The sequence below is a fragment of the Nicotiana attenuata genome, unplaced genomic scaffold, assembly GCF_001879085.1.
Source record: "Nicotiana attenuata strain UT unplaced genomic scaffold, NIATTr2, whole genome shotgun sequence".
NCBI classification, from domain to species: Eukaryota; Viridiplantae; Streptophyta; class Magnoliopsida; order Solanales; family Solanaceae; genus Nicotiana; species Nicotiana attenuata.
Genome location: NW_017673949.1, coordinates 31,666 through 103,754, shown reverse-complemented (window position 1 = coordinate 103,754; position 72,089 = coordinate 31,666). Strand labels below are relative to the sequence as shown.

Genomic DNA, 72,089 nt, shown 5'->3' with positions numbered 1-72,089 from the left:
CTTTCTCCTAGGATAAACGTCTTGATGTAACGACCCGACCGGTCATTTTGAGCTTTTGCACTTTGCTCGCCAGTTCCCGGGCATGACTTGCCTCGTGTAGTGTATTATGACTTATGTAAATCGTTGGCTTTGGGTTGCAGGATGATCAGAATGAATTTGGAAGAACGATTCTCAGTTTGAAGCTTGAAATTTGAAAGGGTTTGACCAATATTTAACTTGTTTGTATATGATCTCGGATCGAAATTTTTATGATTTGGTTAGCTCCGTTAGGTAATTTGGGACTTAGGAGCGTGATCAGAATGCATTTTGGAAGTCCGTGGAAGGTTTAGGCTTGATTTGGCGAAATTGAGATTTTCGCGATTTCCGGTTGGTAGGCGAGATTTTGATAAGAGAGTCGGAATGGAATTGCGAGAGTGGCAGTAGCTTCGTTGTGTCATTTGGGATGTGTGTGCAAAATTTCCGGTTATTCGGACGTGTTTTGGTTGGGTTTTTGATCAAAAGCGGAATTTGGAAGATTTTAGAAACTAAGGGTTGAATACGAGGTGTTTTGGTTGATTTAGTGTTGTTTGAAGTGTTTTGATGATTGGAACAAGTTTGAATAAGGAATTGGGATATGTTTGTGCTTTTGGTTGAGGTCCCGGAGGCCTCGGAGTGATTTCGGGTGGTCAACGGAGAGGTTGGAATTTTGTTGCAGCAGCTGATATTGCTGCTTCTGGTATTTTCGCATTTGCGGATTGGGGACCGCAGATGCGGGTGATTTATCGCAGAAGCGAAAAGGGGTCAAATGGGCAGAGACCGCAGAAGCGGTGTGGTGACCGCATCTGCAATGTCGGAGATGCGGGAGTTTAGCCGCAGAAGCGGTTTTTGTCCCTTAAGTGATTTCCGAAGAAGTGGAGGGTTAGACCGCAAATGCGGTACCGCAGAAGTGGAGTTTTGACCGCAGATGCGGAAAGGCCTGGGCAGAGCACATATATTATTTCATTTCGCGAGTTTGGGTTATTTCACCATTTTTGACTTCGACCTTGGAGCTTTTTGGGCGATTCTGAAGAGAGAAATCAAGAGACTTCGTTAAGGTATGGATTTTTGGACCAAAAATACATTTCTATGGTAGTATTTCATGAATTAAGGCTGTAATTAAAAGGATTAAAGGGCTATAAAAATGGAGGATTAGGGCTTGAGTTTAAGAGGCCTTGAATGAGGATTTGAGGGGTGATTTTGACTCCGATTTTAGTATTCTTGATATGTACGAACACGTGGGGAGACGAGGAATCTATTGATGTGAAAATTTCTGAGTTTTGAGAAGTGGGCCCGGGGCTCGGGTTTTGGTAATTTTGGGATTTGTGCCCTTTATTGATTGTTTTTGCTTGGGTTTTGTTCCCTTGGCATATTTTGACGTCCTCGTTCTGATTTTGGATAGATTCGACGCGTGTGGAGGCCAATTCGAGGGGCAAAGGTGTCGCGAGCTAGAGATTTAGCCGGTTCGAAGTGAGTAATGATTGTAAATGATGTTCTGAGGGTTTGAAACCCCGAATTGCACATTGTAGTGCTATATTGAGGTGAGGCACACGCTTGATGACGAGCGTGTGGTCGTGCACTATTGGGGACCGTGACTTGGTCCGTCCCGGTTGATGATTTTACCGCGTACTTGACTGAAATCATTACCGCGTACTTGATTGTGCCAACTATTTGAACCCCTCGGGGATCTTTCACTACAACAAAAAAGGCTTTTAATGGCAATTAAAATGCTTTATAGCGGCAGTAAAAATAGCCGCCAAAATATTTACCGGCAATTAGTTATTAGCCGTTGTAGCCGGCGTCGGCAAAGCCTTTAGCGGCCATTTATCTGAATGCTGGTAAAGGCCCTTGTTATGGCCGGTAAAAGTCCGCTAGTTTTGGCGACAATTATTACTGGCAATTATAATGGACACTAAAACTCAATAAAAATTCCATAGGCCCTACCTTTTTGCATATTTTATTATTGCCACTAAAAGTCAATTTAATAATCGGTAAAAAAACCCCTTTTGACAACAAATATAATATCCACTAAAGTTATCCTTGAATTCACCTTTATTCATTTATTTAATAGCTTTTATTACTGTCGATAAAAGTTCATGTAATTGCTATAACAATAACCTTTTAACAATTTTTCTAATTGCCGCTAAGTATTAAGAAAGAATTTTCCCACTTAATTATTTACTGGTATGCTTATTTATCTTAAAATGATACTCTTTTCAAAAATTCACTTAATTAATCCACACGTCAGAACTACTAATCCATAAATTGGAAGTGTCAACAACATAACAAAAACACTAACCTATTTGAATCTAATAACTAGTGTCATTTAGAATCTAATAAATTATTTATCAAGTAGCTATATACAATAAGCGACATAAGAAAGATTCTCCAACTCTTGATCATAATGAAATCTGCCATGAGCGATGATTTTGAATATCATACTGTATGACTTGAAATGATAAAATAAAATAAATGTAAACAAACAACCACATATGATGTTCAACAATAGTTAGTAAACTATCTACGTGACATTTACACGCTCATACTAGCATTTTAAGGAAGTGCTACTTCAAAATACCATTAAAACAAGTGAACAAGAAGTTTCTCAAAAGATAGATTTGTCTCAATGGTTTTCATTAATATTGCAGATTTCTTAAGTCTATCTGTATTTAACAATAGCAATCCAACAAAGAGATAGCACAAACATGTGGAGCACTTGCTGTTTTTGCCTACAAGAGCAGAATTGACGTATTCACATTTCTTTTTAGATAAAGAAAGAAGACTAGAGAAATGTGCAAAACCCAAAGTTCCGACAAGGATGCAAAGGTGATATTTTTACTCCATTTTCGAGATTTTACTCCTCTGCTTAATATTAAACATGCACACGAAGATAGGTACCAAAGCTTGTGTCACACCGATACTTACAAATAAATGCTAATATACGTAATCTCTCCTTACACTAGTGTGTTAACAAGAATTAAGGTCTTCTTATTAATAGAAATAGGAACACACACTTCCTGAAATTCACCGAAAAAATCGATTGTTTGTACCTTTATATCTTCTCTTGTAAAAACTTATTTTCCACTAAATATCAAGTTCACATGACCTGCAAAAAAATTAGGTGGTCCTCGCTTGATTAAGAGACTTAAGGTTATACAAAAGATGCTGAAAAGAATTTCTATAAAGGAACTAAAAAAATAATATTATTGATGGTATTTTTGTGTGGTAAAGGTGCTGGGGGACTGTCTAGATTTTAGAATTTATACGTGTGAGAGAAGCCTCAATATCTTCTCGTTCAGACGAATCAACATACTTAAGGTTTGATCAATATCTTTAGAATCAGGACTACCTATCTTGTAAGATGCCATTTCGAAAGTCCCTAATGCATCCAACCAGTTGGTAAACAAACAAAAATATTTAGGAATTCAAGTATTGTCATTTCAACCAAATTAAAATAAAAAAATCTTCCAACATAGACTAGCTAAAGAAAAAGGAATAGTGTTGAAGATTGAAAGTCATGACCAAGATATTATATCACACATACAGGACAATAGTAATGGTTCAACCAAAGAACTAGTCCAACAAGCAAAAAGATAGAACAACTTGTAATCTTTAAGACTAGCATCACGAGATATAAAGACCACTAGCAACACATTGACTTTTACCTTTTTTAAATATAAGATAGAAATTACTAGCAACAAAGAACCTATTTTGCATAGTTCATATTAATTGTGTCCTATAAGCTCTCAACAATTTCAGGAACAAAGATTAGCAATATATACATTCAAATATAAAAAGGAAAAGGAATTGTTACTTTGAAGTTTGAAATGGCATTCGTGGTGCTTGTACTGCTTGTTTCGCTAACTGACTTCTCCTCTCATATGTTGCTTGAGCTCTCTTATTCTCAAGATCTTGTGGTTATCACAAACAAAGGAGAAGTCACCATCAAAAGTTAGATATTTTAATAGAAAACTGAGACTTCAGTTATAATTATAGACTACAAGTATGAAAACTCATCTTACAATTTTCTTTTTACAAATATGAGTCGGAGCTCATTGTTACATGAATAAGGTTTAAGTAGAAAGAAAAAGAACTCCACGTGCTGCTTGGAGCAGAAAATTACATTTTCATATTGGTAAAAAAATACATGAAAATGAAGTCAAGAACACTATTTAACAAGAAATAGCTAACAAGTGCTATATGTTGCTCTATTGATTCTAATTGTGAAGTAATACAACTAACTAACTAGAGAGAATGAATGTAGGATAGATAAAAAACAAGATACAAGAAACTTACCCTGATAGTGTCATAATAATTCCATCCAACCTCTGATGAAAGCTTGCTCAAAGCAGTATGTATGTCCTGCCTCAAGCCTCAATACCCTAGCTACACGAGAGGATGGTAGTAACTTTAGTATAAAAAGAAACAATAATACTATGCGTAAACTAATACTTGAGTGCATCAGGAATAACTATCCTCTTCATCTTGTCATATGGGGATGGAACACCCTCATAAATAAATTATGTGTGCTGCACGGCAACTTACTTGAGCATATTTTGCTATGTGTAGACTAATATTTGTACCATTATGCCTAATTACTAGACATCTAGAAAATGAACTGAAAAGTATGTGTTAAGATTTAAGTCGAAGTTAAAATAAAAAAGCAAAGTTATTTAAGAAGTAGAGAAAGAAGCAAATAAATGAAGAGATAAAATTACTCTATAGAGATAAATCAATGTGAGTTGTGTTGTACCCTATCCTCTTTTCTTCAATCTTTATGTGCTTTAAATGTGATATTGTTCCAAGCAACTGTATTTGTGATATTTTTCTTCCTGTTTCCTCCATCTATTATGCTACATCAATATCACAACTTTATATATATCTATCAAACTTTTACTAAAGTGAGAGTTCCAATGTTTTCAAATAATTGGAGGAAATAATCTTGGTCAGTCAAGATTTTGAATGAATTTGTTATTCCATTCATCGTGCAGCCTCCCCTCATTTTCTAATTATTATTCCAAGTTATAGTAGAATTAATATTCAAATTTGTATCTACTTGAAAAAAATAATATCAACTTGTACCTAATTCCTTTTCACAGCCTTCAATCCAATTATGATAAACCCCATTAAAGCCACAATACCAATCATAAATCAAAGAAAAGTGAGACCCGATTCTCTTAAATGGAAAGAATAGACATACCATGATTATTAAATAATCCTATACCTTTCATAATATACTTCTTTTCCAAAGGATTCACTATAAATATAGCACCTTTCTTTGACACAAACTCTCTTTCTTTCCATTCTCTCGCCTCTCTCCAAATTTATATTCCTAATTCCCTAATCTGTAATTAATATCAATAATTTACAGATAAAATATTAGGATTAACTACAAAAAAAAAAAAAAGTGTTGGATATGTGGGACAATAATTGTCATTTTCTCCATTCATACTTATTAGACATTCCTACTCATCTCAATAAAGCCAAAAAGAAGATCAATTGTCTTACCATGAAATAGCAGCCAGTGAGGGTGAGACAGAGAAAAGTTAGTCAGCAGCGGGCAAGCATCGATGATGAGAGTCTTCACGTGGGGATGGATGGTGGCCATCAACAGTGCGACAGAGAAGGCGCAGTGGCGACGAAAGAAGCCTTTATTGTGGGATGGTGGCCAGCGATAACAAGAAGAGGGAAACTGCAATGATAAACTTCGTTTGTATTTTTGGAATATTTTCCAAATTTTTTGAACTTAGTTGTTGATTAAAATTGGAGGGAATGGGTGATTTTAGTGAAAATAACTGGAGGGTAAGCTAAAATATTAACTAGCAGCTTTCAAGAAATGTCTTTTAGTGGTCATTCATTTTTATCACCAGTAAAAAGGTACGCAATACCGGCTGATTCACAATTGCCGTTAGCATTTGGATTTTTGGAATTATTTACCGGCCATTAGCTTATTGCCGCTATTTAATTGCCGCTAAAAGACCTTTTTGTTGTAGTGTTTGTTGATATTTCCTCACTGTTTTGACTTTATACTTGAACTCAGTCATGTTATTTTCCACTGTTTTCAAAACTCAGCCATGCTCACTCAGTTTTAATACTCAAATGATATTTAAATGATGTTTTGGGCTGAGAAACACTGTTTCACTGTTGCCCGAGAGGCATATGTGATTTTTGACTGAGTAAGGCCGAGGGCCTGTGTTGTGAGGATATCTTTTGGGTCGGGCTGCACGCCGCAGTGGTGATACACTGATATTGATTTGAGGCCGAGGGCCTGAGATATGTACGCCACGAGGTGGCTTGATTGATATGAGGCCGAGGGCCTAGATTTGATGCCACGAGATGGCTTGTTATTGTGCTTGGGCCGTAAGGGGCCCCTCCAGGAGTCTGCACACCCCCAGTGAGCGCGGGTACCCATTGTGATGTGAGATATAGCCCGAGGGGCTGGTATTGTTCCATGTGATTGCCCGAGGGGCTGATATTTTTCTATGTGATTGCCCGAGGGGCTGGTACCGTTCTGAGATATTGCCCGAGGGGCGGATTTGTTGACATTGTGCCCGAGGGGCGAACCTTATGTGCTTATCTTTCTTATTTGCTTGTTATTTACCTGCTTAATTGTGTATTTGTGCCCGAGGGGTAGATTTCTGTGCTTATCTGCACTAGTTGTTCTGCATTCATTTGCGTAACTGTTGAAAAGGTCATTTTCAAAGAAGTTTAAACTGAGCTAAGATGTTTAAGGGATTTTACAGCTTCATTGCTTTCTTACTGGTTTTTGAACCGCTTCTATACAACATGTTGATGCTCTTTTTGTGATTTCTTACCATTCATACTTTAGTTATGATTATTACTCACTGAGTTGGCAGTACTCATTTTACTCCCTGCACCTTGTGTGCAGATTCAGGTATTTTCTAAGCTTGGTGGCAGTTGTCATTGGAGTTAGCAAGGTAGCTGCCTAGCGATCGCGGCTCTGCTTTCTCCCTCTTTATTCCTCCTTATGTATTATTGCAATTTTTCCGACCATTTCGGTCTTGATGTGACTAGACAATTGTAGTTGATGCTCATGACTAGTGACACCCCGGTATCGGGCTGTGTTGGGTTGTATTCCGCGAATTGTTTTGTATTATCATCGTTATTTCTAAGATTATATCATGTTTTAGACGTAATGCTTATTGTTTAATTGCTTAAAAACTGGATTGGAAATGTGTCGGCTAGCCTAGTCTTCACGAGAGGCGCCATCACGACCGGGTCTGTGTTTAGGGTCGTGACACTTAGTCTGATGAATTTTCCTCCTAGGATAGAAGACCTAGTCTGATGAATTTGTCTCCTAGGATCAAAATCTTAGTTTGATGAATCTTTCTCCTAAGATAGAAAATCTTAGTCTGATGAATCTTTCTCCTAAGATAGAAAACCTAGTCTGATGAATTTTCTCCTAGGATAGAAATCTTAGTCTGATGAATCTTTCTCCTAAGATAACAAAAAGGGACCTAGTCTGATGAATTTTCTCCTAGGATCAAAATCTTAGTCTGATGAATTTTTCTCCTAAGATAGAAGACCTAGTCTGATGAATCATTCTCCTAGGATAGAAATCTTAGTCTGATGAACTTTCTCCTAGGATAGAAATCTTAGTCCGACGAGTCTTTCTCCTAAGATAACAAAAACAAAAAAAACAAAAAAAAATAAAGAAAGTAAAGGACCTAGTCTGATGAACTTTCTCCTAGGATCAAAATTTTAGTCTGATGAATCTTTCTCCTAAGATTAAAACCTAGTCTGATGAATTTTCTCCTAGGATGATAATTTTAAATTGAAAAGGGAGGTCTGAATTTGAAAAAAAAAAGGGTCAATTTTTAGTTTTCTTGAAATCAGGGGTCCCGCCTGGAGAATAGGGCCAGTTTTTACTTTCGTCAAGCTTAATTTATAGTTTCCCGCAAGCTCAATCTTAAATCCAGGAGACGCACTTCCTGGTCTGGGTCATTCAGGTTTTTTAGCAGACGCATTTGCTAGTTGAAATTGTCTTGGTTTTACTCATAGGAGACGCACATCCTAGTCGAGTCTTCAATTGCATCCTTCATCAATAGCATAAGTGATTCATAGGTCTGCTAACAACTCACAAAACTTCCTAGTGCAAACTGGGGCAGAAAAGTTTCTTTTTTTTTTGTTTGTTTTGCTGTAGTATCAAGCGCTCACCTGGAGAACAAGGGAATTTATTTCAGAGTCACTTCAAATTTCAAGTCAGTAGTAGGCGCCCACCTGGAGAACAAGGGAAGTCATTTCAGAATTCAATTCAAGTTAGAAGTAGCAGAAGCTCGCGGCAAGAATGCGGGTCAACAGTCCGAGATGACCAACAAAAGTAGTCTCAATCCAGAAAAAAAAAGAAGTGAATCCAAAATGCAGAAGCAGAAATAAATGTGAATTGCTCAAGACGTGGTTGAGGTCACGAGCGCTACATGTCCGGTCTTGATCAGAAGAAGTTGAAAAAGGAAAGAACCAGCACCTGCAGCTAACAAACATCAAGATTCAGATCAGAGTCCGCATGAAGAACCAACCAAGACTCAAGATCAAGCTTCAGAAGACTCATAGATAGGAATCTTGTAACTCGTAGCTGATAGGATTAGTTAGTTTTTTTTTTAATTTTGATTTTGATGTAATAACGGGACCGCAAACCGGAACCTCGACGGAACGACACCTCAATCGGCTCTCCACCTCGGTATACTCCATCACTGTTCCTACCTCTGAACTACACGTGGACTGATTCCTTTATAGCCAAGGATATGTAGGCAGCTCAGTTACCAGGGTTCGGTCACATTCCCCTTTCTCTTAGTTTTTGGTCTCTCTAAATAAGGGTCGGGTCAAAAACCTGTCTCGTCGTTCTTTGTCTGAAAACTCTTCGCATTTCCAGTCAAAGAGGGGCAGCTGTAGACATGTAATTTTTGACCCTCCCCATGATTTTACACATTTTAGCGTAAAATATTTAGTTTAGGTTTAGTATCGCTATTCTAAATAGTGTTGACTCTTTTACTTTATCTTATCACAAAAACTGAAAATTACAAAAAATATTTTCTTTATTTAGCTAATTAATATTTTATCTAGTTACTTTTAATTTATCCACCTCACATAAAATTTAAAAATACAAAAATATAGTTCCACTTTATTTTCAGGAATATTATTTTAATTTTTATAATGTTTTTTCCATTTTTATCTTTTAGTATGATATTTGAAAAATATCAAAAATAGGTTTGTTTTAACGGTTAGTTTTATTTTATAATTATTTTACTTAAGTAGGATTAATTAGTAAATGGTGTAGTATTTTTGGTCTTGTTTTAAAAGAAAGAGTACGAAATTTGAGGCTAATTGTGTTTGGTCTTAATTGAAAAAGGCCCAATTTCGGATAGCCCAAAATATTGAGCCCATACCCATTCCCCATTTGACCTAACCTAATTTCTACCCCTATAAAATAATGCCTAATTCCTAAATCCTGGAGGACCTAGCTAAGAAAAAATTCCTACACCTAAAACAAAGGAGAACGGCTGGAAGTAACAGACACAAAAGAAGCTAGAAGACTCCCCGAAAGAAATGGAAAACCATCTCTTTCTCTCAAAAAATAAAATGAGCAGCACCTCCCTTCAAAGAAAAATCGACATCAACATTACCTGTAGACTAAAGTCATTATACGAGATTCCAAATCTTTGCTACAAAATAATCTCTCTCATTCAAAATTTTCAGCATGGCACTGTCACGACCCAAAATCCACTAAGGGTCGTGATGGCGCCGGACACCGCTGTCAGGCAAGCCAACCAATTATATTAAACTCCAATTTTAATAATTTTTTAAAAACCAAGATTCTCCTTTAAATTTCATAAGCAAAAAGATAACTGCTTCAATTCAAATTAAATACTAGCAATCAATACAAAATATTTAAAAACCATCCCAGAACCTGGTGTCACAAGTGCATGAGCATCTATTGATAAGGAAATAAAATACAGTACAACATCCGTCCGGAATAAAGTGGACAGAAAGAAAATACAATTTGTTGGAAGGGACTTTACTAGCTGCGGGCCGCCTCGAAATATGCAACTCACCCAGTATCCGAATCATCCGTGCTGCTATGCCCAATGGGCTGCTAGAGATAAATATACCGGTGCAACAAAAATGCACAGAAGTGTAGTATGAGTACGTAAACAACGTGTACTCAATGAGTATTCCGCCTAATCTCGAAGAAGTAGAGACGAGATGGTCAACTTCGACACATACTAAGGGTCCAATAATGTGATATCAATAAAACATGATTTTTAAGCCAACAGAAGGAAACAAGTAAACAATTAATTCTTTTATAGGCAATTTCAAAAATTCCTTTTCGTAATTATCCAAATGTTTTCAAGCCATGAAGAGGCAATAATAACTTAATCAAGTTCAGGGCAGCAACACAAGCATGCGCATATAATGCCGAGGCGACGGCCCGACCCAACAAAATTAAACTGTGCACTTGCCGAGGGTCAACGACGCGCCTATAGATGCATCTATTTAATCTGCCGAGGCGTTCGGCCCGTTCCAAAATAAACACGTAGAGACATTCAACCAAGAAGCTAACATGGGGCAATTATTCAAAGAAAAGCTAATTCTCTTTCAACAATTTACGAAAATGAGGTTTAGATCTTGTTAGAAATTCATTTACTATTTTGATGTGGTTTAAGCGATTCAACTATCCATAAGATTACAAATATTCAAAGTATAGCATGCTTTTGGGTCCTAGACTACCCGGACAATAGCATAATAGTAGCTACGCATGGACTCTCGTCACCTCGTGCGTACGTAGCCCCCGCGATTAGGAGCACATAATCAATTATTTCACCTATGGGGACAATTTCCTCTTACAAGGTTAGAAAGGAGACTCACCTCGCTCCGAAGATCCGTAACCGGCATTCCACGCCCTTTCGAAGACTCTAATTGATGCACCACGCTCCAAAACTAGCCAACGGTTACGCAAATCCATTAATATATGCTCAAATATTCGTTACAATCTAATTTATAGCAATTCCTAACTCCAATCGAAAAGTTGACCAAAACGCCCTCGGGCCCACGTGCCCGGAATTCGAATTTTTTTGAAGATAAGAATTACCCATGACCTTAGGAACTCAAATATATAATTTTCACTAAATTTTATACTCAATATCGTGGTCAAATTCGAAGAAATGCCAATTTCTAGGTTTTCCACCAAAACCTAAATTTTTCCATAATTTCCTTGCCTAAATCCATGTATAAACTTTATATTTAACTCAAAGCTAGCATAAATTACTTACCTCATGATGAGTGACGAAAATGGCACCTCAAAGCTACTCCCCATCGACTCCAATGGAAGAAAATGGGGTTGAAATGAACCTAACCCCTAATTTTAAAAGACCTTACTGCCTCAGCTGTTTCCGCACCTGCGGTCCCTTGACCGTTCTGCGGTTCCGCAGGTGCGGTTAAAATGCCGCATTTGTGGTCCTCCCTAGGCCGCCTTCTTTCGCTTCTGCGATATGCCTTCCGCAGATGCGGTCCCGCTTCTGCGGAGCTGTGACCGCATCTGCGGTCCACTCCAAGCCGCTCACTTCCGCTTCTGCGACCACCTTTCCGCAGATGCGGTCCCGCTTCTGCGGAACCTTGACCGCATCTGCGGTCCTCGAGCCCTTGACTAAAATCGCTTCTGTGGCTCTCTTTCCGCTTCTGCGGGGCCGCTTCTGCGGTTAACCCACCGCAGAAGCAAAAATACCAGCAACCAGATCCTTCAGCTGTCCAAAAATCCTAATTTCGATCCGTTAACTACCCGGAATCCACCCGAGGCCCCCGGGACCCCAACCAAACATACCAACCAATCCCAAAACACATTACGGACTCGCTCGAGGCCTCAAATCACATCAAACAAAGCTAAAATCATGAATCGTCCTCCAATCCAAACTTAATGAACTTCAAAAATTCAAACTTCTATTTTCGATGTTTAAACCTATCAAATCACGTTCGATTGACCTCAAATTTTGTGTACCAGTCATATTCGACATTGCGGACCTATTCCAACTTCCAGAATCGGATTCTGACCCCGATATCAAAAAGTCAACTTCCGGTCAAACTTCTCAAAATCTTCAAATTTCTATCTTTAGCCAAATGACTCCAAAATGACCTACGGACCTCCGAATTCACTTCCGATCGCGCTCCCAACTCCAGAATCACCATATGGAGCTATTCACAGACTCGAAATCCCAAATGGACATCGATAAAACTGAAATGCACTTCAAGCCAAACTTATGAAATTTCTTCTAAAATGCTAACTTACACAATAGGCACCAAAACGCTCCCGGGTTATCCAAAATCCGATCCGAGCATACGCCCAAATCCGAAATCATCATACGAACCCGCTGGAACCTTCAGATCCTGATTCCGAGGTCGTTTACTCAAAATTCCAATCCTAGTCCATTCTTTCAACTTTAAGCTTCAGAAATGAGAATTCTCTTTCCAAATCAACTCTGTACTTTCCGAAATTCAATTCCGACCACGCGCACAAATCACAATACCTGAAATGGAGCTGCTCACGACCTCAGGCTGCTGAACGGAGCGCTAGAACTCAAAACGACCGGTCGGGTCGTTACAGGCACTATGTATAGCGAAAGAATCTTCAGTTGCTTAGTTTTCGATCCAACTCCCCTACCTCAATAAATTCGTCTACCATTTTCAAGGATCTGATCTGACCGAAGATTTTAGTTTATTGTTTGATTGGGGTCGATTTGGGTTTCGGGCATGTCGGTGTCAATTCGAGGTTCCGGTTCGCAATTTTGGTATTTCAATACAAGGATTGTTGCTTTGTTTAGCCCGATTGATTTGCAATCTTCAAATTTATTCATCAATAAAAGGTCTATTTCTCAATTTTCATTCTCATTTCATTTTGTTATGATATCTTGGTGCGCGTGTTGGTCGATTTGTGATTCTCTGTTGTTTGAGTAGCATGTCTTAGTTTTCATTTAAATTGTTTTAATTAGTTTTTATTTCGATTGTGATGTGTGCAGTCTTGGTTATTGAATAAATGCTTTTAGTTGGGTAGATGGAAAAATAAGAGTTGTTTCTTTCTTGGCAAGGTATAAGAATGGACCATAAGGTAGGTCTTGAACCATAAGGAATCTGGGCCAAGTAATAGATCATGTTAGCCAACCTATTTGCTCCCAATAATATCTTGTCCATAAATTTGGCATCACAACAATCTTAAAGATTAGGAAAATAATTCAAATGCGCTAGTTGCTTTAGGCGTGATTAATAAAATTATCATGATCACGGGTACGGTTCCCGTGGCGTGGTCATGATACGTAAATCCCAATTCGATTGTGCATTTCATGTGACCCAACCACAACTTCCTCGAACATAATAAAATAAACATGTCGCAAATTACCGGTGCATTTCATGTAACGTGATTTGCGGTGTGTTCCAAAACGACAAGTGTACGACAATCTTAACTTGTTCAAGAATTAATTCCATAAATCTAAAAAGCAGTTAAATAAATAAAAGCGGCTCTAAAGTTAAAAATGCACAATAGGTTTAAAACATGCAATAAATAAGATAATTAGGCCAATTATTAATAGTTAAAGCGACCGTGCTAGAACCACGGAATCCGAGAATGCCTAACACCTTCTCCCGGGTTAACAAAATTCCTTACCTAGTTTTCTGGTTTCGCAGACTTTCAAATAAAGTCGATTTTCCCCGAATTGGGATATAAAATAAACCGGTGACTTGGGACACCAAATAAATTATCCCAAGTTGCGACTCTAAATAAATAAAAATAATCCCACTTCGATTATGTAACTTTAATTGGAAAAATTCCCTTATATCCCCCTCGGGTGTAAAAAGGAGGTGTGACATCAATTAACCAAAACAAGTCTCAACCATTACTAATCAACCCACTAACAACTAGAAATACTAATTTATCTCCACTTTCGATAATAAAGAACGATACTCAACATAAGACTATAATAACAAAAGAACACTCATGACACTAAAATAATGACTATGGAGCGACTCTAAGAGTTCCAAGAAAAGACCATAACAATAAATAATATACCATCCCATGTGAACAAGTGTGAGACTCACCAAGAACTATTAACTTGTGCGCTCTAATTAACAAAATCCTCGCCTGCGTCAACTGCTGTCTCTGGGAAAATAATACTTAACCAACAACCGTTTTATTGGGGACAAGTAAGAGACATGCTAGTATATTAAACAGAAAATATCATAAGATTGCCCTTTCAGAAACAATTAAACAAAATTCAGTCTCATCATGTTTTTCTTGTAGTATAATACAATTACAATTCAATAATAAGCTCGGTAACCACTGTATAATATCAATATTCACACTTGGGAGGTTTCAATGAATGGATCACGTAATCGGTATAACTGTGGACTTCTTCGCAAGAAGTCAACTATAATGGTAGTCTCTACTCGAGGGAAATCGGTAATAGTATGCTAGTTCTACCTTCCCACTAGCGAGGGCTATAACGGTAATCGGTAATTATAAGGTGCACCAGGTCTGACGAACCCGCTGTTAGCTACGGGATCCTTCAACGTCTACTCCCATTTATACTTGTCTCTGTAATCCGTATATACTCGTAGAAAATATTTTAAAACAATATAGAGCATTTCGGTTCTTATCAAATCATGTAATTTTATTTCGGTAATAGTAAATTCAAGTAACGGTAAAACAGATCTAGTGACAACGGAAATATTTAATACCACGGTAATCATCTCAAATAACTATTTCAGTATCATATCGAGTAAAAGACTTGTCCCACATGCAACTCAATATAATCGATAATATATTAAAAATCAGTGTAAATCATGTAAGTTACGAAAACACAAATTGCGGTAAGATTACTACTCACAGTACTCATGCGAAATACCAAAATCGTCACCTCGAACGATCCGTACGACTTTCTTCAATCAATCTATAACCACATCAACACCGATATCGTGTTAATTGCCTCATTTAGGCTAAATCCATCACTAGTTTAGAATACCCAATACTCCGAGTATTATATTTAACTCTTAATTCGCCGAATTATAGTTAACCACATATGAGTTATTACTAATCTATCAACTCTAACCTATTCGTATAATTTATTAATCCAATTTCATAAAGTTCTATTGATTCTTTAGGAAGAAAATTCTCTATTGTGTGAATGAACTAGTGTAATTTCTATTACTCTGTAGAATCTTCCAATCGTGAGAATCAAAATAAAAATCTACCAGAAGAAGAAGTTCAAGTAATACGCGTAAAACACAAATTAGTGCTCAAGATTCCTCAACAGTTATAGCTATGGTTCCAACGTACTGCGCCAACTTCTTCCTCCTTCTTTTCTCTTTTTTTTCTTTCTTCCTGTGCTCGTTTTTTTGTTTTTTTTTCCCGTTCTGAAGCATTCTGCTTCGTTTCCTTCAGAAAGCTTTCTGAAGCTTTCCCAAACCCTTTTCAACTTTGGCTATATTAATGGGCTTCGGCCCTTTTGTTTCAATTCTTCCTTTTTCCATTTTTTTTGTTTATTTAGTTAGGCCTTTTTTTTCTTTCTTTATTAAAAATTTTAAATTATTTACTAAATATCCCATATGACCTCTTTTAAAATATTGGGGGTATTACATCCTCCCACCTTATGAAATTCGGTCCCCTAATTTAACTTAAGTACGTACATGTAGACTAAAATAAATGGGGGTACTTGACTCGCATAACATTTTCTATTTCTCAAGTAGCTTCTTCAACTGTATGATTTCGCCATAAGACTTTTACGAACTCAAATTCCTTTGACCGTAGCTTTGTTACTTGCCTATCAACAATAGCCATTGGTTCCTCCTCGTAAGACAACTTCTCATCAAGCGGTATAGCAGGTGCTTCAAGCATCTGAGATGAGTCTGATATACATTTCCTTAGCATTGAGACATGAAAGACTGGATGAATAAAGGACAACTCAGGAGGAAGTGCCAAACGATAAGCCGTTGCTCCCATTCGGTCTAGTATCTCATACGGTCCTACAAACATGGGGCTCAGCTTGCCTCTTTCCCAAACCGCATCACACCTTTCATAGGAGAGACTCGTAGGAACACTTTGTCCCCAATTGTGAACATTAAATCTCTTCTTTTCTTATCCGCATAAGATTTTTTTCTGCTTTGAGCTGTAAGTGTGACGACCCGGCCCGTCGTCACGTGAGTTACCGCCCCGTTTCCTATTTTTCTGCTTCCTTATGTTTCATTTTAAGAGTCTTCAGTAAACGAGTCGATTTGGATATTTTTGGATGGAAATGAGACACATAGTCTCTTTAAGGAAGGTTTGTTTTGGAAAAAAATCAACCGGATGTCGACTTATGAGTTAGAGGGCTCGGATGTGAGTTCCGATGATTTGGTTAGCTTCGGGGGATGATTTGTGACTTAGGAGTGTGATCGAAATATATTTTGGAGGCCTGGTGTAGAATTTGGCTTGAATTGGCGAAGTTAGTATTTTGGCGAATTCCGGTTGGTAGGTGAGATTTTGATCCGAGGGTCGGAATGGGATTTCGAGAGTTGCTGTAGCTTCGTTAGGTGATTTTCGATGTGTGTACAAAATTGCAGGTCATTTGGAGGTGTTTTGGTCGGGTTTTTGATCAAATGCGTAATTTGGAAGTTTTAGAAGAACTTAGGCTTGAATCCGATGTAATTTGATGGTTTTGGTGTTAATGGAGGTATTTTGATGATTGGAGCAAGTTTGAATGATGTTTTAGGATGGGTTTGCACTTTTGGTTGAGTTCCCGGGGGCCTCGGGGTGATTTCGTATGGTCATCGGGATGATTTTAGACTTGGTGAAATTGCTGGTTCTGCTGGTATCTGGTGTTTCCGCATCTGCGGAAGAAGGGCCGCATCTGCGGTTCCGCAGATGTGAGGGATTGGACGCATGTGCGAGTCTTGAGGAGGTTTTTCGTTTCCTCAGGTGCGGGCTTTGAGCCGCATCTGCGGTGACGCAGATGCGGTAGGGTGATCGCAGAAGCGGGAGTTGAGGGAATGCCATTTTTCGCAGAAGCGCAAATGGAGCGAAGATGCGGTGTCCGCAAATGCGGATACCTGACCGCAGAAGCAGTCCTGGGTGAGTTTGGGAGTTCCGCAGAAGCGGATGAAAAACCGCAGAAGTGGTAGTCGCAGATGCGGTAAAGGAATCGCAGATGCGGAAATCACTGTTATCAGAAGGGTTTTTAAAGATCATTTTGTTCCGCGAGCTTAAGTCCATTTCCAACATTTTTAAGCAACCTTGAGAGCTCTTGGACGGAATTTGAAGGGGATTTCGACTAGGTATGATTGGAGGTGAGTTTCTTGACCTAAATACATGAATTAATGGTAGAATTGACATTGAAATTTGTGGAAATTTATCAAAAGAGGGTAAAGCTAGGGCTTGGGAATTTGGTATCTCAAAGTGGAATTTGAGGGGTTAAATGGACTCCGATTTTGGTAATTTTGATATGTATAGACTCCTGGCGGGATAAGGAATCCGGTGATGTTAATTTTCTGATTTTTCGAGCAGTGCGCCCGGGGCTCGGGTTTTGCCAACTTCGTGAATTTCGATGTTTTCTGAGTCTTTTCGATTGGGTTATATTCCCTTAGCCTATTGTAATGTATTCGTTGTGGTTTTGGCCAGATTCGACGCGCGAGGAGGTTGATTTGCGAGGCAAGGGCATATCGAGCTAGGATTTTCGCCGGCTTGAGGTGAGTAATGATAGTAAATGATATCCTGAGGGTTTGAAACCCCGGATTTGCACAACGTAGTGCTATATTGAGGTGAAACACGCGCTTAATGGCGAGCGCGGGGTTGTTTACTACTGGGGATTGTGACTTGGTCTGTCCCGTTTGATATTTTACCGCGTATGACTAAGTTGATTTGATTATCATCGTGATTTGGGCTTATTGCCATGTTTTGGGCTTAATGCCGATTATTTGAATCCTTCGGGGATTGTTGTCACTATTTCCTCACTATTTTGACACGTTATTTGAACTCAGTCCTAATGAACATACTGTTTTGCAAACTCAGCCGTTTTAATTGAATTTTGAGACTTTACTGATATTTCACTGTTGTCTGGGCTGAGAACTATTATTTTATTTATGCCCGAGGGGCTTATGATATTTTCTGGACCGAGTGAGGCTTTCAGGCCTGAAGCGTGATGTGAGGAGGCTTTCAGGCCTCGAGTGATATGTGAGGAGGCTTTCAGGCCTCGAGTGTGATGCGAGAAGGCTTTCAGGCCTTGATTTATATGCCACGAGGTGGCTTGATATTGGCTTGGGTACCCATGTGATGTGATACTGAGCTCGAGGGGCTGATACTGTTCTGAGTGATGTGATACTGAGCCCGAGGGGCTGATACTGTTCTGAGTGATGTGATACTGAGCCCGGGGGGCTGATACTGTTCTGAGCGGATGATACTGGGCCCAAGGGGTAGATTTCTACTTACAATTTACTTGTTTTACCTGATTTACTGGATTTATTTAAAAAGGGGGATTTCATTTTATCTTGTACTGTTCTACTGTTTTACTACTTTTACTTCCTGATATAGAATTATTTTGTGCAGTTATGTGATTTCTTATCTTCGGTTATTATTTATTGTTATTACTCACTGGGTCGGAGTACTCACATTACTCCCTGCACCATGTGTGCAGATACAGGCATTGTGGAGTCTACCCTGAGCACTGATTCTTCCCAGATCAAGAGACTAGTCGGAGTGACGAGGTAGCTGTTGACGTCCGCAGCCCTTATCTCTCCTATTTCATATCTTTGAGTTTCCTTCAGACTATTGTATCAGACTTTACATTTTGTAGACTCAATTTTAAACTCTGTAGTAGCTCATGACTTGTGACACCCCGGTTTGTGCTGTGTCGGGTTGGTATCGTATGTTGGTATTGTTATTTTCGCATTTTTATAACAGTTTACACATGTTCTGGATTTGCTAAAAGCTTGATAATTGCCAAAAGAGGTATTAGCGTTGTTCTGGCTGGCCTTGTCTTCACGAGAGGCGCCATCACGACCGGGGATGGGAATTGGGTCGTGACAAGTTGGTATCAGAGCCTAGGTTACTAGGTCTCACAAGTCATGAGCTGGTTTAGTAGAGTCTCGTGGATCGGTGCGGAGACGTCTGTACTTATCCTCGAGAGGCTGCAGAACCTTTAGGAAAACTTCATACTCTTGAAATTCTTGTCTTGCGAACTTGTCGAACCGAATACTAAACTTCTCTTCATTCTATTCTCTCACAGATGGTGAGGACACGAGCTACCGGACGTGACGGACGACCACCAGTGCCACTTACTGAGGCCACCAGAGGCCGTGGATGCGATCGTGGTCGTGGCCGAGGCAGAGCAGCGAGGGCAACACCTATTGATCCACCAGCTGCCCCAGTTCCGGATCAAGCTCCAGCAGTACCAGTCCTGGCACCAGCTGTGCCCATAGTGATTCCTGGCCTTCAGGAGACATTAGCTCAGATTTTGACAGTTTGCACTGGCCTGGCTTAGGTCATTTCAGCCACCACAGTAGCAGCTACTTCGCAGGCTGGGGGAGGCAATCAGACCCCTGCTGCTCGCACACCTGAGCAGGTAGTGCAGGGATTACAGACTCCAGAGGCACCTCCAGCTCAGCCAGTTGCACCCGCGCAGGAGTTCAGGGTTCCAGCTATGCCCGAGGATGAGCAGCGTCGTCTTGAGAGGTTCGGTAGACTCCAGCCTCCGACATTCAGTGGTGCTGAGGGCGAGGATGCCCAGGGTTTTCTCGACAGATGTCAGCGGATGCTCCGTACAGCAGGGATTCTTGAGTTTAGTGGTGTGGCTTTTACTACTTTTCAGTTTATTGGGGCTACCTTCACTTGGTGGGAGGCGTATGAGCGGCGTAGGCCGGCTGGTGCAGCACCTTTGACTTGGTAGGAGTTCTCCGCTCTCTTCTTGGAGAAGTATGTACCGCGGTCCCGTAGAAAGAAGCTGCGTAAGCAGTTTGAGTGGCTACGACAGGGAGATATGACTGTGTCTCAGTATGAGATGAGGTTCTCAGAGTTGGCTCGTCATGCAGTTTGGCTGGTTCCGTCTGATCGTGAGCGGATCAGGAGATTTGTGGATGGCCTTAATTATCATTTTCGTGTTCCTATGACTAGAGAGAGAGTGTTGGGTGCTTCATTTGAGGAGGTGGTGGATATAGCTCGAGATATTGAGTCGGTTCGCCGCCAGGATCGAGATGAGAGGGAGGCCAAGAGGCCTCGAGGTTCTGGTAGTTTCAGTGGCGCTCCTTCGAGGGGCCAGTTCCAGCAGGGTCGGGGTCGTTCTTTTAGGCCCGCTCAGTCGGCCCGTTTCGAGTACCCTGGAGCATCTTCAGGTCGTGGTCATCATGGTTCTCAGCAGAGTCAGCCTTCACTCAGCGCTCTTCCAGCACAGGGTTCATCTCGAGCTCCATCTGTTCAGGGTTCTTCTAGGCCGAGTGCGTTAGCCAGTCACTCCGGCGTGAGGGGTTCCCTTCAGTCCCATTCTCGAGCACCCGGGAGTTGTTATGAGTGCGGAGAGTTTGGGCATATGTGGAGGCAGTGTCCTCATCGTGCTGCTAGCTCATCTCAGTAATGGGGTCAGCCTTCGTCTTCTGGTCCAGTTTCTTCAGCACCCACCCCGCCAGCTAGGGGTGAGGGTCAGGTAGCCAGGGGTCGCCCCAGAGGTGGAGGTCGATCCGGCGGTGGTCAGGCTCGCTTTTATGCTCTTCAGGGCAGGACAAATGCCATTGCTTCAGATGCCGTCATTACAGGTATTATTTTAGTCTGCCACAGAGATGCCTCAGTCTTATTTTATCCCGGTTCCACCTATTCTTATGTGTCCTCATATTTTGCTCATCATTTGGGTACGTCCCGAGGGTGTCTTGCTTTACCTGTTCATGTATCTACCCCGGTGGGCGATACTGTTGTTGTAGACCATGTATACCGGTCATGTTTGGTTACTATTGGGGGTCTGGAGACCCGAGTTGATCTGTTGCTATTGAGCATGGTGGATTTTGATGTTATTTTGGGCATGGACTGGTTATCTCCGTGTCACGCTATTCTAGATTTCATGCTAAGACAGTCACTTTAGCTATGCCGGGTGTACCGAGGATCGAGTGGCGTGGTGTGACTGACTATGTTCCTAGCAGGGTGATTTCATTCCTAAAGGCCCAACGTATGGTTGGGAAGGGTTGTCTTTCATATTTGACATTCGTGAGGGATGTGGGAGCCGAGACTCCTAGCATTGATTCTGTCCCAGTTGTGAGGGAGTTTCCCGATGTTTTTCCTGCAGACCTGCCGGTCATGCCACCGGACAGGGTCATTGATTTTGGTATTGACCTGGTGCCGTGCACTCAGCCCATTTCCATTCCTCTGTATCGTATGGCACCAGCGGAGTTGAAAGAATTGAAGGATCAGCTTCAGGAACTCCTAGATAAGGGGTTCATTCGGCCTAGTGTGTCACCGTGGGGTGCACCGGTTCTATTCATGAAGAAGAAGGATGGCACCATGAGAATGTGCATTGACTACAGGCAATTGAACAAAGTAACAGTGAAGAACAAGTATCCCCTACCTCGCATTGATGATTTATTTGACCATCTTCAGGGAGCGAGGGTGTTCTCCAAGATTGATCTCCGTTCGGGCTATCACCAGTTGAAGATCAGAGATTCAGATATTATGAAGACTGCTTTCAAGACTAGATATGGGCACTATGAGTTTCTTGTTATGTCATTTGGGCTGACTAATGCCCCAGCAGCGTTCATGCATTTGATGAATAGTGTATTTCGGCCTTATCTGGATTCGTTCGTTATTGTTTTTATTGATGATATCCTGGTGTACTCGCGTAGTCAGGAGGAGCACGCGCAGCATTTGCGAGTTGTATTGTAGAGATTGAGGGAGGAGAAGCTTTATGCAAAGTTCTCCAAGTGTGAGTTTTGGCTCAGTTCAGTGGCTTTCTTGTGGCACGTGGTGTCCAGCGAGGGTATTCAGGTCGACCCGAAGAAGATAGAGGCGGTTCAGAGTTGGTCCAGACCGACCTCAGCCACAGAGATCCATAGTTTCCTTGGTTTGGCAGGGTATTATCGCCGGTTTGTTCAGGGATTTTCCTCTATTGTATCGCCGTTGACCAAGTTGACTCAAAAGGGGGCTCCATTTGTATGGTCGGATGAGTGCGAGGAGAGCTTTCAGAGGCTCAAGACAGCTTTGACCAAGGCTCCAGTGTTGGTTTTGCCATCAGCTTCACGCTCTTACACTGTATATTGTGATGCTTCGTGATTTGAGATCGGATGTGTATTGATGCAGGAGGGTAGAGTCATTGCATATGCTTCTCGCCAGTTGAAGCCCCACGAGAAGAACTACCCTGTACATGATTTAGAGTTGGCTGCTATAGTTCATGCTTTGAAGATTTGGAGGCACTACTTGTATGGCGTATCTTGTGAGGTATTCACCGATCATTGCAGTCTTCAGCATCTATTCAAGCAAAAGGATCTTAATTTGAGGCATCGGAGGTGGCTAGAGTTACTTAAGGATTATGATATTACCATTCTGTATCACCCGGGGAAGGCCAATGTAGTGGCCGATGCTTTGAGCCGAAAGGCGATTAGTATTGGGAGTTTGGCGTATATTCCAGTTGGGGAGAGGCCCTTTGCAGTTGATGTCCAGGCTTTGGCCAATCAGATGGTGAGGTTAGATATTTCGGAGCCTAGTCGGGTGTTGGCTTGTGTGGTTTCTCGGTCTTCCTTGTATGATCGCATCAGAGAGCACCAGTATGATGATCCCCATTTGCTTGTCCTTAAGGACAGAGTTCGGCATGATGATGCCAGGGATGTGACCATTGATGATGATGGCGTGTTGAGGATGCAGGGCCGGAATTGTGTGCCCAATGTGGATGGGCTTCGGGAGTTGATATTGAAGGAGGCCCACAGCTCGCGGTATTCCATTAATCCGGGTGCCGCGAAGATGTATCAGGATTTGAGGCAGCACTATTGGTGGAGGAGGATGAAAAAGGATATTGTAGTGTTTGTAGCTCGGTGTCTCAACTGTCAGCAGGTAAAATATGAGCATCAGAGATCGGGTGGTGTACTTCAGCGGATGATTATTCCAGAGTGGAAGTGGGAGAGGATTTCTATGGGTTTTGTGAGTGGTCTCCCTCGGACTTTGAAGAAGTTTGATTCGATTTGGGTGATTGTGGATCGGCTGACCAAGTCCGCGCACTTCATTCCAGTATGTACTACCTATTCATGGGAGTGGCTGGCAGGGATCTTTATCCGGGAGTTGTTCAATTGCATGGTGTTCCAGTGTCTATTATCTCAGACAGGGGTACTCAGTTTACTTCTCAGTTCTGGAAGACTTTTCAGCGAGAGTTGGGTACACAGGTGGAGTTGAGCACAGCATTTCATCCTCAGACGGACGGACAATCCGAGCGTACTATTCAGATATTGGAGGACATGTTGCGTGCCTGTGTTCTTGATTTTGGAGGTTCTTAGGATGGGTTTTTGCCGCTTGCAGAGTTTGCCTACAACAACAGTTATCAATCGAGCATTCAGATGGCTCCGTATGAGGCGTTGTATGGGAGGCGGTGTAGATCTCCGGTTGGTTGGTTCGAGCCCGGCGAGGCTAGGCTATTGGGGACAAAGATGGTTCAGGATGCCTTGGAGAAGGTGAAGCTGATTCAGGAGAGGCTTCGTACAGCTCAGTCGCGTCAGAAGAGTTATACGGACCGGAAGGTTCGAGATGTGTCTTATATGGTTGGTGAGAAGGTCTTGCTGAAGGTTTTGCCCATTAAGGGTGTTATGCGGTTTGGAAAGAAAGGGAAGTTGAGTCTGCGGTTTATTGGGCCTTTTGAGGTACTTAGGAGGATTGGGGAGGTGGCTTATGAGCTTGCCCTGCCACCCAGCTTGTCGGGCGTGCACCCGGTATTTCATGTATCTATGCTCCGGAAGTATGTTGGGGACCCGTCCCATGTATTGGACTTCAGCACTGTTCAGTTGGATGATGATTTGTCCTATGATGTGGAGCTAGTGGTTATTTTGGGTCGTCAGTTTCGAAAGTTGAGATCAAAGGATATAGCTTTGGTAAAGGTGCAGTGGAGAGGTCGGCCCGTGGAGGAGGCTACTTGGGAGACCGAGCGGGAGATGCGGAGCAGATATCCTCACCTGTTTGAGGCTTCAAGTATGTATCTCGACCCGCTCGAGGACGAGCGTTTGTTTTAGTTGGGGAGGATGTGACGACCCGGCCCGTCGTCACGTGAGTTACCACCCCGTTTCCCATTTTTCTGCTTCCTTATGTTTCATTTTAAGAGTCTTGAGTAAACGAGTCGATTTGGATTGATTTTTGGATGGAAATGAGACACATAGTCACTTTAAGGAAGGTTTGTTTTGGAAAAAAAGTCAACCGGATGTCGACTTATGAGTTAGAGGGCTCGGATGTGAGTTCCGATGATTTGGTTAGGTTCGGGGGATGCTTTGTGACTTAGGAGTGTGATCGGAATTTATTTTGGAGGTCTGGTGTAGAATTTGGCTTGAATTGGCGAAGTTAGTATTTTGGCGAATTCCGGTTGGTAGGTGAGATTTTGATCCGAGGGTCGGATTGGGATTCCGAGAGTTGCTGTAGCTTCGTTAGGTGATTTTTGATGTGTGTGCAAAATTGCAGGTCATTCGGAGGTGTTTTGGTCGGGTTTTTGATCAAATGCGTAATTTGGAAGTTTTAGAAGAACTTAGGCTTGAATCCGATGTAATTTGATGGTTTTGGTGTTAATGGTGGTGTTTTGATGATTTGAGCAAGTTTGAATGATGTTTTAGGATGGGTTGGCACTTTTGGTTGAGGTCCCGGGGGCCTCTAGGTGATTTCGGATGGTCATCGGGATGATTTTAGACTTGGTGAAATTGCTGGTTCTGCCGGTATCTGGTGTTTCCGCATCTGTGGAAGAAGGGCCGCATATGCGGTTCCGCAGATGCGAGGGATTGGACGCAGGTGCGAGTCTTGAGGAGGTGTGCTGTTTCCGCAGGTGCGGGCTTCGAGCCGCAGCTGCTGTGACGAAGATGCGGTAGGGTGATCGCAGAAGCGGGAGTTAAGGGAATGGCATTTTCCGCAGAAGCGGACATGGAGCGCAGATGCGGTGTCCGCAAATGCGGACCGCAAATGCGGACCGCAGAAGCGGTCCTGGGAGAGTTTGGGAGTTCCGCAAAAGCGGATGAAAAACCGCAGAAGCGGTAGTCGCAGATGCGGTAAAGGAACCGCAGATGCGGAAATCACTGTTATCAGAAGGGTTTTTAAAGCTCATTTTGTTCCGCGAGCTTAAGTCCATTTCCACCATTTTTAAGCAACCTTGAGAGCTCTTGGACGGAATTTGAAGGGGATTTCGACTAGGTGTGACTGGAGGTGAGTTTCTTGACCTAAATACATGAATTAATGGTAGAATTGACATTGAAATTTGTGGAAATTCATCAAAAGAGGGTAAAGTTAGGGCTTGGAAATTTGGTATTTCAAAGTGAAATTTGAGGGGTCAAATGGACTCCGATTTTGGTAATTTTGATATGTATAGACTTGTGGCGGGATAAGGAATCCGGTGATGTTAATTTTCTGATTTTTCGAGAAGTGGGCCCGGGGCTCGGGTTTTGCCATCTTCGTGAATTTCGATGTTTTTCGAGTCTTTTCGATTGAGTTATATTCCCTTAGCCTATTGTAATGTATTCGTTGTGGTTTTGGCCAGATTCGACGCACGAGGAGGTTGATTTGCGAGGCAAGGGCATAGCGAGCTAGGATTTTAGCCGGCTTGAGGTGAGTAATGATAATAAATGATATCCTGAGGGCTTGAAACCCCGGATTTGCACAACGTAGTGCTATATTGAGGTAAAACACGCGCTTAATGGCGAGCGCGGGGTTGTTTACTAGTGGGGATTGTGACTTGGTCTGGGTCGGAGTACTCACATTACTCCCTGCACCATGTGTACAGATACAGGCATTGTGGAGTCTACCCCTGAGCACTGATTCTTCCCAGATCAGGAGACTAGTCGGAGTGACGAGGTAGCTGTTGACGTCCGCAGCCCTTATCTCTCCTATTTCATATCTTTGAGTTTCCTTCAGACTATTGTATCAGACTTTACATCTTGTAGACTCATTTTTAAACTCTGTAGTAGCTCATGACTTGTGACACCCCGGTTTGGGCTGTGTTGGGTTGGTATCGTATGTTGGTATTGTTATTTCCGCATTTTTATAACTGTTTACACATGTTCTGGATTTGCTAAAAGCGTGATAATTGCCAAAAGAGGTATTAGCGTTGTTCTGGCTGGCCTTGTCTTCACGAGAGGCGCCATCACGACCGGGGATGGGAATTGGGTCGTGACAGTAAGCAATCTCTGTCTGATCAACTGGACTTTGTCCATAGTTTCTTGTACTAAGTCAGGTCCCAATATGTTGGTTTCACCAGCTTCAAACCATCCGATAGGAGAAGGACATCTTCTACCGTACAATGCTTCGTACGGTGCCATTTGAATACTGGATTGGAAGCTATTGTTGTAAGCAAATTCAGCTAAAGGTAGATAAGCATCCCAACTACCTCCAAACTCAAGAATGCAAGCTCTGAACATATCCTCCAAGATCTGTATAGTACGTTCAAACTGCCGATCTGACTGTGGATGAAATGCAGTACTAAGATCTACTCGTGTACCCAATGCTTCTTGAAAAGATTTCCAAAAGCGTGAGGTAAATTGTGATCCTCTATCAGAGATGATGGATATTGAAACTTCGCGAAGTCGGACAATTTCGTTCATAAATATCTGTGCATACCTCACTCCGCCATATGTAGTCTTCACTGGCAAAAAGTGTGCTGATTTCATCTAAGGGTTTGTGGTAGCCCGGTGACAAAATCCATAGTAATTATTTCCTATTTCCACTCTGGAATCTCAATTTGTTGTAGTAGTCCTGTGGGTCGCTGATGCTCAGCCTTGACCAGCTGATAAGTCAAACAACTAGAAACAAAGTTAGCAATATCTTTCTTCATACCTTCCCACCAATAAAATTGCTTCACGTCATGGTACATTTTTGTGGATCCAGGATGTATATTTAGAGTTGTGGGCTTCTTCAAGATAGTTTGTCTTAACCCATCTACGTCTGCTACACATAGCCTGTCGCCATTCGAAGAACGCCATCACTTTCAACAATCATATCCTTTCTTTTACCATCTAAGGCCTCATCTTTATATTTGCATAATCTTTCATCCTCATATTGGGTGGCCTTAATGCGCTCGACTAATGAATACTTAGCCTAAGCACAAGCCAACAATGCCTCTGAATTTCCGACACCTAATCTGATACATATATCTTCTAGTCTATAAATATCTTTGGCCAAAAGTCTCTTTGCAGGAGCTATATGTGCCAAACTCCCCATAGATTTTCTGCTCAATGCATCAGCCACCACATTGGCTTTTCCAGGATGATACAAAATAGAACAATCCTAGTCTTTAAGTAGTTCCATCCACCGACGCTGCCGAAGATTTAGATCCCTCTGCTGAAAGATATACTTCAGACTCTTATGGTCAGTATAAATCTCACAAGTTTCGCCATATAGCTAATGCCTCCAAATTTTTAGAGCAAATACCACTGCAGCCATCTCCAAATCATGTGTAGAATATTTTTTCTCATGCCTTTTCAATTGTCTCGAAGCATAAGCTATAACGCGACCATTTTTCATAAGAACATATCGTAATCCCACCCTCGAGGTGTCACAGAATACTGTAAATCCTCCAGAACCTGATGGTAAGGCTAATATTGGTGCAGTTGTCAGACACGTTTTGAGTTTCTGAAAGCTCTACTCATATTCCTCCGTCCACTGAAACTTTGCATTTTTCTGTGTTAGCTTGGTCAGCGACGCTGCTATTCTGGAGAAATCCTGCACAAAACGCCTGTAATAGCCTGCCAAACCTAAAAAGCCTACGAATCTCTGTAAGAGAAGTAGGTCTGTGCCATTTATGCACCACTTATGTCTTCTTAGGATCTACCATAATTCCATCTTTGGATACAACATGCCCCAGAAATGATATTGAGTCTAGACAAAAGTTACACTTTAAGAACTTAGCATAAAGCCGATGTTCTCGCAATGTCTGCAACACAGTCCCGAGATGATTCTCGTGTTCTCCTTGGATACGAGAATATATCAGGATATCATCAATAAATAATATTACAAATATATCCATAAACAATTTGAACACCCTATTCATTAAACCCATGAATGCAGTTGTGCCCGTACCGAGTTTTGAAAGCAGTCTTAGAAATATCTTCATCTTTGATTCTAAGTTAATGATAACCAGAATGAAGGTCAATCTTTGAAAAGTGGGCATCTCCTTGTAACTGATCAAACATGTCATCTATACGAGGCAAAGGATATTTATTGCGTATTGTTATCTTGTTCAACTACCTGTAGTCAATGCACATTCTCAGGGATCCATCTTTCTTCTTTACGAAAAGTACTGGTGCACACCGTGGAGATATACCCGGTCTGATAAAACCCTTATCTAACAAATCCTGCAGTTGTTGTTTTAGCTCCTTCAACTCTATTGGTTCTATCCAATATGGCGGTATTGATATGGGCTATGTGTCAGGTGAGAAATGAATACTAAAATCTATTTCTCGTATTGGAGGTAGTCCTGGTAAATCCTCAAGAAATACATCAGAAAATTCTCTCACTACTGGTACATTTCCTATACTAGTTGTTTCCTTTCTTGTGTCATTTACAATAGCTAAGAGACCCAAGCAATCTTTATTCAGAAGTCATTGAGCTTTCATAAAAGATACAACTTTGCAAGTCTCTGGAACCTGACCCCCCTTTAGAACAAAATTGGGCTCGTTTGGTATCTCAAATTTAACTATCTTTGCATGACAATCGACAATAGCATAGCAAGAAGATAACCAATCCGTTCCCATCAGCATGTCAAAGTCAATCATATCAAGTACAATAAGGTCAGCTAGAGTATCACTACCCTCAACCCGAATCTAACAAGCACGATACACGTATTCAGCTAATAGAGACTCCCCAACGAGAGTAGCAGCTAGAAAAGGATCATTCAATAGCTCAGGTTGTTTACTAAACCTCAAAGCAAAGTACGAGGACACATATGAGTGAGTAGATCCCGGATCAATCAACACAAGTGCATCAAATGAACATACAGAAAGAATACCTGTGACCACAATATTCAAGGCCTGATCATCCTGTCTAGTAAATGCATAAACTCTCGCTTGACCTCTACCAGCATTCCCTTGTCCTTGATTCACAATAGTACGATATCTAGCACCTCGACCTCTATTTCCTATACCTGTAGCACCTGAAGTATTACGAGTAGTTTGAGTAGGTGCAACTGACTGAATAGAAGCCTAGTTGAAATTTCTCGGAGGCTGAGGGCAATCCCTCAAGTGATGTCCCAACTGGCCACACCAAAAGCACTCTCCAGTTAGAACACGACATTGGCCCAAATGTGATCTACCACAGCTGGCAGATTGGAGTAGTGGCATATATCTTCCCAGACTTACGATGTCCAGAAGATGATGGTCCCTATTACCCTGTCTGTAATGTGGTCTATATGTGGACTATGAAGTCAGGTGTGTCCCTGTCTGAGAACCTTGTGGTTGTTGTCCTTGATTTCCTGCTCTTCGATTTTCACTAAAACCGCCACTGAAAGACCCTTATGTCTTGGCCTTCTTACGTAAATTACTAGTTGCACGCTCATCACGTCCCTTGTTTTCAATCTTTCTAGCAAGGTCGACTGCATCAGAGTCGGATAAAGTCTTCATCTGTGGGGCTACTGCAGTGTATAGACGACCAACCAATCCATCCACAAACCTCTGAACTCGAGCTTCTTCGGTAGACACTAAGTAAGAAGCATATCTAGCCAGCTTACAAAACTTGGTGTTATATGTTGACACATCCATATCTGGAGACTGAACCAATCTCTCAAAGTCTCTAGCATATTTTTCTGGAAGAAAATGATTCATGAACAACTTAGTGAATTCGTCCCATGTCAGTGGTGCTGCTCCTGGTGGCCTTCCTAGCAGTATAGTTTCGTACCATGTGTTGGCCATACCCTCTAGTTTGTATGTTGCGAGCTCCACGGCTCTCTCACTAGAACATCCTAGAGCACGTAATGCCTTGAGTGTCCTATCCAAGAAACTTTGAGGATCTGCTGAATTATCAGAACTTGTGAATTTTGGTGATTTCAATTTCAGGAACTCTTGTAAAGATACTTCCTTATTCCTGAAAGCTTGAGTCTGTGCGGGTGCTTGTGTCTATAAAGTAGCTTGAGGACCTGAACTTCCACCCTGAGTAGGCACCAATTCCTCTAACATATTCAATAACCTTGCCACTGCGGCTGCAAGTAAGGCAACAATAGGTACAACAGTTGACACTGGTGGTGGAACATCCTGAACTCCCTGCCCTTGCACTTGATCTGGCATAGCAGCTTGGGGTTGACCCATGTTCCCAACTTCAGGTTGAGGAGCAGTCTGTCTTCTAGTTTGATGAACCCCAACTTGACCGCCACCCCGGGTAGTACCATGTCCAGCAGATGAGGGTGTGCTTGTCCTAGCCATCTGCAAAAGAATACACAAAAGTCAATCTTAAGTTATTTCAACGCACGATCAAAGAATGAAAAAAGGAAAACATTCCTAGATGTTCAGTAGCCTCAAGATCATAAGTATGAGCGCCTACATACCCATGAACAAGGCTCTACCAAACATTGCTCCATGAATCGGAACTTAAAGCCTAAGCTCTGATACCAACTTTGTCACGACCCAATTTAGAATCGTGACTGGCGCTTAGGAGCAAGTGCTCCCAAGTAAGCCTCATGGGTATTTTAAAGAAAATCGGACAGAGTTTCCCCTGTTTTTTGACTATCCAAAAAATTTCCCTATCTGAAAATCAACAACCAACCATCCTAATATCAAACCAAACAATTGAAGACTTATCAATTAACCAAAACAAGTCTCCACCATTACTAATCAACCCACTAACAACAAGAAATACTAATTTATCTCCACTTTCGGTAATAAAGAACAATGCTCAACATAAGACTATAATAATAAAAGAATACTCATGACACTAAAATAATGACTATGGAGCGACTCTAAGAGTTCAAAGAAAAGACCATAACAATAAATAAAATCTCCGCCCACGCAAACAAGTGCGAGGCTCACCAAGAACTATTAATCTACGCGCTCTAATGAACAAAATCCTCGCCTGCGTCAACTGCTGTCTCTGGGAAAAAATATCGGGGAATGAGTCACTAGCTCAGTGAGTAATAATACTTAACCAACAGCCATTTTTATTGGGGACAAGTCAGAGACATACTAGTATATTAAACAGAAAATATCATAAGAATGCCCTTTCAAAAACAATAAAAAAAGTTTCTGTCTCATCATGTTTTTCTTGTAGTATAATACAATTAACAATTCAGTAATAAGCTCGGTAACCACTGTATAATATAAATATTCACACTTGGGAGGTTTCAATGAACGGATCATGTAATCGGTATAACTATGAACTTCTTCGCAAGAAGTCAACTATAACTATAGTCCCTACTCGAGGGAAATAGGTAACGGTATGCTAGTTCTACCTTCCCACTAGTGAGGGCTATAACGGTAATCGGTAATTACAAGGTGCACCAGGTCTAACGAACCCGCCGTTAGCTACGGGATCCTTCAATGTCTACTCCCATTTATACTTGTCTCTGTAATCCGTATATACTCGAGAAAATATTTTAAAACAATGTAGGGCATTTCGGTTCTTATCAAATCATATAATTTTATTTCGATAACAGTAAATTCAAGTAACGGTAAAACAGATCTAGTGACAACGGAAATATTTAAAACCACGGTAATCATCTCAAAGAACTATTTCGGTATCATATCGAGTAAAAGACTTGTCCCACATGCAACTCAAAATAATCGGTAACATATTCATATTAAAAATCATGTGTAAATCATGCAAGTTATGAAAACACAAATTGCGGTAAGATTACTACTCACAGTACTCGTGCGAAATACCAAAATCGTCACCTCGAATGATCCGTACGGCTTTCTTCAATCAATCTATAACCACATCAACACTGATATCGTGTTAATTGCCTCATTTAGGCTAAATCCATCACTAGTTTAGAATACCCAATACTCGAAGTTTTATATTTAACTCTTAATTCGTTGAATTATAGTTACCCACATATGAGTAATTACTAATCTATCACCTCTAACCTATTCGTATAATTTATTAATCCAATTTCATAAAGTTCTATTGATTCTTTAGAAATAAAATTCTCTATTGTGTGAATGAACTAGTGTAACTTCTATTACTCTGTAGAATCTTCCAATCATGAGAATCAAAATAAAATTCTACCAGAAGAAGAAGTTCAAGTAATAGCCGTAAAACACAAATTAGTGCTCAAAATTCCTCAACAGTTATAGCTATGGTTCCAACGTACTATGCCAACTTCTTCCTCCTTCTTTTCTCTTTTCTTTCTTTCTTCCTCTGCTCGTTTCCTTCAGAATGCTTTCTGTAGCTTTCCCAAACACTTTTCAACTTTGGCTATATTAATGGGCTTCGACCCTTTTGTTTCAATTCTTACTTTTTCCAATTTTTTTGGTTTATTTAGTTAGTTCTTTTTTTTCTTTCTTTTTTAAAAAACTTAAATTATTTACTAAATACCCCATATGACCTCATTTAAAATATTAGGGGTATTACACAAACTCATCGAAGCTGGCTTTGTTCGTGAAGTTAAATACCCAACATTGGTTTCAAGTATTGTCCTTGTAAGGAAGAAAAATGGCCAGATTAGAGTGTGCGTTGACTTCAGGGATCTCAACTATGCGTGTCCCAAAGATGAATTCCCGCTTCCTATTCTAGAGTTGATGATCGATGCTACTACTGGGTATGAGGCAATGTCGTTTATGGATGGTTCGTCGGGCTATAACCAAATTTGTATGGCACCAAAAGGCGAAGAGCTTACTGCATTCCGCACCCCCAAGGGTATTTATTGCTATAGGGTAATGCCTTTTGGCTTGAAGAACGCTGGTGATACTTATCAAAGGGATATGCAGAATATTTTTGACGGCCTTCTCCACAAAAATGTTGAATGCTATGTGTGGACGACTTGGTGGTAAAATCAAGAAAGTGGGGAGACCACTTGAAAAACTTGGAATGGTGTTTGAGTTGCTCCAGAGATACCAACTTAGGATGAATCCATCAAATGCGCCTTTGGAGTTACTTCAGGAAAGTTCCTTGGTTTCATTGTCCGACATAGAGGGATTGAAATTCATCAAGCCAAAGTAGATGCAATCTTGAAAATGCCTGACCCTCGGGATATTCACGAATTGAAAAGTCTGCAAGGAAAGTTAGCGTACCTTAGGAGATTCATCTCAAACCTAGCTGGGAGGTGCCAACCATTCAATCGTCTTATGAAGAAAGGTGTCCCTTTCAAATGGGACCAAGCATGTAGCAATACCTTTGAGAGCATTAAATCCTACTTGATGAAGCCTCCAGTTTTAGCAGCCCCTATACATGTAAAGCCATTGATACTATACATTACGGTGCAAGAAAGGTCTGTTGGAGCACTGTTGGCCCAAGAAAATAGTGAGGGGAAAGAAAACTCTTTTTACTACTTGAGCAAGATGATGACACCAAACGAGCTGAATTATTTGCCAATTGGAAAGTTGTGTTTGGCGCTAGTCTTCTCAATTCAAAAGTTGAAGCACTACTTTCAAGATCATGTTGTTCGTCTTTTTTCTAAAGCAAATCCCATCAAGTTCGTAATGTCAAAACTTGTTCTTAGTGATCGACTAGCGAGATGGTACCTCCAATTTCAACAATTCGAGATTTTGTACATCCCTCAAAAGGCTGTAAAAGGACAAGCATTGGCAGACCATCCGATACCTGATGACTAGGAGCTAACTGACGAACTACTTGATAAGAACGCAATGGTCGTTGAATTTCAACCTCCATGGAAGATGTACTTTAATGGTGCTGCGCATCACGAAGGAGCTGGTGCTGGCGTAGTATTTGTCACTTCCCAAGATGAAGTCTTGCCCTACTCATTCACCTTGACACAACTCTGTTCCAACAATGTTGCTGAGTATCAAGTATTAATACTTGGGCTTGAAATGGCTGTTGATATGAAGCAGTTGCAATTGCAAGTCTTTGGTGACTCTCAGTTAGTGGTCAATCAGCTTTTAGGTAGTTACGAGGTCAAGAAACCTGAACTACGCCCTTATCATAATTATGCTAAGAAATTGATGGGATGGATTAGTGATGTGATTATTCAACATGTGACTAGGAAAAAAAACAAGAAGGCTGATGCTATAGCTGCCCTAGCTTCATTGCTAACCCTGCCTAATCAAGTGCAAGTTACTATCTGCTAAAAATGGGTAGTATCGCCGCCAAATGAGGGTGAAAGTGAAGAAAATGAACTCGACCATCTTGTGGCCGTTTATGAAGCTGAGAAGGAAGAATAGAGACAACCCATCATCGACTACATAAGCAATGGGATACTTCCAAAAAATCTGAGGAGAAGGACTGAAATCCATCGTCGTAAACCTCGCTTCCTTTACTACAAGGATACTCTATACAGAAGGTCATTTGAGGAGTACTGTTGTAATGCTTAGCACTCCAAGCTTTGCAAGAAGCACATTCTGGGGTATGTGGGTCACACCAGTCTGGACCAAAACTCCACTTTCATATAAGAAGGATGGTATATTATTGGCCAACGATGATAAAAGATTGCTGGACTACGCTCGAAGATGCAAGGTTTTCCAATTCCATGCGAATTTTATTTATCAGCCTCCTGAAGTGTTGCACCCGACCGTGGCATCCTGGCCGTTTGACGCTTGGGGATTGGATGTTGTTGGACCACTGCCAAAGTCCTCTGGTGGGCACCTATACATCTTGACTGCAACTGACTACTTCTCAAAATGGGCGGAAGCTGTGGCTCTTAAAGTAAAGAAGGAAAATATTGCAAGTTTCATCTGAGTAAACGTAATCTATCGCTTTGGCATTCCTCGTTGTATGATAACGGCTAATGGCGAGCCATTTGACAATAGGTTGATGAACAAGATTTGTGAACTCTTTGGCTTCAAGCAACGTAACTCTTCTATGTACAATGTTGCCACCAATGGTCTAGCCGAGGCATTCAACAAGACTCTATGCAACTTGTTAAAGAAAGTCATCTCTAAATCCAAACGAGACTGGCATGAACATGTGGAAGAAGCTCTGTGGGGATATAGGACAACTCACCGCATGCCAACACAAGCGACCCCTTATGCACTTGTTTATGGAGTCGAAGCCGTCTTACCGCTCGAGCGTCAAATACCTTCATTACAATTAGCTATTTAAGAAGGGATCACCGATAAAGAAAATGCTCGACTTTGATTAACAGAGTTGGAGGCTATTGATGAGAAGAGGTTTGAAGCTCAACAGAGTCTTGAATGTTATTAGGCTCGATTGTCTCGCGCCTTCAATAAAAGAGTTCGTCTAAGATCCTTTCAAGTAGGAGATCAAGTTCTTGCCGTACGAAGACCCATAATTACTTCCCATAAACCTGTAGGGAAGTTCAATTCAAAATAGGATGGGCCATATGTCGTACAAGAAGCTTACTCAAGTGGGTCTTACAAGCTAGTAGATGCAGATGGCATGAGAATCGTCCCTATCAATGGTAAATTCTTAAGGAAGTATTATCCTTGAAGTTGCAACGCTCCTTGACGCATGAGCCTAAACTGCATGTTCCTACACTCTTGTCCCGCATGAGTCTAAAATGTGTACGGCCCATACAAAAAAAAGTCCACTAGGTTGAAAACCTCGAAAGAGGCGGCCTAGAAAAAAGTTAGGACATAAAAGATAAAAAAACTAAAAAAAATCACCCATTCTGAACTACGGTATGACTTGATCCTCTTCACCACGGTACGTGGGCAGCTTAGAGTTTCATTCTGAGTTTAGTCGCATGAGTTCAAAAGATACATAGTGCCCCAATCATCGTTCAAATGAAATACGTTGGAATGTACCCATTCAATCAGCACTTGAAAATCGAGCTGAGATACTATTCTTCTGTAAACTTTAGATCCCATTTGATTTGAAGGGGACAAGCTGCTATGGTAAAATGGCGTCTTTACTGAAATGATGACAATATTTGCATCAAAGTCTGAGAATTCACTATGTCTTCATGTTCGCACAAACTTCAAGTTTGTTGGTCTTCATATCTGCTCAATACCCTAAAAAGGGAAGAGAAGAGAGGCATCAAAAGGGAACACAAATATAAGAAGAAGGATTCATAGGGCATAACGTTTCAAATTCAGTGAGACTTGAACCCAAGATAATTGTGAGAATGAAGCTCTTGAATTTCGATTGATATCAAGAACAACATCTTGTAAGACCGAGGCTTCCATACCAAAACATAAAAGTTTTGACGAAGTCGCGCCAATTCGAAACTGTCGGTATGTTAAAATCTTATGTTGATTTCGAAATACTATTTGAAATTATCCTTAGGGTATTAAATACATTTTGGAAATGTTTTAAATTTTGGAGTCTTGTTTTCATAAAATCAGACGGTTCGTGATTTCGACGTCCCTACTTCAAGATACAAAACTTTTGGCTAAGTCGCGCAAATATGAAATCGTTGGTGTGTCAAAATTTAGTATTGACTTTGAAATATTATCTGAAACTATCCTTAAGGAATTAAATTTTATATTTTGGATATGTTATATATTTGTAAGTTATGTTTTCAATATATCAAATGTTTCGTGATTTTGACGTCCCTACTTCAAGATACAAAACTTTTGGCAAAGTCGCGCAAATCTGAAATTGTCGGTGTGTCAGAATTTACTATTGACTTCGAAATATTATCTGAAACTATACTTAAGGCGTTAAATTTTTCATTTTGGATATTTTATAGATTTTGAAGTTAAGTTTCCAATAGATCAAACGGTTCGTGATTTCGACGTTTCTACATCAAGATACAAAAGTTTTGGTGAAGTCGTGCGAACCTGAAATCGTCGCCGCGCCAAAAATTTATACTGATTTCGAACTATTATCTGAATCTATCCTTAAGGCATTAAATCTTGCATTTTGGATATATTATAGATTTGCAAGTTAAGTTTTCAAAAAATCAAAAGGTTCATGATTTTGACTTTTCTACACCAAGATATGATTTTTTGGTGAGACTGCGCAAATTTAAAATTTCCAACATGGTGGAATCTAAAGTTGGTTCAAAATATATTTATCTGGGGCAATTCTGAAGGTGTTTGATTCTATATTTTGGATATATTTAGATATTGAAGTCTAATTTTTGAGAAATTAAACGGTTTATTATTTGGACTCTCCCACGACAAGATATGAATCCTTTGTTACAAGTGCGTAAAGCTGAAAATTATGTGACTACGATAAAAGTCGGACAATATAAAGCAAAAGAGAAGCTGAAATATTTAAACCCTCGAAGTCTACAAGTTGAAGTCTTCAAGTCTGTCGGTCATGAAGTTGTAGTCTTCACGTTCGCCACTCTTCAAGTTGAAATATTTAAGCCCTCCTAGTTGAAGTCTTCAAGTCCGTCGGTCTTCAAGTTTCAGTCTTCAAATTCACCGGTCTTAAAGTTGAATTGTTTAAGCCCTCCAAATCTTCTAGTAGAAGTCTTCAAGTCTGCTAATTTTTCAAGTTGAATTTTAGAAGTCAACCACTCTTCGAGGTAAAGGTTGCAAAGTCAGCCAAATCTTCAAACTTCTCCAAGTGTTCAAGTCAATTTCGTCTAGTGTCGTCTTCGAATTTAAGCTTTATAACTTTTCAATCTTAAGGTGGACATATAAGTCCCTTTGTACCTAAGTTGGCCTCTTCATAGGTTTGTACTTAAAAGGGACTGTAATTTTCATTGGAGTAATCTCTCCAATAGTCGGGACACATTGAGAGTAATCTCTCCGATAGTCGGGGCATGTTGAGAATAATCTCTCCGATAGTCGGGGCACATTGAGAGTAATCTCTCCGATAGTCGGGCCACATTGAGAGTAATCTCTCCGATAATCGGGGCACATTGAGAGTAATCTCTCCGATATTCGGGAAAGGATGAGTACTCATCCCTCACACCCCAAGATTATGTTCTTCATGCATGGATTATCTCGTTCAACAAAAATACACCCTTCTTGTTTGACCTAAAAAAAAAGAAAAAAAAGAAGATAACAAACGAAGAAAAGCAAAAGAAAAGAAGAAGGAATTACCTTCCCTGATGCTTCCTAATCGTTTATTGATAAACTCCAAGAGATATAAAGAAGCTGATGATTGATGCTCTAAGTAAGTGAGAGTATGGGGTTTATATAGATACTTCAAGGAGGCTATGGGAAACAAAAATCCGGTGCGGGACACAATTATTTCTCCCTAATTTGAAGTGGTTACGCTGTAAGGCAAGGAAAGGTTTTCTAATCCTATTTGGAGATGTACAATTTGCGGTAAAAAATACAGACGTGATAAAGGGGCTGTGATTGATTCAAAATTTCCTAAGTTTACTGGAATTAGAAAAGCAAAGAATATGTTCCACTAGGACTTGGTTGCCATGGAAGTACCACCAGCTTGACACGTGCGTGAAAGCTCTGCCTATACTCTTGGAGTACCTACAATGCCATGCATGATCTTTAACTACTAGTAGTATAATTACTGGTCATACAACGGTTTGCTCTTAAATTTTGAAGCATAAAGGATGAAACCAAATAAATGGTAAATAATATATTTTGGTCAAGAAATGCATGGGAGTCTTACGTGTTATCTTCCAAGGGTTGATTGGTATTACACTTGCCAATTTCTAAGATTTTGATGCATCATAATGGATTGAATAAAGCTGTGCACTAATGAAAGATGTATTATTTTAGATAATTATGGTAACCAACCAAAGGATTGAAGGAATCTGCAAATCCATAAGTATTTGGTGTGAGGTTACTGTATGAGGGAAAATAAATGATGTCGTACCAATACTTCAATCCTTGCCTAAGTTTCAATACAGTTACCCCGGCAAGTATTGAAGTAGGGGCATTTGTAGGCATATTGTCACGATCCAAAATCCACTAAGGGTCGTGATGGCGCCGGACATCATTGTCAGGCAAGCCAACACTAATTATTGAGTAACTTCTTGTTTTAGATAACTTTGAATTTACTTCTTTTATATGTTTAAACCATACAGAATAAGTTCCACTTAATAAATAAAAATATCTTTAACAATTTCAAATACTGAATAATCTCATAGACATCCCAGAACCCAGTGTTACAAGTGCATGAGCAATTACTAAGAGGGTCAAGTAAAGTACAATCACTATCCGGAATACAAATTGGACAGAAGTAAATGCAATACGCTGGAAGAGACTATACTGGCTGCTGGTCGCTTCGAGAAATGCAGCTCACCTAGTCTCCATATCATCCATGGTGCTACGCCCAGTAGGCCTCTACAAATACCTATACTCCTGCAACAAAATGCACAGCAAGTGTAGCATGAGTACGAAACAACGTGTACTCAGTAAGTATCCCGCCTAATCTCAAAGAAGTAGAGACGTGAGGTCGACTTCGACACTTACTAGAGGTCCATTGATGATACATCAATAATATAACAAGTTGAGGGTTTATATAAACATGAATGTAATTCAATAGAGTGAAGCAAGTAAACAATTCTTTCTTTTATATGAAAATTTCCAATTTCTTTTTTCATCATTTATACATATATTCTCAAGCCGGGAAGAAGCAAAATCGACTTCAGTAAATTTCAAGGCAAGCAATACAAGCATGCGCAAATCATGCCGAGGACATATGACCCGATCCAACAATATTTAAACTGTGCACTGCCGGAGGATCGAATGGCGCGAACCATAGATGCATCTATTACCCCGCTCGCAAATCATACATGCGATGTGGTCAAATTCAAATAAACACTCCAAACAGTCAATCAAAAAACCATCAGGGAATCAATTGTCCAATAAAAGGAAAACTCTCTTTTTAAAAGTCGAGAAACGAATGTCTAGTTTTTATAAATTCTTTTATGCATTTCAATATGTTTTAAGCATTTCAATTTGACCACATTTCAAATATTTCAAGTAAAACATGCTTTTGGGTCCTAGACTACCCGGACTTAAGCATAATAGTAGCTATGCACGGACTATCGTCACCTCGTGCGTACGTAGGCCCCACAAATAGGAGCACATAACCAATTAACTCACCTATGGGGACACTTCCCTCTTACAGGATTAGAAAGGAGACTCACCTCGCTCCGAACTTCCATAAAGGGCAATCCATGCCCTTCCAAAGACTCAAATCAATGCAAATTGGTCCAACACTAGCCAATACTTATGTAAAGCCTAGCCAATAATTATGTAAAGCCATTAAGATGAGATCAAATACTTATTATAATTCAATTTATAACAATTCCTATCCCCGATCGAAAAGTTTACAAAAATGCCCTCGGGCCCACGTGCTCGGATTCCGAAATTTTTCGAAGATAAAGTTTACCCATGACCTCACGAACTCAAATACAAAATTTACTCTCAATTTCATGTCCAAAATCGTGGTAAAAATCCAAAATATACTTTCTAGGTCTTCCACCAAAAACTCACAAATTTTCACTAATTTTCATGCTCTAATCCATATATAATCCAAGTATTTAACTCAAAACTAGTAGAAACCACTTACCTTGACATGGATGCCAAAGATGGAGCTCCCAAATCGCCCAAAGATCCGCTCCCATGGAGGAAATGGGGTTGAAATGAGCTAAACCCCCGTTTTAAACAACCTTACTGATTCAAGCATTTCCGCACCTGTGGTCACTTGACCGCTTTTGCGGTTTCGCAGGTGCGAGCTACCATCCGCTTCTGCGGTCCTCCTCCTAGCCTCAGCTTCCGCATTTGCGCTTCTCCTTCCGCAGGTGCGGTCACGCATCTGTGACAAATCGACCGCATCTGCGGTCCCAGCCTGGCCGACCCATTTCTGCTTCTGCGACCCAAGGGCCGCTTCTGCGGCTCCGCACCTGTGGCCCAAGCCTCGCAGGTGCGCTTACACCAGAAGGCAACTGATCACTTCTTCTTCAAATTCCCAAAATTGATCCGTTAACCATCCGGAATCCACCTAGGCCCTCGAGAACCCAACCAATCATGCCAACCAGTCCCAAAACATATTACGGACTTGCTCGAGGCCTCAAATCATATCAAACAACGCTAAAATCATGAATCGACTTCAAATCCAAGCTTTATGAACTTTAGAACTTCAAACCTCTACATTCGATGTCGAAACCTGTCAAATCACGTCTGATTGCCCTCAAATTTTGCACACAAGTCACATTCGATGTTACGGACCTACTCTAACTTCCGAAATCGGAATCCGACCCCGATATCAAAAGTCCACTTCCGGTCAAAATTCTCAAAAACCTTCAAATTTCTATCTTTAGCCAAATGACTCCAAAATGACCTACGGACCTTCGAATTCACTTCCGATCGCACTCCCAGCACCAGAGTCACCATACAGAGGTATTCCCAGACTCGAAATCCCAAACGAACATTGATAACACTGAAATGCACTTCAACCCAAACTTATGAAATTCCTTCAAAATGCTAACTTCCACAATAGGTGCCGAAACATTCCCAAGTCTTCCGAAACCCGATCCGGACATACACCCAGGTTCGAAATCATCATACGAACCTGTTGGAACCTTTGAATCCCCATTCCGAGGTCATTTACTCAAAAATCCAATCTTAGTTAATTCTTTCAACTTAAAGCTTCCGGAATGAGAATTCTCTTTCCAAATCAACTCCGAACTTCCCGAAATTCAATTTTGACTGTGCGCACAAGTCATAATACCTGAAATGAAGCTTCTCATGGCCTCAAACTGCTGAAAGACGCGCTAGAGCTCAAAACGACCGGTCGGGTCGTTACACATATAAATTTTATTAGAATTAAATTCATAAAATAATTTGGACTATATTTTAAATTCAAGATATATTAGTTCAAATTATTTTATTGGGCTAATATAATAATAAATAGTTCCGAATTCAGTGGGCTAATCCATTTAATTCGGCTACAAATGATAAGTCCACTTTATTAGGCCCAATATGTCATCTTCCTAGAGGCCCAGTTTGCCACATGTGAAATGACGTGGCAAGCCAATTCAAACAAAAGAGCCAATAGGATTATTCCATGTGTCAAAATGACAAGGCATGCCAAGTCACATTAAAAGGCCAATAAAATTACGCCATGTGTGCAAGTGACATGTTCTGGCCAATCAAATACGGTCTTGTCACAGTTCAATTTGATTGGTTGGAAAGAGTTTATTCTTATCATAACTCTTCCCTCCCACAACTATAAATAGGGGTCTTCATAATCCAGAAAAGATACTAGAAGTTATAATAAGAAGCAAGAGGGAGCTTGCGGGTCAAATGCTGCAGATTTCTCTAAAAGCTACAAGCATTCAAGTGTTCTAAGGATTAAAAGATCAAGACGACGATTCAAGAACAAGTTGCAAGCCCTTGGATTAAAAATAAGTCAAGACCAAGATCAGGCCTCAAGCACTTGGATTCACTACTAGAAATCCGGAATTTAGCGACCAAACTTGGTCTGTCCAGATTAGCGACCAAAGTTGGTCGGTAAAGGGGAAAAAAATATTTTATATTTATTTTATATAAATTACCGACCAAAGTTGGTCGGTAAAGTGGTCAACAGGTTGACCTAGATGGTCAGCATTGTGTAGTCAAAGAAATTTCACATTACCAACCAACTATGGTCGGTAATGTGGGACCCAGTTAAAATTTTTTAATAGTTATATTATTATTTAAAATATTTTATAAAATATAAAGAAATATTATTTAAAATTACCGACCAAAGTTGGTCGGTTAATACAGGGGAAACATTTACCGACCAACTTTGGTCGGTTATTTGGTCAACATTGGTCAAAATTTAAATCACTTGTATATTTACCATCTAAATAATATAAATGTAATCCGTTAACACTTTTTTAATACAAAGCATGAATACACTAACATATACTATAACATGCTATATATGTAGTTAAAGTAGTAAAACGAAGCGTGATATATATATAGGTGAGACGTTTTGTTTTTAATATTCAACGATGCATCTGAGTAAGTTATAAGTCGATGAATCAATTTACAAACAGATTTATTTGATGATAAATTATTGTCACGACCCTAAACCCAGACCCGGTCGTGATGGCGCCTCTCGTGAAGACAAGTCCGGCCGACACATTTCCAATCCAGTTTTTAAGCAATTAATCAATAAGAATTACGTCTAAACATGATATAAACTCAGAAGTAACATTGACAATACAAAACAATTCGCGGAATTCAACCCAACTCAGCCTGATACCGGGGTGTCACTAGTGATGAGCATCTACTACACTTGTCTAGTCACATCAAGACCGAAATGGTCGGAAAAATTGCAATAATACATAAGGAGGAATAAGGAGGGAGAAAGCAGAGCCGCGATCGCCAGGCAGCTACCTTGCTAACTCCAATGACAACTGCCACCAAGCTCAGAAAAATACCTGAATCTGCACACAAGGTGCAGGGAGTAAAATGAGTACTGCCAACTCAATGAGTAATAATCATAACTAAAGTCTGAATGGTAAGAAATCACGGAAAGAGCATCAACATGCTGTATAGAAGCAGTTTCAAAAGCCAGTAGAAAGTAGTGAAGCTGTAAAATCCCTTAAAACATCTTAGCTCGGTTTAAACTTCTTTGAAAAAGACTTTTTCAACAGTTACGCAAATGAATGCAGAACAACTAGTGCAGATAAGCACAGAAATCTGCCCCTCGGGCACAAATACAAAATTAAGCAGGTAAATGACAAGAAAATAAGAAAGATAAGCACATAAGGTACGCCCCTCGGGCACAATGTCAACAAATCCGCCCCTCGGGCAATGTCTCAGAACAGTACCATCCCCTTGGGCAATCACATAGAACAATACCAGCCCCTCGGGCAATCACAAAGAACCATACCAGCCCCTCGGACTATATCTCACATCACAATGGGTACCCGCACTCACTGGGGGTATGCAGACTGCTGGAGGGGCCCCTTACGGCCCAAGCGCAATAACAAGCCATCTCGTGGCATCAAATCTAGGCCCTCGGCCTCATATCAATCAAGCCACCTCGTGGCGTACATATCTCAGGCCCTCGACCTCAAAATCAAAATCAGTGTATCACCGCTGCGGCGTGCAGCCCGACCCAAAAGTATCCTCACAGCACAGGCCCTCGACCTTACTCAGTCAAAAATCATATAAGCCTCTCGGGCAACAGTAAAATAGTGATTCTCAGCCCAAAACATCATTTAAATATCATTTGAGTATTAAAACTGAGTGAACATGGCTGAGTTTTGAAAACAGTGGAAAATAACATGACTGAGTTCAAGTATAAAGTCAAAACAGTGAGGAAATATCAACAAAAATCCCCGAAGGGTTCAAATAGTTGGCACGAAGCCCAAATATGGCATGCAACCCAAATAATGATGATAACAAATAGATTTCAGTCAAATACGCGGTAAAATCATCAATCGGGACGGACTAAGTCATAGTCCCCAATAGTGCACGACCCCACGCTTGTCATCAAGCGTGTGCCTCACCTCAATATAGCACTACGATGTGCAATCCGGGGTTTCAAACCCTCAGACATCATTTACAATCATTACTCACCTCGAACCGGCTAAATCTCTAGCTCGCGACGCCTTTGCCCCTCGAATTGGCCTCCACGTGCGTCGAATCTATCCAAAATCAGAACGAGGACGTCAAAATATGCCAAGGGAACAAAGCCCAAGCGAAAACAATCAATAAAGGGCACAAATCCCGAAATTACCAAAACCCGACCCCCGGGCCCACGTCTCGAAATTCAGAAATTTTCACACCATAGATTTCTTATCTCCCCACGAGTTCATACATATCAAAAATACTAAAATCGGAGTCCAAATGACTCCTCAAATCCCCATTTAAAGTCCTCTTAAACTCAAGCCCTAATCCTCAATTTTTGCCCTTTAATTCCTTTAATTACAGCCCTAAATTAATGAAATACTACCATAGAATTGTGTTTTAGGTCCAAAATCCTTACCTTAACGAAGTTCCCTTGAAGTCCCTCTTCCAAATCGTCCAAAAGCTCTCGAGCCGAAGTTAAAAATGGTGAAATAACCCAAAATTCGCGAAGGACTTCTTTTAATTCTTCTGTCCAGTTACTTTCGTATTTGCGGTGCTATAGCCGCTTCTGCGGTACCGCATATGCGGTTATTCTTCCGCTTCTGCGGACTCCACTTGAAAGTCCTAAATCGCATTTGCGATCATCCATCCGCACCTGCGACTCCGCAGGTGCGGTCCAACATCGCATCTGCGGTCCCTGGTAAGCCCTCAACCTTCCGCTTCTGCGGCTCCCTTACCGCACGTGCGGTCCCCAAACCGCAGGTGTGAAAACACCAGCAACAACAAAAACTTCAGCAGCTTCCAACTTCAAAATGGTCCGATTGACCACCCGAAACTCACCCGAGGCCCCCGAGACCTCAACCAAAGGCACCAACATATCCAAAAACCTTATTCAAACTTGTTCCAATCATCAAAATACTTCGAACAACACTAAATCAACCAAAACACCTCGGATTCAAGCCTAAGTTTCTAAAAACTTCCAAATTCCGCTTTTGATAAAAAAACCAACCAAACCGCGTCCGAATAACCTGAAATTTTGCACACACATCCCAAATGCCACAACGAAACTACTGCAACGTCCGGAATTCCATTCCGACCTCTATATCAATATTTCACCTAGCAACCGGAAAACGCTGAAATCTCAATTTCGCCAATTCAAGCCTAAACCTTCCACGGACTTCCAAAATGCATTCCGATCACGCTCCTAAGTCCCAAATCACCTAGCGGAGCTAACCAAATCATAAAAATTCCAATCCGAGATCATATACAAGCAAGTCAAATATTGGTCAAACCTTTTAAATTTCAAGCTTCAAACTGGGAACTGTTCTTCCAAATTCATTCCGATTACCCTGAAAACCAAAACCAACGATTTACATAAGTCATGATACACCACGTGGGGCAAGTCATGCTCGAGAATGGCGAGCAATGTGCAAAAGCTCAAAACGACCGGTCGGGTTGTTACAATTATATATACTAATTAGGATCTTCACAAGTCTATCAATCCCTAAAAGAACCCGACCCTTATCTATATAGATATAGATATAGGTGAGACATTTTGTTTTTAATATTCAACGATGCATCTGAGTAAGTTATAAGTCGATGAATCAATTTTCAAACAGATATATTTGATGATAAATTATATATACTAATTAGGATCTTCAAAAATTTCCGGAATCCGGGCACGTGGGCCCGGGGATGAATTTTAGGAATCGTGTAATTTGGATTGGGGAATCACTCTAATGGTTGGGATATGAACTTTTATGCCTATATTGATTAGTTTCTATGATATTTGAATAGTTTTGGAGTGTTCGGCACCAAATTGAGGGTTTGGGCTTAAGCTTGGACCAGAAAGTAGACCGTGAAGCGAGGTAAGTCTCTTTTCTAACCTTGTAAGAGGGAAATCTCCCCATAGGTGAACTTAATTAATATGTTTTTGATTGTGGGGGGCTACGTACGCACGAAGTGACGAGAGTCCATACGTAGCTACTAATCCTGTAATGTCCGGGTAGTTCTAGGCTTATACCATGCTTTGTGGGTATTGTTATATAATTATTAATTATTGAATTGCATTGATGAAACTTCGTTGAGAATGTCATGATTTCAAGGATTTCAAGTAAATAATTATTTTGAAAAGAATTACGGAAACATTTAAGTTGTATTTATACTTAGTCGCGTCGCAAGTATATTCCGCTAGCGGGGTGATTATTTCCACTACTCTCATGGGAGCGGGTCGTTTGCCTCGGCAGGTTGGTAATTGTATATATATGGTTTGGGGCGTTCGACCCTCGGCAGTGCACAATTTACTTTTATGTTGGATCTGGCCGAACGTCCTCGGTGGTAATTGTGTGATAATGGAACCTGAACCTCTTATAATCTGTATGATTTATCGCTTGAAAGACCACTGTTTTAAATGAAGGAAATGCCTAGATTTCTTAATTTGATGAGAGGATTTTCGGTATTATTTCTTATTTGAACTTGTTGATATCTATGTACATTGTGAATTGGAATATTGAACTTCATATTATTACATTTTATTGACCCTAGTAAGTGTCAAGTCGACCTCTCGTCACTACTTCTTCGAGGTTAGACTGGATACTTACTGGGTACATATTGTTTATGTACTCATACTACGCTTCTATACTTAATTGTACAGGATCTGAGGCAGGTGCATCTGGCTACCCGTCTGGTGCGCATTCTTGATATTTGGCCGAGATTCCATGGTGAGCTGCTCCTTTCCGATGCCGTTTAGTAGCATGATAGAGTCTCTCTTTTGTTTTTGACGGTCTATTCTATTTCAGGCAGTAGGATAGCTATATTCTTTTGTATATTCTACTAGATGCCCATATACTTGTGACACCAGGTCTTGGCACACACATTAGTAGAATATCCTTTTGGAATGTAATCACTTAATTATGACATCATTTGGTCACTTTAGTTTAAATTGCCTAAACTATTCGTTATTATTGAATGTTTTAAATTTAATCTAAGTAAATGTTGGAAATATTTTGGTAACATAAATGGAACCTATTAGTTGGTTAAGGTTGGCTTACCTAACCTCGGTGTTGGGCACCATCGCGATCAAGATTGGAAATTGGATCGTGACAAAAACATAGCATGACTGAGTGCAGATCTTAAGCCAAAACAGTGAGGAAATAATAGTAAAAGGCCCCTAAGGGTCCAAACAACTTGGCACAAGGCCCAAATATGGCATTCAACCCAAATCATAGAAGTTCTTTCTAAAGTACATAAGTATCAAATAGTTTTCAATCAAATACGAAACTTAATAGTTTCTACGAGACGGTCCAAGTAACAATCCCCAAAGGTGCACACCCACACGCTCGTCATCTAGCATGTGTGTCACCTCAAAATAGTGAAACAATGTGTAATCCGGGGCTTCATACCCTCAGGACAAGATTTACAATCATTACTTACCTCAAACCGCACAAAATGCTAACCCACAATGCCCTTGCCTCTCGACTCGGCCTCCAAATGCTCCGGATCTAACCAAAATTAGTATATTATCATCAATATATGCTAAAGGAATGAATTCCACACAAAAATTATCAAATTAGACCAAAAATCCCGAATTTGGCTCAAACCCGACCCCCGATCCCAAGTCTCGGAATCCGATAAAAATTACAAAACTAGAAAGCCCATTCACTCACGATTCTATACATACCAAAACCATCAAAATCCAACGTCAAATGGCCCCTCAAATCCTCGAATTAAACTCTCCAATTTCAAGCCCTAATCCCCTCAATTTCTTCCCTAATTTTCCACTAATTTCATGCTTAAACCACTGAAATTTACCATAATCACAAGTATTAAGTTCAAATAACTTACCTCAATGAGTTTCCCCTTGATTCCCTCTTCCAAAACCTCCAAAAATCTCCAAAATCTGGATAGAAATGGTGAAGAACACCCAAAAATTCGCGAAGGGCTTCCTTAAATACCTTCTGCCTAGGCATCTCGCACCTGCAGCCCATCATTCGCATCTGCGGGACCCTTCTGCGGTCAAACCAACCGCATCTGCGATTTTCACTTATCCGCCCTTTTCCGCATCTGCGGCCCCATACCCGCACCTGCGGTCTCGTAGGCACGCTCCTCCTTCCGCACCTGCGGCTCCTGGCTTTCCTTGGCCTTGGCTGCTTCTGCGAGCCTCGCACCTGCGGTCCCCACTCCGCATGTGCGGTTATGACATAATCAGCAGCTTCAGCTGCCTAAACAGATTTTCAAACTCCCCGATAACCATCCGAAATTATCTCGAGGCCCTCAGGACTTCAAGCAAAAACACCAACAAGTCTCAAATCACCATTTAAACTTATTCAAACCTCCGGAACAGCAAAAACAACATCAAAACACCTGATCACCCTCAGATTCAAGCCTAGGAACCTCCAAACTTTCGAATTCCGCAAACGATGCCGAAACTCATCGAACCTCGTCGGAATGACCTGAAATTTCGCTCACACGTAAAAAATGATCTTCTCCAATTTCCGAAATTTTATTCCGACCCCGATATCAAGATTTCCACTGCCGACCGAAAACACCAAATTTCCAATTTCGCCAATTCAAGCCTAATTCTACCACGGACCTCCAAATTACATTCCGAACACGCTCCTAAGTCCAAAATCACCTAACGGAGCTATCCGAACCATCATAATTCACATCCTAGATCTTCTACACATAAGTCAATATCCGGTTGACTTTTCCAACTTAAGCTTCTAAATAAGAGACTAAGTGTCTCATTCCACTCCGAACCCGAACCAACCAACACGATACGATAAAATACAACTGAACAACACATAAGGAAGTAGAAATGGGAAAAACGGGGCAATAACTCATGAAACGACCGGCCGAATCGTTACACCCGTACTATTTTACATAAAATCACCCAGGTGGACTTGATGGACCCAGAAAGTAAAAATCCGATCCATTGGCTTTACTAGTTGGACGGTTTTTAATTTTTGGTTCATTAAGTCGCACCTTGTTGGGTTTTTATGTTTTTATGTCATTAAATGTTGCTTTCGGCCGGGGTAATTTATTGTGTGGAGTAGCAATAATAAAGTGATTTTTTTAATAAAATAAAGAAAAAATGACTTTTTTATACATCCGTATATAACTTAAGGGGTCGTTTGGTTGCCGGTTAGAGTTATACAGGTATTAGTTATACACGTATTAGTTATGCAGGTATTAGTTATGCAAGTATTAGTAATGCAGGATTAGTTATACAGGTATTAGTTAAGCATGAATTAGTTATGTAGAGATTATTTTTTTGAATGTTTGGTTTGTTGTATTAGAAATTGATATACATTATATAAAATTTAAAGTAAAATGCTTGTTTACAACTATACCCTTGGCCTTCTTTTGCATTGTTTTTTCTCTCTTTCCATTTATTTAAGCAAATTAATAAAAGATATATTCAACAAAAAAAAAATCCTCAATAAAACTCCAGATTACCAATACAACTTAATACTCCAGATTACTTTGATCTGTTTCTCCTATCCTCAATAAAAAAATCGTTCTTTTGTAATTTCTTAAATCAAAGAAAATATTTAGTTTTACCGTGGAAACTATGTTCAAATGATCAGCTATGCTGCAACAAGGAGTTACAAAGAGGAGCCTAGAAGATTTTCTTTCAGAGAAGAAAGTAACCGAAAGCCCTCTTTGACCAAAACGTTGTCATATTCTTTTAGTAAACAGTGAGCAAATGCTGAGAACAAATGAACAAGATTTAGTAAACAATTACTCAAGAGACCTTGATGTTATTTCACATCATAATAGGAGTAGCATTTTGCAGGTACAAAGCAATGAAAGATTGCTTTTTTATATAGATAATAAAATGCTGAAATTCTTGATACCATAATACTAGCAAATTCTAACAGTAACAATATTTGCACATGGACTAATCAGGAACCAGTCTCAATGCGCATTTGTTTTATAATGGTGGCGTTAAGGCCAGCTTGCGCATGCCTCAACTATTCCGCCGGAATCTGCTACCTCCAATCAGCACAGTCTCGACGTGCACTTGAACCAATGCCTATACACTTGTTTTACAGTTGCAGACAAACACCAACATATATGTACAGAATCTTGAGCCAACCATCTTTGAGCTTCAAATAAAAAGGTGTGTTGCATATCTGTACAACTTCACCCCCATCAAAGCCAACTCTTCGACTTGTATTGGCTCTTCAAAAATATATTCAAAAAGTGAACTGAATGGGAATGTAAGTACCATCCAATGCACCTAAACAACCCTATAAAATAAATTGAAGTCTAAATACTAAAATAGAGTTATCAATAAAATACTTTAATAATAATATTTAAATCTTTCTATACTTAATCAAATGCTAGACTGAAATTTACCAACCTTAAACCATCTCCATCGGTCATCAGTCTCATCTTCGAGCACCGGCTTAGGTTTAACAATTAACAATGGAGTTAGTTTGAGAATAGCTCTTAAACATTCATTGAAGGCTTGACTTACACTCCACCCTGATCTAATATAATCAACCTTGATAGACCTGTTCTTCTCGTGATGAGCCAAAATATTTAAGAACATTGCTAACTTTTCACTACCGGACATATTTGTACTATCCGTCAACCCTCCAACGTCCTTGGCTAAGGTAGCTAATATGTGAAAGGCACTTCTATCCATCCTAAGCTTATCAATACATACAGTATCATTGTCACGGATAATAATATTTAGATGAGATAGGATTTTAGGAACTCTAGCACTCATGCAATATCTAACCCGTTTATTTCTACTTTGTGTTCTTAAGAACATGCTGTAAATAGCCATAAAAAGACAAATAAGGACAATATAAGATTGCACCACAATCTCCTCAAGGATGATAAAGCATTCGACATCGCATAATTGTTGAGGATCCATAAACACCTATTTGCATTAAAAGATGCAAAATCATTATTAAACTGAGCATATATAGTGAAACATACATTGCATATTAAAGAAACTTTTTTCAAGTTCTTATTTTCTTCTCCTAGACATATAGATTTGACAATTGCTACACAAAAACAAACGTTTCTGGGGTCTTATCAACCAAAAGTAGTCTTATTAGAGTATCATTTTTTTGTTATTTAATTAATCACCATGTTTTAGGCCTTCGATGTTTCTGAATCTTCAAAGAAATAACAATACTTCAAACACAAAGTCAAGGTTGCTCTCATCTTGCAATTTCTGAAGCTAAAGAAACTGATTATACAAGAACCCCCTTTTTATTGGAAAGATTTTTTTTTTTTTTTTTTGCTTTTAACAAACAAACAGAACCCATATCAAATTTGGGTGTACTCAAAACTGCAACTTTACTAGAAATTATTGAAAAAATTAAAGTTTCTTCCAGAAATTCATCTCTCAGCAGATTCGCAAGAGGAAAAAATAAAAGGAGAAGAAATAAGAAAAGAAAAGTTTAGGGTTTCAAAAACTTCTTACCTGAATGAGAGAACCATAGGCGCTAGTTCAGAGAAATATATGTCAATTTACTGATTTTGTCTCTTAATAGATTGAGAAGAGGAAGAGCCTAGCAGTGAGGCATCGCTATCTCCATTCTTGCTATCCAACAGTTTGATACAGATCGATATATCTAAGGAAGCCTTATGTGTAAGGTGATAGGGTTAAATTTATCATTTCAATATTTTATCCATGTATTATTAATACATGTATTAGTTATTCTATCTTCTACCCTGCATAAAATAATATACATATTGAGTCATAACTTATACATGTATTCTTTATGCATAATTGAAAATTGTCAACCAAACATGGTATTAGTTATGCAGAATTTTATACGACATAACTAATGTCTACCAAATATGGTATAAGTTATGTTACACCTTATACATGAATAACCTTTCTTCTAACCAGCTACCAAACGGCCCCTAAGGGGTTGTCTGATTAGTGGACCAAGGGATAGTAATTTTGGGATTAGATGTAGAATTATTTTATCTTGTATTTGGTTGAATTTTTGAATTCGGGATTAACAATCTCACAATTAATATATACCACAATTGTGATATTAATTTATCTTGGGATTATTTATCCCGAGGTAAAACACTACAAATATAAATATGTCCTTTTCAAGGCTCTTCCCCTTTAAGAAATTCAATTTTTAAATTGAAAACGAAAATGTATCTCAAATTATCCAGTATTCACCAAACATATGTTATATATCTGATTTTTTAGTCCAATAAACTAAAAGTCTCTCAACATAACATATATTCACTAAATAATATTGTTACTATTTTTTCATATTATAATCTAGGAATAATTTGTTCTCCAACCAAACGACCCTTTAATGCATTTAATACCACCAGGCAACATCAGCGTGCTTTGATGTGTACGACAATGACTTTGGACGTGGTCGGAGGAGTAGTTGTGTAACGACCCGACCGGTCGTTTTGAGCTCTAGCACGTCGTTCAGTGATTTGAGGCCCTGAGTAGCTTCACTTCAGGTATTATGACTTGCATGCGTGGTCGGAATTGAATTTCGGGAAGTTCGAAGTTGATTTAGAAAAAAAATTCTCATTTCGGAAGCCTTAAGTTGGAAGAATTGACTAAAGTGTGATTTTTGAGTAAACGACCTCGGTACCGAGATTTGAAGGGTCCAAAAGGTTCGTATGATGATTTCGGACTTGGGCGTATGTCCGGATTGGGTTTTGGATGGCTCGGGAGCGTTTTGGCGCCTATTGTGGTAGTTGGCATTTTGGAAGAATTTCATAAATTTGGGTTGAGGTGTATTTCAATGTTATTGAAGTCCGCTTGGGACTCCGAGTCAGGGAATAGCTCCGTATGGTAATTTTTGTATCGGGAGCGCGTCCAGAAGTGGATTTGGAGGTCCGTAGGTCATTTAGGGGTCATTTGGCGAAAGTTATAAATTTGAAAGTTTTGAGAAGTTTGACCGGGAGTAAACTTTTGCTATTGGGGTCGGAATTAGATTCTAGAAGATGGATTAGGTCCGTAATGTCGAATATTACTTGTGTGCAAAATTTATTGTCAATCGGACGTGATTTGATAGATTTCGGCATCGAATGTAGATATGGGAATTTCTTAGTTTTATTAGACTCGAATTGGGGTGAGATTCGTGTTTTTAGTGTTGTTTGATGTGATTTGAGGCCTCGACTAAGTCCGTGATATGTTTTTAAACTTGTTGGTATGTTCGTACGGGTTCCCGAGGGGCTCAGGTGAGTTTCGGGGTGGTTTCGGACCATTTCTAGGCCATTATTAGCTGCTGTTTTTGGCTACAGCAGTGTACTACGCGATCGTGGGGAATTGGTCGCGATCACGATGAGTAAAATGTGAGAGATTGTATCTTGCAATATATAAGGAATTTGGATATGATCCAAAAATGAAAGCTGTAGTCTTTTGTGTCTAGTTTTTAGAAAACCAAACCATTTGGCATTTGGAGTTGTCTACAAAAAGTTATGTGTGGTACACTACAACCTATATGGGAAGAGTTTGAAAATCACGAAGAAGAAGTTTGTGTTGCACAGGGCTGAATTTGGAACCTTATATCTCGTAATCTATAAGGAACTAGGAGATGAGAAAAACTGAAAGTTGTAGCCCATGGAGTCTAGTTTTCAAAAAGTTAAACCATTTGCAATTTGAAGTTTTGTACAAAAGGTTATGCACATTATACTAGAGGCTGTCTAGAAGAGCTGGGCATTTGTCCTTCGCGATCGCGAAGGGCAAATTTTGGGCTGAGAAATGTTGTGCTTCGCGATCGCGAAGAGTAAATACCTAGCCAGAAGCTATATTTCTAGGTTTCGGCCATTTTTTACATATTTGGAGCTATGGAGCTCGGATTGAAGCAATTTTTTAGGCGATTTTTTACCATATGGATTGGGGTAAGTGTTCTATATCTGAAAGTAATTATACTTCATCATTCTATGGTTATATTCATCATTTATTTCGGATTTAAATTGAAGAAATCAAGATTTTTGCCAAACTTTTCAAGAACAAAAATCTAATATTTGGAGGTCACGTTATTATCAGAATTTGATAAAATTGGTATGGTTGAACTCGAATTGGAATGGGTTGTCGGATTTTGTGAGTTTCATCGGTGTCCAAGATGTAGGCCCGACTGCCAACTTTTCGAGCGGAGTTATGAATTTTTATAAATTGTTAAATTTCAAGCATTGGAGTATACTTTTAATTAATTTGCACGTTGTTTGACTAGTTTCGGATTGAACGACACCAAGTTTGGGATTTAGAGCGAAATTGTGACCGGAAAGTGGGCTTTAAGACGAGATAAGTCTCCTTTCTAACCTTGTAAGAGGAAATTTACCCCATAGGTGAACTAAATCCATATGTGCTTCTATTAGTGGGGGACTACATACGTACGAGGTGATGAGAGTCCGTGCGTAGCAACTATTATGCTTAAGTCCGAGTAGTCTAGGACCCAAAGGCATGCTATACTTGTGATAATTGTAACCTTATTGTCAACTTAAATTGCTTAAATCATATCGAGCTTGGTCAATAAATTTCTAATAGGATTAACCTTCGTTTTCTTCACCGATAGAAGAAGATTTGATATTTTCCTTGGATAATTGCTCCTTAATGAATTCTTGATTGATCGTTTGGTTGCGTTTTCTTTTGTGGAACGGGCCGAAAGTCTCAGCAGATTAAATAGATGCATCTATGGTTCGTGCCGTTCGACCCTCCGGCGGTGCACAATTTAAATATTATGTTGAATCGGTCCGTGCGACCTCGACATGATTTACTCATGCTTGTATTGCTTGCCTTGAAATTTATAAATAATGATATTGTCTCCCTCGCCTGAGATAAATTGATAAATGATGAAAATGAATTTGGAAATCTCCTATAAACAAAAGGATTGTTTATTTTCTTCACGATTTTCTTGAGTTCATATACATTTTTAATAAAATCCATGACTAATTATATTATTAGTACATTACTGTTTGACCACTAGTAAGTGCCGGAGTCGACCTCTTGTCATTACTTCTTCGAGGTTACACTGGATACTTATTGGGTACGCGTTGTTTTCGTACTCATACTACACTTGCTGCACATTTTGTTGTGCAGGTGCATATATATTTGGTGGCCTTGTGGGCGCAGTGGCGCGGTTGATACGGGGACTTACCTGAGCTGCATTCCACGTTACGATCCGCAGCCAGCAGAGTCTCCTCCAGAGTTCTTATTTTCTTTTCTATCCAAATTTTGTATTGCGGATATTTATTGTATTTTATTTTACTTCCTAGTAAAAGCTCATACACTTGTGACACCGAATTCTGGAATGATTAGGGGATATTCAATATTGAAATTGGAAAATATCATTATTATTCTGTAAAGTTCATCTTTTTTTTACTATTAAATTGAAGGAAAATTTATGATTTAAAAAAAAATTAAATATGAGAACTTAATTAACTATTTAATTGTTTGTTTGCCTGACAGCGGTGTCCGGTGCCATCACGACCTTAATGAATTTTGGGTCGTGACAATATGGTATTAGAGCACTAGGTTCACATAGGTCTCACGAGTCATGAGCAAGTCTAGTAGAGTCTTGTGGATCGGTACAAAGACGTCTGTACTTATCTTTGAGAGGCTACAAGGCTATTAGGAGCACTTCCTTTCTTGATTCCTCATCGTGCGAACTGATCCTTTTGTGGCTTGTACCTTTATTTCTTTCCTATTCAATCTTATTTGATGCAAAGCGCTTGTTATGGATTGGGAATCAAGGAATTGTCATGGTACTACAGATATGGTACATGATCTTTCTACCTGCGTATTTGATTGGGCTATTACCGTCGTCTTTCGGAAGGCCGTCCTGTCATTTCAGCTCAGCATTAGTATTACCTAAGGATTTGAGATTTGGCAATGATTGTTATGACGATTTGTGCGTTGCTATCGCACAATGTTTGTATAATGGTAGGATGCATGTTTAGGCGTCGAGGCAGTGAATGACCTGAAAGGAAGTTTTACACAGTGCATGATTCAGAGATTCAGTATTCTATTTCCGGCGGAGGAAAGGCAATCGAACTAGGAATGTTCAAATTTGGGTAGATGGAGTAACGAGGCTTGGTAATTTTCGAGCGTGGTAGAGTTCTCAATTGTGATGTGGTGTCATCGTCCTTGTTGAACGCGTTAAGGTTCACCAATGTTATGGCCTTCTTCAATTTGCCTTCGGGGCAGGGTATTGTGAAATGGTGCTTGAGATACGGTTGTCAGAGATAACAGAGTGTAGCGATTTTGGAATCGAATTGGTACTTCTAGTATTGATGGCTCGAGAAAGATAATCTTCTAAGAGGTTTAGAGTTGGTAGTGGCTCATTTTTTCGGGTGTTACAGAGATAGATTCGGATTTGGGGCAACAATTGGGCGACGAAATACAAGGAAGGACATGTGGAAGTGTTTTGTGGTGGTTGAATCTTTAGAAGGTCAAGTGTGAAAAGTAGAAGTCGAGGAGTTGCTTAAAGGAGAGGGTTGAACCAAGTGGGGAGTGGTGGAGTAACATATGAGTTCTGTGGTAGGATGGTCACACGCCTTGAGGGAAGTCTGGAGTTATTTGGGAAATTCATGGTGGACAGCGACTAGGTCCATAGATTTTTATTTAGGTGCAACATGACTTCGAGCTTGGAATGCGTTTTTGGACTTTTATCTGATGCCAATGGGGAAGAAAGAACCTCGGATTGTGATTGGGAGAGCCCCACCGTCTATGATTGGACCGCGTGGTTGTCTATTTGTGCGGTTTCTGGTTATCGATGTATCTGTGGCTTATTACTACTAAGGAAAAAAAACATCAGTGGTAATTTGAGCAAAGGATTTGAGGAATATGTGCTATCTTTGGCCTTATCGGTTCATGTTCAGGTTTTGGGAAAATCCAGATTCTATGCTTCGTATGGATGTCATGTATAAGGAAAGGAATTCAGCGGGTTGGTTTTTGGAGAGGGTGTTCATATGCTAGCAGGGCCTTGGAGTGTGACTATATTCGGGAACAAGTCAGAGTGGTGACTCTCAACAATGGCCCTAGTAGGTTCAAAACTAAAGTTCAGTGCCTAAGGATTTTGAGTCTGTGGTATGGTTAAGTATCGAGCTTTTGCAGCGGATTATGAAAAAGGCTTGGAGTGTTCTATGTTATCTTCGGTCTGCGGTGTAGCATTAGAGGAATGGGAGAAAATAACTTCGGAATTCATAGAGGAATTATCAGATGGGTGTACTAGTTGAAGATTTGAATGTGCGCACAAGGAGGGTATGGGATGATTCGTGGGTTTTGAGACAATGTGTTCTAGTGAATGGGATCACTCAGGATGAGTGCAGATTGAGTTCGTAATATTTTGAGTGGAGCCATTGTTATTTCTAAGGAAAGCCCAAAGTAAATTAGAAGAAGTTGGTTAGGTTAGCAATGGTTGAATCGGCATGGTGGTGGCAATGATCAATTCCTTCAGCGTGTTAAGTTATGCAGGTGATTTGTGGTGGTACGTACGACGCTTGGCGGCCGCTGTAATTTAATTTATTTAGAGATATTCAATTATAACGGTCTGATAAGTGTAGACGGACCCCGAAAGAGTTATGGTGGCTTAGACCCCTACTTGATGATTGTAGTTTTTGTGGTTATGGGATTGCAGTCGCGTGTTGCAATGGTTCTCCTGAAATAAGTTAAGTGAAAGGTTGATGAAGTGTGTATCATATTAGTGGTTCAGGAGTTATGATGGAATTCTTGTGCTCTCACGCATTGGTAGGATAAGTGCGGTGAGCGCATGAAATTAGAAAGTTGAGGATCGAGGTTGCAGTTTGGTGTTGACAAGAATGTCACGAGCTCGGATGAGCAGGAAAGGATTCATATGTTTAGAGTAAGCTGGTATTGTCTTTAGCGTCACCTGAGGTCGGTGTCATGTGTTAGAGGCTCTGTGTACTGATTTGCAGATCCTTGATTCGCTTTACAACATTAGTATGGCCAGTGGAATGGATGTGCAGACTTGTTACCTGGTGCGGAAGGTCGTGGGAGCGTGACCACGGGAAGATTGTATAAGTGTGACATGTAGTCACTTGATTGATCGAAGATTGGAACCAAGTATAGATATTGTGGTACTATCGTTCATGTGAAAATTTATGCCTGAAAGGCGCCCGATTCATTTGGTTATGGACTGTGGAAGTTTGTTCCGGATCGACAACTGTTCTTGTGTGTCATGGGAAGAGGGGTTATTGCGGATCCTTGAAAGGTTACTGGCTTAGTGCGCTACGATCATAATCGGCTTGAGGTCTGTGGGTGGATCTAAATGTGAATGTGGGCTCTATATCAAGCCGGATGTATTCATTTCAGCATAACGCTCGTTGTGGAGGAGTATTCGGACATTGGATGTTATTTCGTTGTCGGCTATTTCATGTAATACTATATTATGCCGCGTGAGTTGTGAAACAGCTTGGTAAATTTCATATGAGTTGAGGTTCCGCGTAGCGATAGTATTATGTGAGCAGGATAACTCTTGAGATTCAGATCATATATAGCACCTTAGTTGTGCTTGAGTTTTGTAGTGTATGGCGCTATCCGTCTCCCAGGGATGGTATTATGCACTGGGCGTGATTGTGGCCGATATTCAGCTATTTTGTAGTAATGAGTATTCTAGCTTAGTAAGTATCTCCTTATATAGATTTTATGTGTGGATCAGGTTGTACGGCGCAATAGTGTGATGTTGAGTACAATCCCCTATATCTATCCTTGTGTGTTTTGTTTTCCATTTTCCGAGGAAGGTTCGTAACACCTTTTTGGTTGTCTAATTAGTTAGGTGGGTTGAGTAGTCCTTTCCAGAGTTCATTTTCCTTATGTATCACATTCGAGTTGGTAGCTTGTTCGCACATTGTGGCATCATATGAGACTCTTGGTCATGTATGAGGTGGCTTATTGCATGAGCAGCTCGTACTGGGTGAGACGAGATTTTTGGATCCGACATCAGTCGATCAGATTTATATGAAGCATATTAAAGAGCAAATATCGTTATTTGGTACATAATGGGGTAATGGTTCTTGTCAGGAAGAGAGACTCAATGATTTGTTGACTCGACAGTTGGTTATGAAATCTCTACACATCTCTTCCGTTGTGGCAGCATTGCAAGAGTTGGAACAGGGCTTATATGTGTCATGAGGTGTGTTGTGGGCATCGGGTTCGTGGAATTTCGGCTATTGTTATCAGAGGATGTTATTATGGTCATGTGAAATATACGGTGCATGGTGTGAATTCAAAAAAGGTATGCAATCATGTTTTGGTACGGTCCGTAGTGACTAATACGGTGTTTGTATGTTGAAAGCAGACCCGATGGAGAGTTTCGGATGTTGGAATTTGGCTCTAAGGCATATTCGACTAAATAAAAGGGAGAATCTTCACATTTACTTGAGCTAATGTGCTCAACTGGGTTGTGGTAGTACGGGCAGGTGCACGAGGTGTTAAACAGTGATTTTGGACAACTCCGGAGCAGTTCTTGGCACGTTCGAGGACGAACATATGTTTAAGTGGGAGAGAATGTAACGACCCGACCAGTCGTTTTGAGCTCTAGCGCGTCGTTCAGCGGTTTGAGGCCCTGAGTAGCTTCACTTCTGGTATTATGACTTGCATGCATGGTCGGAATTGAATTTTGGGAAGTTCGAAGTTGATTTAGAAAAAAATTCTCATTTTAGAAGCTTTAAGTTGGAGGAATTGACTAAAGTGTGATTTTTTATTAAACGACCTCGGAATCGTGATTTGAAGGTTCCAACAGGTTTGTATGATGATTTTGGACTTGGGCGCATGTCCGTATCGGGTTTTGGATGACTCTGGAGCGTTTCAGTGCCTATTGTGGAAGGTGGCATTTTGAAAGGATTTCATAAATTTGGGTTGAGGTGTATTTCAATGTTATCAATGTCCGCTTGGGATTCCGAGTCTGAGAATAGCTTCGTATGGTGATTCTGGTACTGGGAGCGCATCCGGAAGTGGATTTGGAGGTCTGTAGGTCATTTCGGGGTCATTTGGTGAAAGTTATAAATTTGAAGGTTTTTGAGAAGTTTGACCGGGAGTGGACTTTTGATATTGGGGTCGAATTCCGATTCAAGAAGTTGGAGTAGGTCCGTAACGTCGAATGTGACTTGTGTGCAAAATTTGATGTCAATCGGACGTGATTTGATAGATTTCGGTACCGAATGTAGAAATCGGAATTTCTTAGTTTTATTAGACTCAAATTGGGGTGAGGTTCGTGTTTTTAGCGTTGTTTGATGTGATTTGAGGCCTCGAGTAAGTCCGTGATATGTTTTGAGACTTGTTGGTATGTTCGGACGGGGTCCCGAGGGGCTCGTGTGAGTTTCAGGGTGGTTTCAGACCATTCTAGGCCATTTTTAGCTGCTGATTTTTAGCTACAGCAGTGTGCTACACGATCGCGGGGAATCGGTCGCGAGCGCGGTGAGTAAAATGGGAGAAATTGGCCAGTGATTCGCGATCGCGGAAGGCCTTTCGCGATCGCGTAGCGGAAAGTTTCTACTGCACTTACCCGACTTTGGAAGCTTGTATCTTGCAATCTATAAGGAATTTGGAAATGATCCAAAAATAAAAGTTGTAGCCCTTTCTGTCTAAGTTTCAGAATATCAAACCATTTGGCATTTGGAGTAGTGTACAAAAAGTTATGAGTGGTTCACTATAGCCTATCCGGGAAGAGTTTGGAAATCACGAAGAAGAAGTTTGTATTGCACAGGGCTTACTTTGGAAGCTTATATATTGTAATCTATAAGGAACTGAGAGATGAGAAAAACATAAAAGTTGTAACCCTTGGAGTCTAGTTTCAAAAAGTTAAACCATTTGCAATTTAGAGTTTTGTACAAAAAGTTATGACCATTATACTAGAGGCTGTCTAGAAAACCTGGCATTTGTTCTTCGCGAGGAAGCTTTTTTCGCGATCGCAAAGGACAAATTTTGGGTTGTGAAATGTTGGGCTTCGTGATCGCGAAGCATTTTCCGCGATCGCGAAGAGAAACTACCTGGGCAGAGCTATATTTCGAGGTTTCAGCCATTTTTAACATATTTGGAGCTATGGAGCTCGGATTGAAGCAATTTTTTAGGCGATTTTCACCATGTGAATTGGGGTAAGTGTTATATATCCGAAAGTAATTATACTTCATGACTTTATGGTTATATTCATCATTTATTTCGGATTTAAATGGAAGAAATCAATATTTTTGCAAAACTTATCATGAACGAAAATTTAAGATTTGGAGGTCAAGTTGTTATCGGAATTTGATAAAATTAGTATGGTTGAACTCGTATTGGAATGGTTTGTCGGATTTTGTGATTTTCATCGGGTTCTGAGACGTAGGCCCCACTGTCAACTTTTCGAGCGGAGTTGAGAATTTTTATAAATTGTTAAATTTTAAGCATTCAAGTATATTTTTAATTAATTTGCACGTTGTTTGACTAGTTTCGGATTGAACGGCACCAAGTTGGGGTTTAGAGCGAAATTGTGACCGGAAAGTGGGATTTAAGACGAGGTAAGTCTCCTTTCTAACCTTGTAAGAGGGAATTTATCCCATAGGTGAATTAAATCCATATGTGCTTCTATTTGTAGGAGGCTACGTACGCACGAGGCAATGAGAGTCTGTGCGTAGCGACTATTATGCTTAAGTCCAGGTAGTCTAGGACCCAAAAGCATGCTATACTTGTGATAATTATAACCTTATTATCAATTTAAATTGCTTAAATCATATCGAACATGGTAAATAAATTTCTAAAAGGATTAACTTCATTTTCTTGACCGATAGAAGAAGATTTGACATTTTCCTTGGATAATTGCTCCTTATGAATTCTTGATTGATTGTTTGATTGCGTTTTCTTTTGTGGAACGGGCCGAATGCCTCGACAGATTAAAGAGATGCATCTATGGTTCGCGCCGTTTGACCCTCCGGCAGTGCACCGTTTAAATGTTGGATCGGGTTGTACGACCTTAGCATGATTTGCGCATGCTTTACTTGCCTTGAAATTTATAAATAATGATATTGCCTCTCTGGCCTGAGATAAATTGATAAATGATGAAAATAAATTTGGAAATCTCCTATTAACAAAAGGATTGTTTACTTGCTTCACAATTTTCTTGAGTTCACACACGTTTTTAATAAAATCCATGACTAATTATATTATTAGTACATTAGTGTTGGACCACTGGTAAGTGCCAGATTTTGGGTCGTGACAAGTTGTTGTGGGAATAAGTTAATTTTCTTTAGATTTTAACATATTTTTCTGATTGGCCAAAAATAATTACAGCTACTAGCCAAATATACAAATAATATATATTGATTATGTATAAAACATGTATATTATAGGTTAATATACAAAAATGATAATATTCACCGGCTATTATTTTTGGGCTATATAGATTTTTCAATTCTCTTTCTGATCTTCTTAGTTCTCACTGTGAATATGATCCTCTTTCTTCTTGATGATACGGTTGCAATTAAGGGGTTTTACACGAATAGCTGGTCAGATTCATATATATATATATATATATATATATATATATATATATATATATATATATATATTATACTGTTTATTTGACCGGTAGGTGCCTTGACTGTTCCTCGTCACTACTCCACCGAGGTTAGTCTTGATACTTACTGGGCACCGCCGTGGTGTGCTCATGCTACTCTTNTATATATATATATTATACTTTTATTTTGTGCAGTTATACATATATTACATATGAATTATACATATATTATAAATCAGCCGGATATTTTTAGTTTAAGTAGTTGAGTGTACGACCATTTAGGTTAATTCTATCTTTACACAAATAGCCGACCATATTTAGTGTCTACTTTTTCTTAGCCATATACATAAATTATATATTAACTATTTGCAATTATACATATATAATATATAAATTATGTATATATTATACTCCATTGGCTATTTTTTATTTAAGCTATTGGGTGGGACGGCTATTTGGGTTAATGCTTCTAACAATTAAAACATGAAAAATTGGCATCCTATAACAACACATAACAGAAATTGATAATTTTTTAGCCTTATATTAGGTTTGGCAAAGATAGCCCCAAACAATTGGCATTATATAGCCAAATCTTAACAAAACTACTATCTTTTTATATTCTCTCTCAAAAAAAGCTACACGCTTATTTTGGCTTTCCTCCCCCTTTCTCTCCTTATATTTCTTCTTTTATCTCTTCTCTTTTATTCTAATAGTTAGAAAAAATTCTTGCAAATTTTGCAAAAAAAAAATCAGTGGGATGAAAAGGTAAGGTTGATCTCACATCAGAGAAAATCAGAAGCAAAAACTAAGAGAGAAAAAATATATTTCAACTTTGTTTTTCTTCTCTCTTCTTTTTTTTTTGATTGGATTGAATAAGTGGGTGTGATTGAAATTGGTTGAAAATACCTAAACGAGGCTATATACAAAATTTGAGCAAGATTAGTAAAAACTAAGAGAGAAAAAATATATTTCAATTTTGTTTTCTTCTCTCTTCCTTTATTTGGTTGGATTGAATGAGTGAGTGTGATTAAAAATGGTTGAAAATACCTAAACGAGGCTATATAAAAAATTTGAGCAAGATTAGAAGTGATTTAGACCGGTTTCAGGTAAAAAAATCAGACCTAAGAATCCAACTACGACATGTGTATATCACGTCGTATATCGTGTACATTAGTGTATATCAGTGTAACGACCCGACCGGTCATTTGGAGCATTTGCACTTCGCTCGCCAGTTCTCGGGCATGACTAGCCCCGTATTATGTATTGTGACTTATGTAAACCGTCGGTTGTGGTTTTCAGGTTAATCGGAATGGATATGGAAGAATGGTTCTCAGCTTGAAGCTTTAAATTTGAAAGGTTTGACCCAGTCTTGACTTTTTAGTATTCGATATCAGATTTGGATTTTTATGTTTTGGTTAGCTCTGTTAGGTGATTTTGGTCTTGGGAGCGCGTCCGGAATGTGATTTGGTGGTCCGTGGTAGATTTAGACTTGAATTGGCGAAATTTGGAAATTTGGCATTTTCCGGTTGGCAGTGGAAATTTTGATATCGGGGTCGGAATGGAATTCCGGAAAATGGGGTACGTCCGTTGTGTCATTTGTGATGTGTGTGCAAAATTTCAGGTCATTCGGATGAGGTTGATAGGTTTTTGGATCGATTGCGGAGTTCGGAAGTTTGGAAATCCTTAGGCTTGAATGCGAGGCTGATTTGGTGTTTCGATGTTGTTTTGAGTGTTACGAGGGCTGGTATTAGTTTGAATGATGATATGTGACTTGTTGGTATGTTTGGTTGAGGTCCCGAGGGCCTCAGGATGGTTTTGAGTGGTTGACGGGAAGTTTGGAACTTGAGTTGTGCAGTAGATTTTGCTGTTCCTGTCATTTCCGCACCTGCGGATTGGGAACCGCAGGTGCGAGGCCGCAGAAGCGATGAGGAGATCGCAGATGCGAGTTTGGCCTTCAGGAGAAGAACGACAGATGCAGTTATTTGGACGCATCTGCGGGGACCGCAGGTGCGGTGCCTGGGGGCAGATGCGGTCCTTGTAACTTAAAGTTAAAACCGCAGGTGCGTAATAGAGGCCGCATGTGCGAGAGTGCTGGGCAGAATGTATAAAAGGGCCCCTTCGCGATTTTCAGTTATATCTTCACCATTTTTGATCGATTTTGGAGCTCCAAGCTGTGATTTCAAGAGGGGATCAAGTGTTTTCTGAGAGGTAAGCTACATGGGCTTTGTATCTTGTGTTTATAGTGATTATTCCATTGTTTAATCATGAAATTTGTAGGAAAATTAGAGAAAGAGTTTGGGAAATTAGGTGTTGAAATTGGAGAGTTAAATTGGGGATTTGAGGGGCCATTTGAGGTCCGATTTTGATGATCTTGGTATGTATAGACTCGTGGAAGGATAAGGATTCTAGTGTTGTGATTTTATCGGATTTCGAGACGTGGGCCCGGGAGTCGGGTTTGGCCAATTTCGGGATTTTGAGTTTAATTTGATAATTTTCGCGTGGGCTTTCCTTTGGCATGTATTGATGATATGATTCTGATTTTGGATAGATTTGAGGTGATTTGAGGCCGAATCGAGCGGCAAGGGCATCGCGGTGTAGATGTTCGTCCGGTTCGAGGTAAGTAATGATAGTAAATATTGTTCTGAGGGTATGAAACGCCGGATTTCACATCGTTGTGCTACTTTGAGGTGACTCACACGCTAGATGACGAGCGTGGGGTCGTGCACTGTTGGAGATTGTGACTTGGTCCGTCACGTGCAACTGTTAAGTCGCGTATTTTGGTTGAAAATTATTTGATATCATTGTATTTTGGAAAATATTACTATGTTTTGGGTTGAATGCCATATTGGGGCCTTGTTCCAACTGTTTGGACCCTTAGGGGCTTTTTACTACTGTTTTTCTCACTATTTTGGTTTAATATCTACACTCAGTCATGCTACGTTTTACTAATTTCATAACTCAGCCTTATTTACTCAGTTTTGATGCTATAAATGATATTTTTGGGCTGAGCACCATGTGTTAATGATAGCCCGAGTGGCTTGTGAGGCTGATGACTGAGAGGGACCAAAGGTCTGATTGTGAGGTTGACGACTGAGAGAGGCTGAGGGCCTGGTGGTGAGGATTATATATATTTATGGATTGGGCTGCATGCCACAGCGATATTTTATATATTTATGGATCGGGCTGCACGCTGCAGCGATAATATATTGATATACGTATTGGGCTGCACGCTGCAACGATATAGCGCTTGGGCTGTTGGAGCCCCTCCGGAGTCTGCACACCCCAGTGAGCGCAATCGACTATATATATGGATCGGGCTTCACGCCGCATCGATATATGGATCGGGCTGCACGCCGCATCGATATATGGATCGGGCTGCACGCCGCATCGGTTATTGTATGGTACTTATTGAGCGTGAGTGCTGAGTGTGAGCGCTGATTGATAAGAGTTGAGTCATGAGTGACTGAGAGGCTTGCCCGAGGGGCTATATATACATGTATATGAGTGATGCTTTGCCTGAGGGGCTTGTTTTATGAAAATACTGTTTTCACTCATCTTTATACTGAGCTTCTATTGAGAATGTTAAACAAATGTTTTGAACAACTTTCATTGAAACTAGAATTTTTACGAGATATTTGGAATTAAATTACTGATTTGGTTTTTGTTATTTCCACTGAGATCTTCATGTTATGTGATGTATATGAATGACCGAGGGGTTAGCTAGAAGGGGCTGTTTATGATTTATTTTTGCCCGAGGGGCCGATTACGATTTTCATCACTTTCACTATAAACTACATCGAACCTCTATTGAAACTGTTAGAAAGTTATTTTTCAAAGGATTTTACTGAAATTGGAGTTTAACGAGATGATTTGATTTGTATCCTGTTTTGGAAACATACTATACTCGCGATGGTGCTATGACGTGGATTATGAGATTTCTTACTGCTCAGTCTTTATTTACTTTTATTACTTACTGAGTTGGCGTACTTACATTACTCCCTGCACCTTGTGTGCAGATTCAGGTATTTCTGAGCTTTCAGCAGCTTCTGTGTATTTTCTGGAGTTAGCAAGGTAGCTGCACGGCGTTCGCAGCCCTGCCCTTCTCCTTTCTATCCTAATGCTTTATATTTCAGACTTAATTTCTATGAAGCAGACAATGTTAAGTTGTACTTAGTGGCTCATGACTAGTGACACCAGATTCGGGCTGTGTTGATTGTATTTTTCGTACTTGTTTCCACGTATTTCTCTGTATATTTTAAAATGAAAGAATTGAGACTTAATCTATTTAGAAAAAAGAGTAAATTTTACAAAATATCTTCCATGTGGTTTGTGTTATTTCGGCTGTCCTAGTATTGTGATAGGCGCCATCACGACTAGGGTATTTGGGGTTGTGACAAGTTGGTATCAGATCCTAGGTTACATAGGTCTCACGAGTCATGAGCGGGTTTAGTAGAGTCTTGCGGATAGGTACGGAGACGTCTGTACTTATCTTCGAGAGGCTGCATAACCTATAGGAAATTCCACACTCTTGAATTCTTATCGTGCGTCATTGATTCAGCTTGAAGTGTAACTCTTTGAATTCCTTCCACGCGTTCGTATGCGCACATGAGCGCTCGGTACAGTTGTGCATCGACAACTTGTGATTTCCCTGATCGAGGGGCGAGATGTGGTTTTTGTGTGTTGATGTTAGGCCAGTCTAGAGGACTCGAAGCTAGATTTTTGCCTGTAGCTTGAGCGCTGAGGCGTTGATTATGTGACCACGTGCTTCTGGATGTATATATTCGGTAGTGTCCCTATTAGTGGACGTGATGGCTGGATGGTTATGTGACGAGTATGATGTGACTGCAAGATGTGTTCATATGATTTAGATGTGACAAGAATGGTCTATTCGAGGGTAGGAAGAAGGATTTGGTGCTTGATTTCCATCTTGGTTTGATGTGTAGCCCCGAGTTATGGGTGTGTTGGAGGATCTTTTCATGTTGTCTAGTTGAGGAATGAAGTAAATTTTGTGTCGCGATATGAGTTCAGACTCAGGAAGTTTAAGTGATCGGGTAAAATTTATGATTATGGAAGAATATAGAGAGATACCAGTTTGAGGTTAAGCAAGTGGATTATCTCCTGCGGAGTGCTCTGAGGTTTGTGTGACCCCTATGTTGTTGGTTGGAAGTCCTCTTTCCCAGTGAAATATATGTGTGTTGTTGCAATTTGAGTTTGGATCGCTTATGAGAGTAGGCATGACAGTTACGAGGGTGAATGCGAGAATTGCAGAAGATTTGAAGTACTAGATGGTCTGTGTTGCATGAGCTTATGAGGGATTAAGTTTAATCTCACTATGGTATTATGGCAGTAATAGAGTATATGCATTATGAGTTATTGTGTGTTTTGATCTATGACTTTGAGCCAAGTGGAGGAGTCTGCTATTGATCAGTTGATTGCACGGTTATGTGCTATGTTGGTTCCAGTTTGGGGCATACTGGTGAATCAGTTATGGCTTGCAGCGGTTGAGATCGGGGGTGACCCGAATAAAGGAAATTTTAGATAGGGGGTGTGTTATGCCTTATGGGCGTATAGGAATTTATTGAATGACTTGATTTGTTATTGGTGAAGGATGTAATGTACATGGAGCATGAATTTATTTGGTTACATTAAGGTGGGGATTACTTTTTGTGGTGTCGGAGTGCTAGTAGAACTCAGGTCGTCCGGTCCGTTTGATCAGTCTAATTGAGGTTTGAGTAGAGTTGATGACTCTCGAGAATGATTCTAATAGGTTCAAGATTTTGCATGTAATAATTGGAGATTTTTGCTAGAAGCTGAGGTTTACATTTGAGGATGACAAGACTAGTGGCATTTCCGCATCATTATGGATTCTACGTACCAGTATCAGGAAGGCGACGGTAATGGCTTTATATTCGCAGAGGGTCTCTTCAGAGCGGGTATCTCGGCTGTGGTACTTTTGGGGGTGATTCAGAAGAATACAACGGTTTATGAGCCTTAGAACGATGTGGTCTTATGCTAAAGTTTACGGGGTAAGTTTTAGTTAAGGATAGTGGTGTACTAGCAAGGAAATGTATCAATTTGAGGGTAATTCAGAAGGAACTCAGAGAATTAGGATAGCTTGGTAGTAGGTCAGATTGGCATGCTAAGGGATATGATAAGTTCTTTGGGTGCTTATGAGGTAATGAGTTTCCACAGGTGTTTCGTGGCAATGCTCTTAGGTTTTGATGGCCTGCGTAGCTTGGTCGAGTTAGAGAAATTCAGTCCTAACGGTTTGGCTTTATGCAAGTGGGATTCGGAGAGTTCTTGATGATTTCTACCACGGTTAGAGATGTATAATTTCTACTGGCGTGAGGAGCATGTGATGTATAGTGATTTTCTTCTAGATGGGATCAACTGGAAAGTTCTTGGCTAGTTGAGTACGTAGTAGCTTGTGGCTCAGAATGGATTATGATGTCCTCCTATTTGGCATATGATGGCATGGTATATGCAGTATGTTGTGTAGGGAAGGTTACGGTTCGGTTTTGGAAGGAAGGTTGCAACATGGACAGTTTCAGATGACTAGATAAATGAGGTCATTGATTGGTATGGCTTGGTGAGGGTATACGTTTCAGAAAGGGGCAATGTGTTTGAGTTATGGGTACTTCATTGGTATTGCGGCACTCTCTTGTGTGATCGATTGCTGGAGTTCAGATTTTGCCTTGTGGCACAGAAAAATTTCGGGTATATTCCTCGTAGGACGACCGTGTAATCGGAGAAGTGTAGATATTCAGGCGGTGGAGTTGAGACCAGAAATGGTGATTGTATGTTCTAATGGATTTGGAGACAGAGAGTTTTCGTGAGTAGATGGTTTCGTGGTGGTGGATTGTGGAAAAATAGCGAGGGTTAGTTAGAGGGTGGTATGTGTTGTGATTCAGTCGCTGTGGACTTTCGGAGGGTTACTTATCTATGGATGTGTATTCTACATCGGGTCAGAATTGTTGACTCCGAATTGCTATTTTTGAGGGATGTGCCATTCGATAGTCATTGAGCTTATTCGTGTTCTAGAGTGATCTATGAGTTACCCTTCCGTGTTGCGAGGAGTTGTGATTGTTGGTTATATGCACATATGGTGTGGTTCTATTTGGGCTTTATAGCAGAATTTGGGTGAGACGGGTATTTAGGTGTCGCATGATTGATTGCGCATTGGATATGCTCTTTCGGACTGGTATGGCATTGTGTTACCTACTTCTCCGTGGTTATGGTGATTCACTTGTGGGTGCTAGACATCAAATTGCGCGTGGTTGTTGATTTTGAGTATAGTGACTTGAGGTGTTTCATGTGGACCCGTGTCTGGATATGATCGCGCATTGCAGCGAAGTTATCTTGAGCTATGATCCTTCGGGTTGGATTCGTGTGTTCTGGTTCTACAGTGTGTGATGGGTTCTTAGCATTGTGTTGTGGTGGTAGTGGTGAGCTTGCGGTACAGCTCTCTCATTTGATTCACTTCCCATGATTTGAGTACATTTGGACTGTTGCTTATTGGTGCACGGATTGCACGGGTTGTGGCTTTAGATTGTATTGATGTGTCATGTCACCAGAGTAGTCGTGTTGGATTAGATGAGGTCATTAGACCTAGAATGGATACTAACAGATTCGATTTCAGCATGTTGGAAGGATAATATCAATGTTCGGCTTAGAAATTTGCTATGGTCCTTGCCAAAGGAGAAATGGCTTCACGAATGGTTAATCTGAGGAATGGTTATGACTTTCTGCGTGTTTCATACATCATTGGCAGTATGAGGAAGTGTTGGAATGAGGCTTTATTTGATAAGAGGTTTATTATCGATATTCGGTTGTTTTGAGCAACTGCTGTGATTAGAAGTTATTGCTATGAGTGTTTGAGCTATGTGGTATATCATGTAATTGCATCTGAGGCTGCAGGTATGGTTTGTTACAGCTTGTTCGGACTTATTCAGAGTATAGATTTGAGATTCTGATCTTATAGATGATTTCGGAAGTGAAAATTTGGTTCTAAGGTTTATGGGCTAGGTTGGATTGTGAAATTTCAGTCATGTTGCGTTATCAGATCTATATGGGATAGGGTGACGTGGGGTCACCCCCAGGTATGTGCATGGAAAGGTTACACAGCGATTCGATAGTTTTCGGAACAACTCTGGGCACGTTCGAGGACGAACGTATGTTTAAGAGGGGGAGGATGTAACGACCCGCCCTGTCGTTTGGAGCATTTGCACTTCGCTCGCCAGTTCTCGGGCATGACTAGCCCTGTATTATGTATTGTGACTTATGCAAACCGCCAGTTGTGGTTTTCAGGTTAGTCGGAATGGATATGGAAGAATGGTTCTCAGCTTGAAGCTTTAAATTTGAAAGGTTTGACCCAGTATTGACTTTTTAGTATTCGATATCGGATTTGGATTTTTATGTTTTGGTTAGCTCTGTTTGGTGATTTTGGTCTTGGGAGCACGTTCGGAATGTGATTTGGAGGTATGTGGTAGATTTAGACTTGAATTGGCGAAATTTGGAAATTTGGCATTTTCCGGTTGGCAGTGGAAATTTTGATATCGGGGTCGGAATGGAATTCCGGAAATTGGGGTAGGTCCGTTGCGTCATTTGTGACGTGTGTACAGAATTTCAGGTCATTTGGATGAGGTTTGATAGGTTTTTGGATCGATTGCGGAGTTCGAAAGTTTGGAAATCCTTAGGCCCGCTTGAATCCGAGGGTGATTTGGTGTTTCGAGGTTGTTTTGAGTGTTCCAAGGGTTGGTATGAGTTTGAATGATGATATGTGACTTGTTGGTATGTTTGGTTGAGGTCCCGAGGGCCTCGTGATGGTATTGAGTGGTTGACGGGAAGTTTGGAAATTGTGTTGTGCAGCAGATTTTGCTGTTCCTGTCATTTCCGCGCCTGCGGATTGGGAACCGCAGGTGCAAGGCCGCAGAAGCGATG

At 40.2% G+C, this 72,089-nt stretch overlaps 1 protein-coding gene and 1 long non-coding RNA gene across 4 annotated transcripts; both read right to left on the bottom strand.

The window, feature by feature from the left end:
• Positions 1-2,824: 2,824 nt before the first annotated feature.
• LOC109217694 lies at positions 2,825-6,056 on the bottom strand. The gene is made up of 4 exons (XR_002066676.1): positions 5,524-6,056; positions 4,312-4,401; positions 3,830-3,926; positions 2,825-3,121 (listed from the first exon to the last, which is right to left on the bottom strand). It is a non-coding gene; the product is annotated as an uncharacterized LOC109217694 (long non-coding RNA).
• Positions 6,057-50,427: 44,371 nt separating this feature from the next.
• On the bottom strand, positions 50,428-52,269 carry LOC109217695. 3 transcript variants are annotated; one of them, XM_019381963.1, is made up of 3 exons: positions 52,130-52,269; positions 51,050-51,577; positions 50,428-50,936 (listed from the first exon to the last, which is right to left on the bottom strand). In XM_019381963.1, exons 2-3 carry the CDS (start codon positions 51,569-51,571, stop codon positions 50,883-50,885), a joined length of 576 nt encoding a protein of 191 aa, XP_019237508.1. In that variant the 5' UTR covers positions 51,572-51,577; positions 52,130-52,269; the 3' UTR covers positions 50,428-50,882. The 3 variants fall into 3 exon arrangements, 2 of the variants coding, with proteins under 2 accessions (XP_019237508.1, XP_019237509.1); XM_019381964.1 differs by having other exon boundaries at positions 50,428-50,868; XR_002066677.1 differs by lacking the exon at positions 51,050-51,577.
• Positions 52,270-72,089: the final 19,820 nt, after the last annotated feature.

What these genes read in the sequence shown, in the direction of transcription:
- LOC109217695 (XM_019381963.1), bottom strand. Translation starts at nt 51,571, where the DNA reads ATGGATCCTCAACAATTATGCGATGTCGAATGCTTTATCATCCTTGAG. An exon ending in ACCGATGGAGATGGTTTAAG is followed by an intron (nt 50,937 to 51,049) that starts GTTGGTAAATTT and finishes TTTATTTTATAG; the next exon opens with GGTTGTTTAGGTGCATTGGA.